This window comes from Pinus tabuliformis, chromosome 2_2 (assembly GCF_031772625.1).
Source record: "Pinus tabuliformis cultivar Carrire ecotype Pingquan chromosome 2_2, CPIR1, whole genome shotgun sequence".
NCBI classification, from domain to species: Eukaryota; Viridiplantae; Streptophyta; class Pinopsida; order Pinales; family Pinaceae; genus Pinus; species Pinus tabuliformis.
In genome coordinates this window covers 883,252,007-883,324,095 of record NC_142300.1, presented here as the reverse complement: position 1 = coordinate 883,324,095, position 72,089 = coordinate 883,252,007, and the positions used below count along the sequence as shown (strand labels likewise).

Genomic DNA, 72,089 nt, shown 5'->3' with positions numbered 1-72,089 from the left:
GTATTGCAGGGAAACCAGGAAAGATAATCAGCTCTAACGGTATGACAAAGCTTCTAAGAAATGAACAAAGGGGTGTAATTGCACAATTATGTTCGCTAGATGTTTCCACATTGGAATCATCTATTTCTCCAGATCTCCAAAAAGTCTTGAACAATCATTCCAAGGTATTTGAGACTCCCAAAGGTCTCCCACCTATTCGTGATCATGATCATGCTATTCATCTGATTCCAAGAAGTGTTCCTCCAAACATCAGGCCGTACAGATATCCCTATGCCCAAAAGAGTGAAATTGAACGTATGGTTGCAGAAATGCTAGAGGCTGGTATAATTCAACCGAGTCAAAGTTCTCTCTCTACTCTAGTAGTATTAGTGCACAAGAAGGATGGATCATGGCGCATGTGTCCGGATTATAGGGAGCTCAACAAGCTCACTATTAAAGATAAGTTTCTGATTCCCATCATTGATGAATTACTGGATGAATTGCATGGATCAATTTACTTCACCAAGTTGGATCTTCGTTCAGGATATCATCAAATCAAAATGAAGACTGAAGACATTCCGAAAACAGCATTTAGAACTCATGAGGGTCATTATGAATTTTTTGTCATGCCTTTTGGCCTTACCAATGCACCTTCAACATTTCAAGGTTTGATGAATTCCATTTTCAAACCATTCCTTAGAAAATTTGTGTTAGTATTTTTTGATGATATACTAATCTACAGCAAGTCTTGGAAGGATCATGTTGAACATGTTGACAGGGTGCTACAACTATTGGAGGAGAAACAATTATATGCAAAAAGATCCAAATGTTTCTTTGGAGTACAAGAGGTGGAATATCTGGGTCATATTGTATCTCATGAAGGAGTTAAGGTAGACCCTAGCAAAATTAAAGCCATTAAGGAATGGAAAATCCCCACATCCATAAAGCATCTGCAAAGATTTCTCGGGTTGACAGGGTATTATTGCAAGTTTGTTAAGAATTATGAGAGAATAGCAGCACCTCTAACAACATTATTGAAAAAATATGTGTTTTCATGGACTCCAGAAGCAACAAAGGCCTTCGAACATCTTAAAGAGACAATGTGCCAAGCACCGGTCTTGGCTACACCAGACTTCCAAAAAACCTTTATTGTGGAATGTGATGCTTCAGGAAATGGAATTGGTGTTGTTTTAATGCAAGATGAAAGACCCATTGCTTTTGAAAGTTGTCCAATCAAGGGAAAGTTTTTACACAAAGCTATTTATGAGAAGGAAATGTTGGAAATAATCCATGCACTTAAGAAATGGCGACCCTACCTAATGGGAAGACACTTCAAGGTAAAAACATATCATGATAGCCTTAAATACTTTTTAGAACAAAGATTATCCTCTGAAGAGCAACAAAAGTGGGTCACAAAGATGTTGGGTTATGACTTTGAAATCATCTACAAAAAAGGGAAGCAAAATGTGGTGGCAGATGCACTCTCAAGAAAGGATGAGGATGTGGAAGCATTGTTGTGCGCCATTTCTATTATCCAACTAGATTGGATAAACGAAGCAAGGGAGGAATGGAAGAATGACGAAGAAGTGTGGACACTTATTCAAAAGTTACAACAAGATTCCAGTACGTCTGATACATTTAGCTGGCAAAATGATTCTTTATGGTACAAAGATCGCTTATACCTCTATAAGAATTCTCAACTAAAACAAAAGATTCTTATGGAATTGCACACTTCTCCCTTAGGAGGGCACTCAGGATTTTTAAAAACTTACCACAAGGTTAAGAAGGAACTTTTTTGGGATGGCCTTAAATCGAATATTCAAAAGTTTGTGGCAGAATGTTTGGTTTGCCAACAAAATAAAGTTGAAACAATTAAGACCTCGGGTCTATTACAACCTTTATCCGTTCCAAGCCAACGTTGGGAGGAGGTTTCAATGGATTTTATCACAGGTTTACCCAAGTCTGAGGGAAAGAGTGTCATCATGGTGGTAGTTAACAGAATTACCAAGTATGCACACTTTTGTGCATTATCACATCCATTTAAAGCCAGTACAGTATCTACTGCATTTATGGAAACAATTCAAAAGCTACATGGAAACCCAAAGATTATTGTAAGTGACACAGATCCCATTTTTACTGGAAATTTTTGGACAGAATTATTTTCTTGTCTTGGTACTCAGTTAGCTCATAGCTCATCTTATCATCCTCAATCTGATGGGAAAACTGAGATAGTAAACAAATGTTTGGAAGGATATCTTCATTGTTTTGTATCTAATAAACAGACACAATGGATCAAATGGTTGCCTCTGGCTGAATGGTGGTATAACACTTCCTTCCATACAGCAACAAAAATGACCCCATTTATGGCACTTTATGGATATCAGCCACCATCCATCACATCATATTTAAGAAAAAATTCTAAGGTTCAAGCAGTGGAACATCACATCGAACATCAACAACAAGTCCTCCAACTCTTAAAGGATAACCTCGTGTTGGCACAGAATAGAATGAAACAACAGGCAGATCAACATCGCAGCGAAAGAAGTTTTGATGTAGGTGATTGGGTATTCCTACGGCTACAACCATATAAGCAAATGTCCCTCAAGCAAGCCAAGAAGGATAATAAATTATCACCAAAGTATTATGGTCTGTACAAGGTGTTGCAAAAGATTGGTACTATGGCATACAAATTGGAGCTTCCTGCAGCTTCTCGATTGCACCCAGTTTTCCATGTTTCATGTTTAAAGAAGGTTATAGGCGACAAGCTCCCAGTTCAAACAATATTGCTAGAACTTGACGAGGAAGGAAAAATTATATTGGAACCAGAAGCAGTCACAGAAACAAGAACTTGACAGCTATGAAATCGATCAATTTCGGAGTATCTTATCAAGTGGAAGAACTTATCCGCTGAAGATTCCACATGGGAGGATGAGAATTTTATACAGAAGCATCCAGAACTACTCAAGTGTTGAGGACAACACTTTTTTGAAGGAGAGGGGCATATTAGGTCCCTATAATACTAGTGATTACCCCATTAATATTGTATTTGCATCCCTTATTAATATTGTTGTGCCCCTATTATCCCCATATTGTTATTATTGTGCCCCATAGAATCCCTCTATTGTTATTTTTGTGGCTTTATATTATTATTGTTATGTCGGCTGGGTTATATTGTGACTCCTTAGACTCCTATATATAGAAAGGAGGTTTTGTCATTTGAATCATCCAAGAATTGTTCATTTATGTAATGTAAAGGAGGTTTCCCCCTCGAAGAGGCTGAATTCTAAGGCGTTGATCTATCTTTTCTATCTTTTCTTAAGCTAGTTTCATAACACATTAAGAGAAATTGAAAAGAAATACATGCAATTTGCATTTCAGAGTTTGATTTTGTGTGTTCAAAAGGAATGGTTTAGGGAATTGCATTAGTTTGTGATCTTTTTTGTTTGTTCGAAAAGTACTTGTATGCTCTATCCCTCATAGCTAGGATTTTCATTGCTGAAAATAAATGGAAAGAGTGCTTCTCATTCTAGTTGCATTCTTAGGAATTTCGAAAAACATCACATGGTGAACCTTGAAAGGCAAATTCTAAAAAATATCAACTTAAAATTTACATCAATTAATCTAATAACGCATTGAGACTTAACGAAAAACATCTAGAGGTCTAGGCTAGAGACGTGTTCCGACGTATTTAAACCTAGTGGTTGTCGTTTTCATTGAGGTTGGGTGATTCCTCCTCTCTGATTCGATAAGTGCTAGTACAGACTTGTGCTCCCTGTACCGTCGAGTATATGGTGGGAGACCCCAATAGGTTGAAATCCTTTATCCCTAGGAAGCCGAGTTTACTGCCTTACCAATCGCAATGCACCGAACACAGCATTCGGGAAGATTGACTATCGTACGTAAAGTCCTTGGTCATTTCTCTTTCATTTATCACCAAGGTGTATATTGTAGTTTTGCGATTTGTCTGGTAAACCCTCTTGTCTAGAATCTCTAGAGCAGTCACTTTCGTTCCTTTTCGACTCTTTAAAAGTAAAAGGATCATCTGAGCACTTGTCCTTTCAAGCTCATTAAACATCGAAGGCGACTAGAGTCATCTTTTTTTTTTCTTGACTCTTTAAAAATGAAAAAGCAAAGTTGTGTTCCAGTGTCGTAAAATTAATTGACCGCGAATAACATCCTCCACACTCGCTCCTTAGTTGACCTTAGGTTGAAACATATGGCGACAAATCCGGAGTTCACCGATCAAGGAATTCCTTTTGATGGGAATCCTAATCCTTTTCCTCCTTTCAGAAATATTGGTGCTCCTTATATGGCTACATTGTCCCTTCCGGGATTTACCTTTGGCTTGCCAGTATGGTTGTTTCAACCTCCTTGGTTCAAAATGTCGTGATTTCTCCGCAATCGAGTACACCTCCAACTGGACAAAATCAACCTCCAGTTGATCCTAAAGTTGACCCTTTTCCTTCTTCCTCGGCCGTTTCTTTCTCCCCTTCTACCTCTTCGCCTGGTGAAAGTATTGGTACTAGTAACCAAGTGGCTAAGAAGAAGAAGAAAGGGGAGAAGAAGAAGAAGAAGCAAGTTCAGCAGAGGGAAAACCAAGAAACCATTGCTTTGAATGCAACATTAGATGAGAAATCATCCATCAAGCCTCAAAAAGTTCGATATCCATGCAAACTTTGTGCAGGAGACCATCTTCTTCGAAATTGTCCTAATATTCCTCAGATCTTAGAAGAATGGTCTTCTCGTTCACATCATCCTGTGTCATCAACCTCTGGAGATCATGTTGGTGACACACCATCAACTAGTGGTAATAAAGTTCATGGAAACAAGGGTAAAGTTAAGTTTCCCTGTAGGTTATGTGAAGGGAATCATCCCATTCACCTTTGTCCCTATCTGGATGAAGCCAAAAGAGTGTTGGATAACCATCCTGCTTCACTGCAGCGACTTCCATCCGGTTACAGGAGACTATCCCTTAATCCTTCACTAGTTGATAGATTGACTGACCAAAATCAACCATTAGTCAAACCCACGCTCTTTGAAAGTGAATCCTATGAGTCCATACCCGAGCCAAATCAACAAGTCGAGATAACAGTTGACCCAATTTCACCTTTAGTTAATCGTACCTTTCCCAAAGAGAGTGAACATTATACCACTCAGGTTCTTTCTGTTTCTTCAAATTCAAATGAGCTTAGGGGCAATCCCCCTATTCCATCAAGACAGGAGGAAAATCCTCCCATTCTCGTAACTCAAGGGGTTAATTCTCCTGTTTCTACGGTACCCCCTCCAAATAGTCTGGTCACTTCCTTTGATTGGAATCGACTGGCAGGATTCCGCCTTCCTTCTTATGTGCCTTTCCAGATCATAATACAAGTTTGTAATATGATTGTATCTGGCACCATTATAAATGAAGGTGTATTTGTGAGTATCATTTCCTCAACTGCTTGGCAAGCGCTCGGTTTGCCACCGCTTGTGCCTGTTACCCAGAATCTGTTGGCTTTTAACAGAGGAACCAGTCAACCATTAGGGATCCTCCCTCAGTTACCTATTACTTTGGGAGGAAAAATCATTTATCTGAACGTGTTGGTAGTCCCAAGCCCTTTAGATTACAATTTACTTCTTGGGTGTGACTATGTTTATGACATGGAGCTATTGTTTCAACACTCTTTCGAGTGATTTGTTTCCCGCATGAAAGCAGAATTGTCACCATTTACAAGCTTTCATTTCTTGGTCCAAATATGGCTTCCAGTCAACCATCTTCCCTAATTGGTCCTTTTGTACCAATGGTATCAACCCCATCACAGGTTAATTATGTGGCAACCTGTTCCATACCTACATCAACTGATGATCAATTCAGTGATGTTGTACACCATGTACTGGGGCATTGGAGCCAGATCTCTCCTTCATGACTTCTTATGAGTTGTGAACAAAGAATATGAGGATAGTTCCTTGTCTTGTGTCAACCTCGTTAAAAAATGAAACCAAGGATATGAGGATAGTTCTTTTATTGTGTCAACCTCGTTAAAAAATGAAATAGGCCCATGAGGATAGTTCCTGGTCTTGTGTCAACCTCGTTAAAAAATGAAACCAGGGATGTGAGAATAGTTCTTTTACTGTGTCAACCTCATTAAAAAATGAAACCAAGGTATCGAGGATAGTTCCTTGCCTTGTGTCAAGCTCATTAAAAAATGAAACAAGGTCCCATGGAGAAAGTTCCAAGTTGAGTCTTTGATTAGATCTCGTAAAATCTCAATCGATTCTTTCACTTGATCTCGTAAAAGAAACTTCATTCCATCCACTTGATAGCCTTGAGTAGTCTACTTAGGTGAATGTAATGAAGCTTGGGGGGCATGCACCTAGTGGTAAAATTAAGTTTTCTTGTAGGTTATGTGAAGGGAATCACCCCATTCATCATTGTCCCTATCTGGACGAAGCCAAAAAGGTGTTGGATAACTATCCTGCTTCACCGCAGCAATTTCCATCTGGTTACAAGAGACTCTCCTTTTTATCATGCTGGGGGCATGTAAACCAATTCAAGCATAGTTTTTCATTTTAAGTTTATGCAAAAATGAAACTGAATCCAAGCATAGTTTTTTTTCATTTCAAGCTTATATAAACATGAAACTAAATCCAAGCATAGTTCCCTATGGTTCAAGCTTGTCTAAAAATGAACCCATTTCTATTTTTAACCCTCGTGATTTCCATTCTATCAGCCTTTTTCGTCAGATGAGCCTTGGTTGTTTTCATCCCATTGCCACCATCCCTTTGGCCGATCATACGCTTTCACTTGGTTGTTTTACCTATTTTGAGGAATAATTGCAATGAGTGGTCATATTAGCCATCCTCTTCACATCAATCAACATGTTTTGAGAAGTTCAAAGATCGCCGGAACCAGTTGCTATCCTAGACACCACTCATTCCTCAAATTGGAGTCCTCTTTAAGCTCTTTTCAGACTCTCTAAATATGAAAATATTGTCGAGTGCTTATCGTTTCTAGCTCGTTAACAGATTAGAATCGGTATCTACTCAGTGTAGTTTTATCCCTTCTTTAGGCTTAGATAGATTAACTACGAAAAAGGTACTCGTTGATCAAACATGATCAATAGATTCTCTCTTGCATTATTTTATGCTTTTTCAGACTTGAGAGACAAATTTATGAAAAAGAACTTGTGGAGTTTCCTTTTAGTCCCTTTTCAGACTCTCTAAATGTGAAAAGGACTGAGTTATCTTTGTCGTTAAACTCATTAAAAACATTAAAATAGCGACAAACTTGTCCATCTAGACAAGACCGAGTTTCACCTTCGCTAGACTCATTAAAACATCAAATAGCGATGGATTCACCCCAAGGATGGAATTATACAACAAGCATATGTTATCCTTCTCAAGCTTGATAAAAATAAAGAGGTATTGGTCAGAAATGACTAGGGAAAATGGGAAAAATCCAAGAACACTTTATGGTAGCAAGTCGCTCTTGAACATGACACTTTCACCTCATCACCGTGACTATGTGGGTTGGGTCATTCAGCTTGATGGTTATCATAACATTGGTCTATCATACCATCCATCACTTTGTTTTGGGTCAATGCTACCAATTCATTTCAGTGTTGCCGATATGTTCAAGAGAAGTCATTCAGTTCAAAACTTCATCCTTTACAATACAGTAAACCTTCATTTTCATGCCCGCCATTCCTGAACCTTGTGTCGTCAGTTGATGTTTCATCTTTAAAATCATTTACTTCATTTCGTGTCGTTAATGTGGGATACATCAAGGCCCTCCTGTGACGATTCGCTTCTTGTCGACATCACCACATCATCCAAGAAGTTTACTTAGAAACACCCCTTTAGTACCTTGAGGCTTGCATACATCAATGGCAGGTTTCTCGCTTCCGGCGATAGGTTGACATCACTGGCCTTTGACCGAAAGACTTTGTATGGTGTTTGACATCAAATCATTTATTCACACCTTGTGAAATGTACTGCAGTACCTTGAGGGTCATTATCATTATCAGTGATTCCTCTCGCGTCTGTTAACGACTTACATCATTGGCTGGTAATCAGACGATGTCTCTCCATGTTCGACCTCAGATCATCTATTCACATGGTTAGACTTGTACATCGAGTGAAGATTGAATGAGATTGAAGACCCCGGATCTAGTTTCATCCATCCGGGCTGCGATATATTTTCAGGAGTACTATATCAAATGTACAAATGGCCTTACATTCATGGGTCTATATCTGTAGACAACTATATTTGTACATGTAATGAAAGTTTATAAGTTGAGCATGGGTATGCCTTCCCTCAGCTAGTTCGTGAGAAAAAATCAAATTATCATGATATTTGTATTGTAACTGATGCAAGTCACCTTCCACTTTGAAACCTTCTCTCCAAATGGTAAAGCATCTCACTCGACATGTTTATTTTCGACTTCATGCTTTAGGGGGCAACTGTTACAGGTCAATTTGGGCACATCAACCCCGACTTCCAGATCCGTATTATTAGGGTCCATCAATCCCTAATTCAGTTGTTTTCATTCCCTAATGAGGTCAACCTACATCATGCTTGCCTCCCAAGAGTTTCCATGACACCATTCATCCAAAAAGTGTCCCTAAGGAGATCAGCGCAGGAAGCCTTCTATCAGGTTGCATTGCAATGTAGGAACTACACTGACTGGGTGTGTTGCAGCGCACTTAGCCTTTGTTTCACCTGCGCTGAGCGGGTTTCAACTATTTTTTTAAATGAATCCATTGGATTCCTCATCCAGTGGATACTTCTAGAAGTTTCCAAGTTGATTGAGCTCGCATTTGGATGAGGAAGAGGATGAATGAACCATAATCCATTATCCCTTCCTCCATGGAACCACCTCCCAAATTTGGCAGAGAATTCATGAGGGCCATTAATGGCTTAACCTCCTCCATTCAGCTATAAATTGATCAAGAATTCAAAGGCTGGTCTAGGTTGGAATTTCTTGAGCTAAGGAGATGTTGTTTGAATGAGATTAGTAAGAGTATTGTAATGATGTCGAATTGTTGCTTCATGAGGAGGGAAGGGATCGAAACTGGAAGGAGGACACTGAATCGAGCATGAACATTCATGGGTTGTAATCTTTCCTTTTATCAATAAAGAATTCAAAGTTTTTTTCCATTCATGTTCTTATGATGTATATCATATTCTGGATTCTATGATATGTTTGATTAACAGATCTTTATTGTATGCTTTGATGGGTTTCTGTCTCGGCTTGTGTGCAGGTACTTTCCAAGCGAGTTAAGTACGGAAAGGAGCGACGGAATTGGTCAAGGGAGAGAGGGAGCGAGCGAAAGCTACAGGTTGGTTTCCCTTCTTACCTCTCTTATCTGTTGATCAAAGAAAAGGTAGCAAATTACTTTGATTGTTGTTTCTAGACTAGCTACTAAGTCTAGAGGGTTAGGCGTTTGATAAAACACTAAATTTTCCCAAAACACTAGCCTCCATTATAGGCTTGTAGAATTTTTTAATTCAAAGTCAACATCTATTTTGTCATGTCAAAAGCTTCCTCCATCAAGTCACCTTGCAAGTCAGCCTCCAAACTAATATTCTACAAGCTAGCCTCAAAAATTGCTCATGTCGGTTCATTTTACATTTGGAAATAACTATAAATATACATGTAAACTCGAAGAAGAAGAAAGGAGTTTGGTTGATTACAGAGAAGGATAATTCGGAGGTTGAAGGATTATATTGCATGCCGATACATTTAAGCTACCACAAAACCGAAGCATGATTAAGTTGCCATAGGACTGAAGCATGATTAAGTTTCCACGGGACCAAAGCATGATTGGGCTACCACAAGACTAAAGCATGATTAAGTTTCCACAGGACCAAAGCATGATTGGGTTGCCACGAGATTGAAGCTTGATTGGGCACAGGACCGAAGCATGATTGGATTGCCACAGGACCAAAAGTACACAAGACCGAAGTATGACATTGTTACAAGACTGAAAGTATGACCGAAGCATAACATAATTGCAAGACTAAAGAATAGTACCGAAGTTTGTCAAGGGTTGTAGGATTGTGTTATTATATTGTTGCAAGAACAAAGTATTGAGTACAGATTGAATAACGAAACACTGACTACAGAACTCCGAACTGAAGCATGGTGTAACAAGGTTGACTTGATGGATGGAAGAAGTCTTTGGTCTAGGTTATAAGGGTCTTGGTCGTCTCAATTTTGTTTTTGAATCTACTGAAGGAAGAGTTCTTGACTAGGTTTTCCCCTACCTAGGGTTTTTTCCCTGGTTGTGTGCCTACATCTTGTGTCCTCCTCTGTTTATTGAATGGCATTAGTCTTGATGAGAAGAACAAGATAAATTGAAGGAAGAAGAATTGATAATGAAACATCACAAGATAATGTCATAAAAAGAGAAATCAATTAAATAAACACCCAAGTTACCACCCTAATGGATTTATCAGCAAATACCTCCCTAGTTAAGAGGGAGTGTTGAAATATGTAACTAGGTTCGATCTTCATAATGACAAATGTAATCATGATTTTATGTATTTTATGTAAAGAGAAAAATAAATTTATTATTATTATTCTTGAGGTATGGGTTTCATGCTCAAGGGAAATTTATTTTTAGGTCAAGCCCCCATTGAGTGCTTCTAGGGATTTTCATTGAGTCTACAAGTCAGTTGAGTCATTTTCATGTATAGAAGACCCTTTTGGGCATGTTACATATTGTAACGAAATTTTATTTGAGTCGAAAAAAGATTCAAGGACCCTCCACGACCTTGTTAAGGGGCTAGCAACAAGTCAGCCTACATAAAGGGACAAGTCAGCCTAAAGATAACAATTTGTACCGCACAAAATCCTATATATAAGAAGGAACTTGACCTCATTTGGACACACACTCAAGCAAATTTGATTTCCTCGAGATAGAAGCTAGAAAACGACGAAAAAATAGAAGAGAAAGATCGAAGTTTTGGCCCTCTCTCTCTATCTTGTGTTAGGGTTTCTGCAGTTGTTGAGCAAGTCGAAATGTTGGAAAGTTGTTGGGTCAAAGTTCCAGAAGAAATTGTTGGGTCGAAGTAGCAGAAGAAATTGTTGGGTCGAAGTTTTAGAAGAAATTGTTGGGTTGAAGTTCCAGAAGAAATTGTTGGGTTGAAGTTCCAAAATAAATTGTTGGGTCGAAGTTCCAAAAGAAATTGTTGGGTCGAAGTTCCAGAAGAAACTATTGGGTTGAAATTGCAGAAGAAATTGTCGGGGTCGAAGTTTTTGAAGAAGTCATTGAAGTCGGAATTGCAAGAAATAAAGCTCATCAAGGAGAAACATTGACTTGGTCTTGGAGGGGTCTTGGTCAAGGGTCATAAGTCTTGGAATTCATCAATAGAAGTTCTATAAGAAGAGAAGAGTTCTTGCAGGTTTTCCTCTCAAAAGGAGAGGTTTTGGCCCTGGTTGATCGCCTACATCTTGTGTCCTATTGTCTCATTGATTTTATTGTTTGGTAGTTGTTTGATGATAGAGAACACTAATAATAATCAAGTGAAAGAAGAAGTTAATCAAGTTTAGTAAAAATACATCACAAGCAATTATCAAAATAAGAGAAATCACCTAATCTAGTTGCCCCATATTTCTCAACAATATGAACACTTGCAATTTGTTTCTCTCACTTTTACTGTGCTCTTGACTTCTTATTGACCATCACTTGGCATTTTGGAGTTTGTCCCTTTGTTTGAGCATAGCACACTTGCAGGCAACAAGCACCCATTGTAAATCTGACCTACGCCCAGCTAAGAAGAAGCCTTCCTCTATAGTGCATAGCGCACTTATAGCCCACAGTGAGGCATTCCTTGCCCACTGTAACCTTGGCATGCACCCTTGCTAAGCCTCCCTAACACATTGCACACTTTTAGTCAGCAGTGTTTCGCTACCTTGCTCATTGCAACTGCAAACTGCGCCCAAGAGAAGGCTCTCTCTCACAAGTGCGCACTACACAGTTCTAAGCTTAAGACTTGATCCCCTTGTGCATTATGATCCCAACTTGCGTACCACTAGCCTTCTCTTCCTTGCCTTGGCGTAGTGAGAACTTCTAGTGGCTAGTGAAGCCACCCTGTCTCATCCTTATTAAGATTGTGCTCCCAACTTGCACAATTCCTCCTTAGTCACTATCTTTTGCATAGTTTACATGTGATAGCTAGGGGATTTACAGGAACTAATTTTGTTCGCCATGAGTGATTTTCCACTTGTCGGTGTTGCAGACACAAAACATGTTAGCCTTTCATCTTCTGCAAAGACAATGCCTCCCACAACTTGACAAGCTACATCAAAAGAAACTTCAAAAAATAGTATTGAGGAGGTAGTGGAATGTTCCAAACCAATTGTTCCCATCTTATCAAAAACAAAATGTTTCATTGATAAATCTCTCAAAGTCTCATGGAAGGATATAAAATATGATTTCATACAAAAGGAATTCCTAAAAAACCTAGAAGACAGAGAAGTATACATAAACATTAAGAAGTCCATAATGCATAGAGTAGCATGCAGATTTCCAATACTACCCTATGCAAAAGTTAATGAATGGATCTTGCTACATATGGACAGCAAGAATTTGGTTCTCAACAGTGAAAGTGGAAAGGAGATTGCCACCTATCATCCACATGATTTACATTCCTATTATAAGATGGTAACTCCCATGCAGTATTTGAATACACACAGTTATACGCAACTTGGGCTAACTTGAATACCAGGGACATTATCAAACCATGGTGGCAAGAGCTTACAAAGTTTTGCCAAAATCCTAGTGCAGTTTACAAAACCAAATCCTTGAGAAAATTTTATCAATTTCTTATGGTGATGTGCAATAGATTGCATGGGCGGAAGAACACAAAATATTTTGAAGAGAGATGGATTTATTCATTCAACCAAGTTGTTTCTAGAGGTGGGATCTTCAACTGGGCTAACATCCTCTCTCACCAACTGCAAATCAATGTACAACAAGCCAAGACCGTGTTAGAAGCCAAATAATCACTAGAATTCTATATGTCTTCTTATCTATTGGATGGAATTTGCACTCGTTATGCCTTCACAAGGATGAAAGGGAGTTGGACCCCTCAGGAGAAGTTGTTTGTTTATTTTCATTGCAGATTGTTATCAGGAGTTAGTTTCAAGGAACAATATATGAGACGAGCCAAACACTTCTTTGCAATTTTATATCAAATGATTTTTAAGGTGGAACCTCCCTTCATGATCGGTCAGGTGAAGGACACACTCAATGAGATTATGGATTGGTTCGCTTCACCACGAGGCACATACATCAGATTTTTTGATTGCCAAATCACCCCTCACCTTATGCCAAGGTATGTGACCAACAAGGTGGTCATGTAGGAGGTTTCCTACAAGTTGAACAATGGTTTGTCTGCACAGCTCCAAAGGAAGAAGAAGTCTCCTTGGCCCTCTTTTTTTTTACGGATTGGATCGTATGAGCTCAAGAGCCTTAAGGAAACTAAACTTGAGATTGAAGAACTTAAGCGCATTCATTTTGGAGTAATGAGCTTTCATAGATATGACCCTAGAAATGTCTGCAAACAACATTGTACCAAGATACATTACACCTTGTCGTATCTACCTATCATAGTTCCAAAAGATGAGAAGATCAAGAAATGGTATAATGCATTAAGGAAGGATCGTCCAGGAGATGAGGCAGGGCCCTCCCATGTTTCACAAGTACCGGATACACAGATGGAAGAGATTCAATAGGAAGTGATTGCCTCGGCTACCACTGTTTTATCAAAGAAGAGGCCAAAGCATGATCTAGTAACAGAGGGCAACAGAAAGTTCAAGGTGGAGCAGCAAATAAAGCTAAAGGAGGAAGAAAAGAAAAGACAATCAGAACAAAAGTTGCAAGAGGAAGAGCGCAAAAGAGAGGAAAAGCACAAACAGAAGGAGTAACAAGAGAAGAAGAAGCAAGATGACTTGCTTAAGAAGAGAGGGGAATTGAAGAAGAGAAGTGGAAGAGCTAAAGAAGAAACAACAAAAAGAAATCTTAAAGAAGCAGAGAGCAGAGGAAGAAGAACCACAAAAGTGGTTCCAGGAAGAGATGAAGAATGGACAGGAAGAGGAAGCTGCATAGAAAATGGAGGAAAAACTAACAACCCGTGACATAGAGGCAGCTGGAAGAGGAGGTAGATATTGAACCAATTGCATATGATCCCGACATTCAATCAAAATCTCCTCACTAATGACCATCTCCCATTCAGCGAAATGGGAATTGTTCCTCCACTTGATGATAAGGTCAGGGATATATCCAACTTTTCGTTTAGCCAGTTGAAGAAGTGGATTGTACAGTAGAGGCGAAGTTACTATCCTAATGACCTTGTTCATCTTGTCACCATAGACACAGAAAGGGTTATAGCATCTAACACTAAGAAGAATCCTCGAGCGGTCATCACAACAAATGTGACCTTTGCAAGAGAACCACAGGATAATACATAATATCTTTTGAGTAAGAATGAACAGTTGCGAAAGGAGTTGAGATCATCTTGTTGCATAAAACCAAAGGTTGGCTTCCACCAATATCAACACATCAGAATTGTTTTCTACCATACTTGAAGAGTTGAAACCACTGGAGGATATTATGAAGCAGTTTTACAATGAGATGATCCTTTTACATGAGGTGATGGCACCCCCGGTTGAAATCTAGAAAATATCTCAAGAAATCCTGAAGGTTATGAAGGTTGTAGGCATAGTTGTGGATCTGATGCAAGATTAGGGCATCAAGTATCTTAATATTCCTGAGTGGTTGGTCAAGAAGGACATATTAACAGCCGAGGTGGATAGAGCATATTTGAGGCTACACACTCAGAATTATAATGAGCTTGGCGAACATGTGACCAACACTATAGATGTCTACGCTCAACTGCATAGCAATTTAGAGTCCCTGGCACGAAATCATAGAACATCTTTTGTGGGTCCACTTGGAGAAATAAGGGGTAAGAATGTCATCATGCAGGAGGTGAAAGAGTTCATTGAGCAAATTAGGCAAGTAGAAAATTAAGAAAGCTTCAAGGTGACCAAGAGTACCATTTTACAGTATGCGACTGGGCCAACCAAAGTTCATATGAAGTTATTCATGTTGTGGAGTAGCATATAATCAAACTCTGAATACATGTTGTCTACTGCTTTGGAGGTGAAAATGCAGTACAATGCAGATCTACCAATAAGAGACAAAGTTATTGTAGTAGAGTTCAAAGCATGGCACTCTTACATTAGTAATGAGCTCCACTCTCAAGTTATTGATTTTTTTTTTCCTCCTACATGACGAGTTTGTCCTATTATAGTTTTGTCTTATATAGCCACCATTTTTAAATATAAACTATCAGATGCATTGGAGGTGAAAATGTGGTACAACGCAGATCTACTGGCAAGAGTGTTGCAGTAGAGTTCAAAGCATGGCATTGTTACATTGCTAATGAGCTCAACTCTCAAGTTATTGATTTGTCTTTTCCTCCTACATGACAAGTTTTGTCCTATTATAGTGTTTGTCTTATATAGCCACCATGTTTTAATGTAATTTGTCTTTTATGAAAATAAGAAATTCAAATGTAAAAAGAAGTCCAAGCGACACTTGTGGAATATGAAGAGTCACATAGAAGTCCATAGGTTGTAGAAGTCAAAGAGTCATGAAGAAGTTCAAAGGTCACTTTCATTTGTTATAAATAAGACCTCATAACTCAAACAAAGGGCTTGGACTTTTGGAGAATTGGCCTTGGCTTCTCTACTTATGCATGGGGGAGCAGACCATTCTTTGGAGAAGCAAGTGGTAGCTTCATGTTCCACTATTGGAGGTAGTGTTTCACCATTGTAACAATGTATTTGGATTTGTCATTTAATCATCAAAAGCTCTTAGAGTCGACATACTTTCATGCACGTATCGTGAATGTTGTAAGACTATTTTTTAGATGTTTGCAGTATATGTTTATGTTATGCTTGTTAAAGAGAATGAACTGTTTCGTCAACTTTAGATATGAATCTTGTTGAATGTATGTTGTTATGTGTTTTCACAATCATTATTATCTTGTGAACTATTTTGCAGCCTAATTAATGATTATTATTATATTTTTTGTGTGTGCCTCTCTTAGGATAGTACTACTACTTTCCTATAATAAGTTTGCCTCTTATCTCCATTTCGTGAAAGCACCCTCTGCACTTTACAATTGGTGCCACACAAAGCTTACACACTTGCAGTCCCTAAAGTTATATGCATGATCTCTTATGTGTGTTTGGCAGCCAAGGCATACTCTAAGATCTCTTGCAATGGTGATCGGGCCTAATATCTGAATGGGGTTGTTATCCCAAACGATGTGAGGTCTAATTGAGACTTCATATTGAGGAGCCCCCCTATATGTCGGCAGCATCCAACATCATCAACAAAACCTTAAAGGCTATTAGAACAAATCAAAAGCTTAAAAGATGAAAAGATCAAATGTCAAAATAAAAATGACTCAAAAAATGAAGAACTCTTACGTTGCAAAAATCACAATCAAAATCTACTCACTCAAATTAAGAAACTTAAAAATGATAAGAAATCATTGGAGAACAAATAAGAGGAACTTATGACAAAATCAAAGTCTTCAGATGAAACAGCCCGAGTTGAAAAGGGAACAAACATTGATCCACATAACATAATGATTTAGAGCAATTCCAATCCAATTGAAGTGAAGATGTACCTAGAGGTTGCAGTTCAAGTGATGGAAATTTCAAGTGAAGATCTAGCGATTAGCCAAACAACTTCCATAAGTGAAGGAAATCAGATACCTAAAGTAAATCAGGAAATTGCCAAAAGCATGATAAGGAAAAATCAAGTCAGAAGAAATCCTTATCAACATCCTCATTATAAAAACAGAGACCTTAATCAGTCATCTTGTCAACATCATACAGAGAAGAAACAATAGACTTATGTTCTAAAAACCATTGATGGAAGTACTATATAGTCTTAATAATAAAAATTTATACGAAGTATACAGTGACCAGAAGATTCCACAGAAGATTGATTTAGGATGGTCAGATCCCCTATCAATTTGAAAATTTTGTTTAACACTCAAAGGATCTTATCATCTTTTATCATCAAAGATGATAACTCAAAGAATTCCAAAAGATGTGAACTAATTACAAGACAAAGAAACAGATCATACGCCATATCAGAAATAAGCTTTGAGGACAAGGTTTTTCTAAAGATGAAGGCAACGTTATGAATTTAATATATAAAAATAATAATAATTAGTTATTAAATAGACATGTCCCAAAGGACATGACTTCGTGAAGGGGCACCTTGCCTAATATATAAGCATTGGCGCTTATTTTTAACCAGTCATATTCATATATTCTACATTAATACACTTACACAATATATATTTTATTCCTAAAATGGATTCTTTTACTATCCCAAATATCTTGGACTATTTGACATGCGTCTACAAACTTTGTTTGCTACAGGGTCCTTGCTTATTGGCTCTTCATCATGAGTCATTTTCTGGAATTACACATTCCTCTTACATCTCTATAACTTAACAAACATATTGAATTGATTGTCAAAATTGGTTGATTTTAGTTCTATATTACCCTCTTATGTCTCAACACATTAAATCCCTAATGTTCTTTGCTTTATGATCATATCCAATTTAAATTGAACTTGTTCATTTTATTTTCAGTTAGTGATCATACTCTGCTCGGGATTTGACTTTCAAACAAATTCAAACTACGGCAATGGATACACATGGCACTCACAAAGATGTTTCGTGCCAAATTAGAGCATCCCTTCAACAACAAATCAAAACTAGACATAGCAAACAAAATTCTCTTAGGTGTTAAGAATTCTTCGATGGTTTATTAAAAAGTTTTTGATCCATCATTTGAATAATAAAAAATTTCAGCGATCACACAATTAAGCCATGGAACTAAATATTAACCAAAGCAAAGGACATCATTTCTAACTTCCCCAACATGTAGCCTGTATTATATGCAAGAATCTAAAAGTAGTTTAGTTTTCACAATTGAAAAATATGGATCATCTTCAACCTCAGGACCTTGCACAAGAACACAATATCATGTTTCTTTAAATTCCACAAGCATCATCCGTTGCCTTCAACAAGAAGGAAATGCCAAAATTGAAGGCTACATTGACACGTCAGAGGTCTTTTTACAGCTTGATCAACCCATTTCCCCTTTGGGCTTACATATTACCTTCAATGAGTGTTGACCTAGTACTAGAGTTCTTTGGGGATTCAAAATTGTGACTGAACATGCATAACAATATGGAACCCGTCTTACATCTGAGTCAATGCAAGATGTGAAATCTTATAGGTTTTCTTTGCCTTTTATTCCTTTTCAATCTACTTGTAGACTGGAGCATTATGTGCCACCAAAGTAATTAAAGAATCTCAAATCGCTCTCTTTCTCATGTAAATGATAATATTTGGCAAGATCATAATTGAATTTATTTGCTACTTTGCTAATAGAATATGCAAAATTTGCAATATTATTACTTAAGTATGTAGAATGACTAGTGCTTACATTTCCCTGCTAAAAGTTCAAATGGCACTAGACATGTCCAAAACTCGTTGTCATCTTCTTAAACCTAGTTGATTTAACCATTGTCAATGCTTGTTTGAAAAAATGTACTTTTTAATCTCTTTGAAAATTAATTTTGCTTAGTATTAGATGAAAATATGCACACTTGTCCACTCTCGGTAAAAACTTATCTATGCTAGGCATTTTCCCCCTTCTCAAAAAATGAAGGTTTATATCCAACAAAATTTGCAAAGCAAATAACCCATAGCGTCGATTGAGAAATTACTCATTGGGTTGTCCTATAAGAAATTGCAAGAAAATAAACAAAATTTCCTAAACAAGTATTTAAAACACACGGGAAAAGTAATTCTTATGAGAGGTTTTGAGAAAAGGCTAAAATAAAAAACAATTGGAGGAAATGATTTCTTATTCTAATGTGTTTTAGATGAAGCCCTTAAATGTAGAATTGATAAAAAAACCAATTCTCTTGAAGACCACATTACTTACTCATGAACAATTCAAAATTGAGAGAAATAATGGTGAAATCGTGAAGAACCATTATATGGAAGAGACACCAAAATTGGTTTGAATATGCGGATGAATGAAATTCAAATTCGAAAACTGACTTTCACATTGTAACAACAGTAATAAACATTGCTTAAAACTTACAACCATAGCTGCCATGGGCCTTACTCACTAGTCTCAGAATTTGCAAGTCAGGGTAGATAGATGCATGTATCTATGAAAAGACAAAAAATTTAGATGTTGTCCCACCTTTAGCTAACATGCTCCATGTCGAAATCTTCCTTTTATCACTAGCAGTATGACTTGTATTTTTCAATAGAATCACAGAATAGAGGATTTGAGCATATGAGAACAAGTATGCTGCAAGAAGAGAATTCGATACAAATCCATAAACATTGATGCCAAAATATTTTGTTTGTTTTCATTGATATCAACATCAATTTCATGTACTTTTCCCATTTCATGTGATGAGCTTCTGTATTGCAACAAGAATGTTGCAACTCCCAAAGCTACCAACTTTAGTTATCAACCCGGAGTTCGTACAAACTTAAAAGGTATCAGCTCTATATGTGCACAATACAATGTGTCATTCATTCATTGTTATGATGTAATGGAGTGAATGTAATAAAATCAGATCCTTACTAATCGCGGAAATGGAAATGCTCGAAATGGATAAAAAAATAATCCTAGGTAAGAACAACAAATTGTAATGAAATCAAATCTTAAACTAATTGAAAAAAATGAAATGTTCCAAATGGACACCTTGACCTATTGCAAGAAAGAAAATACAAAGAAATAAACATATTCTAATTGCATAAAGTAAAGATCGTGAACTAAATGTCAACCATTACATTTCAAAGAGTTTAGATCCATTAACAGAGTTCTTTGGATGTGGCAATCAAAAAAATCATCATCGTATCATCCAATTCATAAATTTGTCCCTTAACCCAAATCGTTAAGATGTTTTGCATGGGTAAAAAGGCAAGTCCTAAGTGGTGTTTATCCCCCTCAACCATTGATTTAGAGCCTAGGATCATGATTCAACCCTAAAGAACCAAAACCAATCTTTTTGAGCAAATTTGGGCAAGCATATACACATTGAAAGATTACTATAAGAAACTACATGATGTTACAGATTTACTACAGGAAGTTATACGTCGAATGACCAAGCAAATCAAATCCAAATTAAATGGGACAAACTTTGTTATTGACTAGGATGTATTAGGTCTTCATTCCAAGTGGAATCACTCAAAAAAACATGTGTTAACTCATGCTAAAAAATAACGGAAAATTACTAGTCTAAAATCTAGAAATTCGAGAACTAGTGAACTAGTAAATCTATCAAATGCCTAACCTAATCAAGTGAAAATGCAATGGGGTAACTTTTGTTATTAAATAGAATGTTTTTGTGATCTAATGCAAGTGGAATCAATTTGATTGAAACCCGTTAGCATGTTCTAAAAAATAGCAAAAATTTAATGTTATGTGTCACAAGGGACTATCAGAAATCTAGATTTGAAAAAAAAAAACTAATCCAAATAGTTCAATGATTACTATGACCTTCCAAAGTTGTTTCAATGATGAAATAATGTTTGTGATCCTGCAAAAGAACTTACTTCAACCTTTTAACTCAATCCTACAACAAGAAATCATCAATACTAAATGCACAAATAGGAAAAAAAAACAAGAACAAAAAATGGATGTGAATAAGAAGTGAAAAAAAAAGAAAAGTAAATGATACAAAAGGGCTATGAGGCTCCTGGAATGGCCAAACCCAAGGAAACTCGGAGACATATAAAAGAGACAGATTTAGAAGTTGAACATGGCACCAATCTTCATTATTTCCATCAATACAATTATATCCCTGCAATAAATAAAAGTGGAGCTGCAAAAATACAAGTTCTCTCTACAAAAAGACTAAAAAAAATCAACCCTAGAGGGAAATTCAATTTGGTATTTATACAAAATTATTATGAAGCATTCCCTATGAAAAGAGGAAGCTTTTCCCACCAAAATCCCTCAAATAATGGATCTGGTTCCCAATTGGAGCTCCAAAATCTATGCAATAATTTCATAATATCTTCTTGATTTATTATTTAATATCGATCCTCCTGTAGTAGGGAACAAGTCCTTAAATTATCTCATCCTCCAAATGTTCATAATCTGTCCAATATTCTCACAATATTCCATAAAAATAAATAATACTAGACACAAATATGCAATTATCCATAAACTTTCCTAATGAACATATTAAAGTTAAAAATACATTTAACTAATGCAAAAAAAGAGATTTAAGGTGTTGAAGGATGGTCAGATGGACCTTAATTTATGTCTAATTTGAAGGCCCATCATCATGTATCCTTAATTCTATCATATGAAACTCCCAAGTCATCAATGATACCATTGTAAAAGGAGAATTAATACAACGGGAATCTAGATGACGGTTCATCCATATAAGATCACTTTTTCTACGTGGCACATTATATTCACCAATGCATATTAGACCCTTGTCTTATAGCAGCATCTGAGGGAAGAGACTCAAGAACCATGGCACTAGAATTTTTTGTGAAGAAAAATCAACTTGTTGCCTTTGAACATTCAAAAATAGATATCACCACGGGAAAGATCTTACCATTTTTAGTTTTTCTTTAACATCGTGCATAGCTTATCATGCAACCAAAAATGTTAGTAAGAATCTAAAACCTGTTTAGTTTTCACGGTTGAAAAATGTGGATCATCTTCAACCTCGAGACCTTGCACAGGAACACAATATCATGTTTCTTTATTTTCCAAAAGCATCAGCCAATTGCCTTCAGCAACAAGGAAATGCCAAAATTGAAGGTTACATTGACATGTCAGAGGTCTTTTTACAGCTTGATTGATTCCATTTCCCCTTTGGGCTTACATATTACCTAAATGAGTGTTGACCCTGCACTAGAGTTCTTTGGGGATTCAAAACCATGACTGAACCTGTACAACAATTTGGAACCCATCTTACATCCGAATCAATGCAAGAGATGAAATCTGATAGGTTTTCTTGCCTTTTATCCCTTTTCAATCTACTTGTAGACTTGAATGGCTGAGTGGAGCATTATGTGCCACCAAAGTAATTGAATAATCTAAGTCTGCTCACTTTCTCATGTAAATAATAATATTTGGCAACATCATTATTGAATTTCTTTGCTACTTCACTAATAGAAATTGCAAAATTTGCAATATTGTAAGTATGTAGAATGACTGGTGCCTAATTCCCCTGCTAAGAGTTCAAATGACACTAGACATGTCCATAACTCATTGACATCTTTTTAAACCTAGTTAATTTAACCACTGTCAATGCTTGTTTGAAAAAATGTACAAGCTATGTTTTTAAATCTCTCTTTGAAAATTAATTCTGCTTAGTATCAGACAAAAATATGCACACTTGTCCACTCTCAGGAAAAACATATTTATGCTAGGCATTTTCCCCCTTTTCAAAGAGGGTTTACATCCAACAAAATTTGCAGAGGAAATAACCCAAAGCATCAATTGAGAAATTGCTCACTGGGTTGTCCTGTAAGAAATTGCCAGAAAATAAACAAATTTCCTAAATAAGTATTTAGAACACATACGAGAAATAATTCTTACAAGAGGTTTTGAGAAAAGGCTTAAATAAAAATCACTCGGGGGAAATGATTTCTTATTCTAATGTGTTTTAGATGGAACCCTTAAATGCAGAACTGATCAAAAAAACCCTCTCTTGAAGATCACATTCCTTGACACGGGAACAATTCAAAATTGAGAGAAATAATGGTGAAATCGTGAAGAACCATTGTATGGAAGAGACACAAAAATTGGTCCGAATATGTGGATGAATGAAATTCAAATTTGAAAACAGACTTTCAAACTGTAACAGCAATAATAAGCATTGCTTAAAGCTTACAACAATAGCTGCCATAGGTCTTACTGACTAGTCTCAGAATTTGCAAGTCAGGACAGATAGATGCATGTATCTATAAGAAGACATAAAATTTAGATGCTGTCCCACCTGTAGCTAACCCGCTCCATGTCAGAATCTTCCCTTTATCACTTGCAGTTAAGCCTGTATTTTTCAATAGGATCACAGAATAGAGGATTTGAGCATATGAGAACAAGTATGCTACAAAAAGAGAACTCAGTACAAATCCATAAACATTGATGCCAAAATATTTTGTTTGTTTTCGTGTATATCAACATCAATTTCATGTACTTTTCCCATTTCATGTATCCTTAATTATGTTATATGAAACTCCCTAGTCATCAATGATATCATTGTCAAAGGAAATTTAATAAAACGGGAATCTAGATGATTGTTCATTGGTACAAGAAGATCAAGCTTTCTACATGGCACATCATATTCACCAATGCATATTAGACCCTTGTCTTAGAGCAAATTCTGAGGGAAGAGTCTCAAGAACCCTGGCACTGGAATTTTCTGTGAAGAAAAATCAACTTACTGCCTTTGAACATTCAAAAATAGATATCACCACCAGGAAGATCTTACCATTTTTAGTTTTTCTTTAACATTGTGCATGGCTTATCATGCAACCAAAAATGTTAGCATGATAGTTATAAAGTTCACCCTTGCTATCAGCACGCTCTCAATAGCGAGAGAGTTCATGCATAAAGAGCAATCTGTACATAAGTTATTAATCAGACAAACTAAGCAACCATCACATGTCTTTGTACACATTTAGCTACTAAAAATAATAACCTCTATCAGGGAATGTAATTAGGTCTATTTGCTAGTTTAACTTGCTGACTCTTAGAGTGTTCATTTATAGCTTACAACCTTAGAGCTTAGATACACTAAGCACGCTGAGTACTTAACACCAAATCCATATAAAACCTCTACAGACGTGCATAAAGGATGAATTGATATCTTGGATATATTTGCAAGCTCACCCAATGCTATTCCCAATTCTCAGTGCATTTATTTTCAATGTTTGAACAAAAGTAATGCAAGTTGTTCATCAGAAATTTTTTCTTCCTTGTATAGCTTATGTGCATCTGCCATTCTTGCTGCCAGTTGATGTTTACACTGCCAGTCCAAAAATAATAAATATTATAGGAAGATGCAAAGTAAGATGCGCAGATAAGTAAAACATGAGGTAGAATTATTCACTAGAAGGAAGGAAGGTAGGAAGTATCATTAATATGGAACAGAATCCTGTCACAAGGATATGCTACTGTTAGTCACTTGTAATAACAGACATCAAGTTATCAGAACCGGACCAGTCATCAAACTGGTCAACCCCAAAAATGTGAACCAGACCAGAGCTGGAAAAAAACCAGTTGACGAAAAATACATAAAATATTCAAATTAATAAGAAAAAAAATGCATATATATCCATGTGCATCCATATGAACCAAAACCATTTATACACAACAATGCAAAGTTTCTCATTAATATAGCAGATAAGAGTGCACATCACAGAAATAGCACTTAGTGCAATACATCTTCAAACTAAAATACATCAACAAACAAGCTCTAAATAGCCTCTGGAATCCAAAAGTAAGCATAGTACTACTACTGACTATCATCAGAATTAGAATCATCTTAATTCTCATCCTCCTGATCCTTGGGGTCAGAATGAGTGGACTCTACAATGGGATTCTAGCTTGATTTCCCCAGCCCTGAAGATAGTCATAACTCTCCCTGTGGAAGGGATTAAATTTCAAATCTGTGGGTCACTGTATGGAACCCGGATTCGGTGAGAAAAGGCCGGTTCGGTACTGACCCAGCCTTTTCTGGTTTGGGGCCACCAATTGAACTGGTTTTGCCTCCCAACTGATCGGACTGGCTGATCCCACCACTTCCGGTCCGGTTCTGACAACATCGTAACAACCACAGCCCAAAGAAGGCCCATAAGGCATGATGCCAAAACTGCTAATGATGTTAGTACCATGGTGAGGGAAGATGCTATCAAATTAACCTGGGGACTTGCACCCCAAAAGACATCCCCAGGATCGGTAAAGCTTTAGGGATGGGTAATTACTGATAAAACAACTGTCTTCTAACTGTTATCCATGTGAGCAAGAAACTTACACAGAGTTGTTCACCTCTGTTCACTGTTTCATAGAAAAATGCATAGCATGTACAGTGGTGCTCCGCAAAACATAAGTACTGATCACTGTTTTTTGATTCTCCAGCAACCTGAATGTCACAAATAGATGAAAACAGCATCTCAAATGTTATTGTCAAAGAGAACACTGCAGTGAATTGCAAAATAGCTAGGTCACCTGGTAAACTGCACGGCCACTGGGTATGCCAACTATACGTTGTACACCACCCTGATCTAAAATTCGCATAGCTCGCTCGAAGTTCTTCCCATAGAGGAAGTGAAGGCTGTGGACATGAAATTATCAGGCTACAAAGAAAACAAAGTGAAACAATGCATTAAATTTGCCATCTACAAAGTACGCAAATTACCCAATAAGTCCTCTGCTTATGAGGAGAAACAGAGAGAAGATGCAAACAGGTTATGATAAAACCTGCTGGTTAGGTGATAATAAAGCAGCATCTATAATGCCTGATGGACAGACGTGCAGTCAATCTACTTCATTTTGCTATGCATTTTGAATCTATTCAGTTAATCAATACAATACATACACGACATAATGTCAAACGGATGTATTAAAATTAAGAATTATGATCTTCCAAGTTGTACAAGTTATGCATTCTTAATTTAAATTTGGTTAGGCAGAAAATTACTAACAGGCTTGCTATTGTGGTTCTATTGAAGCTGATTGCAACAAGAAGATATACGGAACAGAAGCCAAAACACAAAAACCAAATTGTGGAAAATTCCAAATACTGTGAAGAATGCCCAATGATATTTTTTTCATCATAAGGAGAGCATTCTTATAGGTTTCGCTTAGGGACTTTGTTGCAATCTTGGGTTTCAACCTTCATGAGGTAGGTGACAGTGTGGGGCCCAATTGACTGACAGAATGTGCCAAAAGGGTGTTTTAGGGACCTCTGCATCCGAGAGTGCATGGACACTCCCTACATGTCAAGGAGCTTGTTAGCATTCCCAACAAGAGGGAGCCTGTACAATCTCCCAAGCATAGAAAACTCCCCAGAAACTGCTACTCAGTTCCCAAAAATTCCTCTCAAAAACTTCCAAAACACTCCTGAGTTCCTTCCTTTAAATCTGGAACATTTTGTTCCCATTCCAATGCTCCCAGAAATGCCAAAATGCCAGAAACAAGTTTCCAAAAGTCCAGGACCAGTTTGTTGGATATGTGTTCTATTCTTCGTAGTTTTGGGGTGGTTTTTGGATCAATGTTGTTGGCCCATGTTTTTCAGCCAATGGCTCTTGGTCGATGGTTTTCGGCAATGTTTCTTTAGCTAATGATTTTTATTGGCAAATGGTTTTCTTCCATTGTAATCTAATTCCAGTCAAGGAATTGGGGTATCAGAGGTTGGAGAAAATCTATATATATTGTATTGTACATGGCATCAAATCCTTGGCCCAAGTTTGATTCACCAAGTTACATCGGAAGGGTGGTTTTGGACTGTTACCCACCACCTGTGGGCAATGTCACATGGTTTGGGTTCGAGTTCGACAATGATTAAGTTCGATTCGAATTTGAATTTTATGATAAGGTTCGAATGAGGTTCACCATTAAATTCGAGTATATATATATATATATAATTTTCCTAAATTTAAAATATAACCCAATATAATATTTATACATTAAATTTTTAATGCTTATATTATATAATATAAATGAAATTGCCTCGTCCCCACACAAATATATAAAACATAAAATTTTATTAAATTTAATATATAACTCATAATATTAAAATATTATGTTTAATATATATGAAACAATATATAACAAATTATTTATAAAATTATCTTTCTATAAGATATTAAATTTAAAAGCAATTAAATTAAGTTAAATTTAATAAATAATTTATTATAATATTAATATATTATGTTTTTAAAATATATAAAACAATATGTATCTACAACAAATTATAAAACTACACTGATTCAAATTAAAAAAAAAAAAAAAACGTTAAAGCTTATTCCCTAACCTACCGAAGCGTCATTCCTCTGCGTAACCTATCAAAGTGTTATTCCTCTCTGTGCGAGTGCAACTCCATCGATGGTTTCTTATCATATATTATATGTAAAATCGTTGGCTCTCGGACGCGTGATGGCCCTCATATAGCATATGGTTATCTTTGTGCACATTTTCATCGTGATGGTAAAATTTGAACATAAATTACCTTATGGAATGTCACAAAAACCATTTTCTGTGCGCTTAACAACCCTAACAAAGTTACCCTTCATCTACACGCTTGACGACTCAAATAGAGTTAGTGGGGCAACTAGAATATAAATAATCGATAGGAACTTCAAAACTAAAATATGGCAGACAACAGACCCGGTACCGTAAAATAACACAAATGAAAAAGCGAACTTGAACCGAACATGATCGAACCTCATGCGAATTTGAAAATATTTTTGAGGTTTGCCGAATTTTGAACCTAAAGGTTCAAATTCGGCAAACCCTGTGACATAGCCTGTGGGTGACACCCATAGGAGAAAACATTTCTCCTAGGTGGTCCTCAATCGACAACTCCTTGCAACCACCAAATAGCTCGATGTGCCACTATCTTTGCCACCTAAGCCAACCATGTGGTCCCTCGCCCATCTGTTATGATCGTATGTTTGAAGGTGGGCCTCTCGACCCCGAAGGTATGACTTTTCATTGTGTAGTTGGGTAATTTTGTTTACTTATCATGGACACTTTTGGGCATGGACTAGTGGGGGGATTCGGCGGAAAGAGTGGGTTAGGTTTGTACTCTTGTCTCCTATGACCGATTCGATGGTTAGCCTTGTATCCTAGTCCCGTGGGATCTCCTTTACTGGCCACTAGCTTTAGCGCTGGCACTACATGGGAAATCCTGATTTTGGTTGCGTGGTCCCACTTCCCAACACCATATACATCACTCCCTTCCACTCATTTTAACCCCATTCATCACTTTTCCCATCCGGGTCCACATGTGTCTACTAGGTCCACATAGGGTTAGCCTCCCCCTCTCCTTGTCCACACTTTAGGTCAAGCCTAGAACGATGCCTAGAGGTTGATGTAGCTAAAAAGAAAAGAAAAAGCATAATTTGGCCACTCTCAATAGGAAATGTACCACAAAATGCAAAAGATGGCTGGGACATACAAATTTAGCACGTGGGCAAAAGCCAAACATGAGCTCTACCCCTTATTTATGGCCATCACCCTGGTTCCTATGGGCCCTAGATGAGCCCCCTTAACATTAAGGAACCCATGATCGTCCCAATTCCTGGTGGGCAATGAAATGCCCCACCTTAAAAGGGGGTACCTACTGCTATATTTTATACATCATGCTCTCATCCCTTGGAGCCCCGAGCAGTTATGAAGAAAAATCAATCAAAGGAAAAAGGCATATGAAGAAGGGTGGAAAAACAAGGGCTAGGGTAACTCATGTAACACGATATGCTCCTTCCTACACTCATATACCCAAGTGTGGGCTTCCCCTATTATAGCTACCCTTATACCATGGCATGTGGCTTGGAGCCTTCCCTTGATCCCCACTTCATTCAATCACTATATCACATGCCACCTACCACATGATGGATGTACCATGGACATGTCACCCCCTTTAAAGGCTGAAACCACCTAATAGGGTCTTTGGTTAACCCCCTTATTGAGTTGGGAGACACATGTACATGCCAAAGCCCACTATGGAAGGGCATGCCACCATGAAGTTCCCCATTGATTCCATGATTTGTAAGCTCTTTTACTTGATTTTTCTAATGATTTGTTGCATTGGAGGGCAAAGGGACGCATTGGATCTTATGCAGGATTGCAGGTGGGTCTCCATTTGGGGTTCGATCTCCCTATACAGGGTCCAAGCCCTTCAAAGGGCCACATGGACACTTGTAGGGTGAGCGTTGAGAGTCATGGGCCTCCACCATAGCAGAGAGTACTTCATGGATCCACAACACCATTCAGTGATTGCTCGTGTTCAAACTTTTTGGATGCGGATGGTGCACCTGGACCACCATGCCTAGCCCACTTCACACTGGTACCACACACTTGGAAGAGGTTCCAAGGTCCAGATGAGGATGTGCCTCACTGCAGGAGACAAAGGGAGGGCTTATGTCATCATCCTAGCCCTTACAGATGGTATACAGACATTATCGATCCACTTGGAGACCCATGAGGACGTCATATTGCCCCCACACCCACTTGGGGCACCACATATGACTTGCTTGGATATCAAGGGGCCAAACCCTTGTCCACTATGATGTCCATTCTCTCACCATGGCACACTTTGGACTTCAACAGGTCTTCTCAACGGCCCAACGACTCATTATGTTGATTATTCTACCCTCTTGAGAGGCTTATTCTTATTTTATTACCTTGTTGGGCTTGTCACCAAGCAATGTTATTATTACACATTATTTTATTATTTGGGGCTAAATAAGCCAAATTAGGCTATTCGAATCCCCTATTGGATTGTATAAATAGATGAGAGGATGATTCATTTCTCTCATCGTCACTTGGATTGGATTAGTATCTCTTGAGAGATTTTCGCACTTTTTGTTGGGATAACTTTTTGGAGCTTTCTTGATGCACTATGATGTTTGGATTTTTGCTATTGCCTTTGGAGCTTCTTTCTAATGCGAAATTGATGAATGGATATACTCTCTCTCTCATATAAGTCGAATTTTTGATGTTATTCTTGTTATCTTACTTGTCAAATGCATGTATCTTGTTATCATTGTTCTTGTATGGGTTAATGTAATGTGAAATTCTTCTGGACCTTAAATAAGCGATTAAATGCATGTGTTGATCTTTGAGGGATTGGGTGAATGTTCCTAGGTTGAAGACCTCGAAAATTTCTCTTTCGCAAATTTGAAGAATAAATTCCTATTGAGCTAGTTGTTGCCCTTAGAGAGGCTAGTGAAGACCAATTAGGGCTCCTTAGCTCACGAAAATTCTCAATATTTGTGTATCTTGACTCCATTAAGCCCAAGCAATAAGGCACTGATCCTCATATCCCTTTGGTGGTCAAATTTACCTCTCTTTTCTTCACTTTTCCAAATTCTAGGCCTTGTGAAAATTCCTACTATTGAAGGAACCCCTACTGCAGCAAATCTAAATCTACTTCACCTACTTGATTTTTAATTTACATTCATCAAGTTATTCTTCTGAATACTGAAGCAAATTACTTCTGCAACCTACACTAATTAAATATTTGATCTCATGAAACAGAAAACAGAGCAAAGAACAAGATACATAGGACACACTTATTTTTGGACACAATAGTCCTCGGAAAAACCCAATGCGGGAAAACCGGTGCAGCAGTTCTGAGGGTTTATTATTATGCAGGAGAAATATCTGAATACAAATCTAGGATGTTCATCTAGCAATCCTTTACAAAGAAAATACTGGCGGAAAATCTGAGTGAGTTTTACCTCACTTCACCCAGCAGAATTCCGACTGATCCGGCACAAGACTAGCTAACCTCGACTATTTCTGTGTTGGCTCTGCGTCAGCCCTGCGTCACCTTCTTTGCCCTCTACGTCAACTCTCCCGATTGTTTCGGCAATTCCAACAGTTCTGGCAATTCTGGATTCTACGTGACAGGCAACTTTTCTACGTCAACTCTCCCGACTATTGTGTTGCCTCTGTGTCAGCTCTCCCGGCAGTTTCGGTTGTTCCAACAGTTCTAGATTCCACGTGACAGGCAACCTTTCTGCGTCAGCTCTCCCGGCTATTGCACTACCTCTCTGCAAGCTCTCCCCGCCTCTCTGTCAGTATTCTCTGGAAAGTCTTTCTCTCGGATGTCCTTCTGCTATAGAATGATCACTAAGTTCGAATTTCTCAACTTCCTAGCCCCAAAAACCAAACTCTAGATCAATTCTCTCCCTCTGTGTTTTTCCAAATGAACCCCAAGCCTCCATTTTATACTTTTCTTGTTGAGTCTTCAACGGCCGAGATTAAGTCTCTAATCAACGGCTAAGATTAAAACATGACTTGATCCGCCTTCTAGATCATTCTCACCCATATTTTGATTAATACTCATTAATATTTTAGTTTCCCTAAGTTTAGACTTAGGGACCCCATTAAAAATATTAATTATTTTAATAAAATACAATCCGGGTGGAATTTCACCAAACATTTCTGGGTTCTTTAGAACTCATGCGCCTTAGCCTCTCCACCAATTTTCAAGGCTAGAGCACTTCTGATGCTACCAAAAACTAACAGGCCTCACGCTAGAGGATCACCTAGGGCATCAAGTGAAATCCATTCTAGCCATTTTGAACCTTCGAATTTTGGTCCACTACTGCATTGAGGTTTTCTCAATAGGTCCTCCAAATTTGAGGCAAATCCGAGGGTGGAATCCCGAGCTATTGCAAGCCCTAGCAGTAAGACCATTTCTTTCCCTAGGTTGATTTTGGGTTAGTGTCCTTGTTAATTTTAAGATAACAATGGTATGTTCTATTCTTAGAGCAATTTTACTTCAATTTTCTTTATTAGCCCAATATTATCCATTATAGCAAACACATCAACATGATAGTAAAATGCAGATAGAACATAAACAATAACAGTAGAAGACAAGCCAACACAAGAGGACACAAGATATGGCACCAGCCAAGGAGAAACCCCAATGTGGGGAAACCCTTGATCAATTCTTCTTATAATTCTTCAAAAATTCAACAGAGAGAGAGAGTACAATTTACAATATTCACTTGCCCAAACTGATCAATCCAAACAGCAGAAACAAAAAGCCCTAACCAGAAAGTCAACATTGGTCAACAGGGCTAAAATTGACCTCCAAAATAGCTCGGTCAACCTTGGTCAACTCGGTCCCCAACAACAAGATAATGCAGCCCAAAAATAGTCCAAAAATAACTAGTCAAATCTGGTCAACAAAATTCAACGCAACAACTTGAATTAGGGCAATCAACATTGGTCAACACAAGGGTCAAACTGCCTTGGTTTTTGTGCCCAAAACAGCAGCCTACCCAAATAGAAGTCTCCCTCACAAGACCAAAGTCAAAGAGGGTCAACACTGATCAAAGTCAACCTCTTCAAATTTCGGCATCCTAAATTTCAGTCAAATCCGGTCAATGCAGCAGCTAGAAAAGATAGTCTTCCTTTCGCACGTGTGGAGAGGGAGGCCCAAAAATTTGTACCCAATCAAGATGAGAGAGAGAAAGATGAATGAGATGAGATGCCAAAATAAGGAGGAAGCACCTTGTATTTATACGCAGCGTTGAAGGCTGGAGGAGGCTAATTTGATGACTGACCGACCTTGACAATTTGTCCATAATCAAAATAAATTCATAACTTCATTTGTACATGTCATAATGGGATGATCTTTAGATCAATCCTACACCTCTCGGAAAGAGGAATCCAGGAAAAATATCAACTGCCTCATAAGAGTTGTCCAAAGTGACGTTTGGCCCTAGTTGCCAAATTTAACACTCCCTCTCAACTAGGGAGAACATCACCTGCCAAATTGCTTGACAATCTGTACCATCCCTGTCACTGCACTGCTTTGCTCTGCTTTGCTGAACCATGAAGAAAGAAGAAATGATCGAGAATGTATCGTACCATTCTCCACTAACCCGAAGTCAGTGTCCAACAACAGAGAGTGTCATACCACTCTTAACTGACTCGTAGTCAGTTTCCATTGATCCTAGATCAATATCAACATCCTAGCATAGGGAGTACGGTAGTACACGATGCATCCATCGGTAGTACTATGGTCCCTATCCTCATTTCCCTACTCATTGGCCAGATGAGAGGTACTTCCCATGAGTCCCGGACTGCATGGGTAGGATGTGCCAACAGGAGAAGGTGAACCATTCATCTTGCTCATATGCCATAGGGGAGGGTGAACCACTCAGCCTATGCATATGCCACCATGGGGTATCACAAGGGAAGGTGAACCATTCACCCTGTACACAGCGCACCACTAGGGGAGGGTGAGTCACCCTATGGTCGCTCATCGCTCCAAGAAGTACCCCAAGCCCCCTGAAGCTCCTAGAGCTCACTATCCATCTCATACAGGACCCTCATAAGAGGGTCTCTCCACAACTGCAAGTCGTTCACAAAAGGTTAAGAATTTGACCTTCTCGAGGTGCTTCATAAGAATATCGGCATCCTGCTCATCGGTCCCAATATTATGGAGCCTTGTTGCTCCCCATTGTACCATATCTCGGATAAAGTGGTACCTAATATCAATATGCTTGGAGCGATCATGAAACACGGGATTCTCAGAAAGACAAATCCCACTTTGGTTGTCACAGAAGATCACGGTGGTATCCAGCACATGTCCAAACAGCTCACTAAAGAGCTTCCTCAACCAGACAGCTTCATAAGAGGCCAAACTAGCAGTAATGTATTCAGCCTCAATGATGCTTAAAGAAACCGACTTCTGCTTCCTGCTCATCCATGATATTGAAGCAGAACCTAGAGAGAAGCAACATCATGATGTGCTTTTGCGATCCACCACACTGCCAGCCCAGTCTGCATCAAAGTAACCATGGAGCCTCACATTCCTAACAGTGTATCTCAGTCCATAAGTGATTGTGCCCCGAGATATATCAAGAGATTCTTGGCAGCAATCTAATGTATATGATGAGGCTCGACCATAAACTGACTCAATGTGTTCACTGCAAAAACATATGTCCAGACAGGAGTTCACCAAGAACATCAGGGCCCCTATGAGTTGACGATACTAGGAAGGATTTCCCAAATCGGGCCCGGTAGCACTTTCGCATAACTTCTTGAAGTTAAGTTCCATCAGAGTAGTCACAGACTTGCAGTCCACCATGCGAAATCTTTCAAGTAGTTTCACAACATATTTTTCTTGAGAAAGGAAAATCTCCCCTAGCTTTTGCAAGACCTCCAACCCTAGGAAGTAATTCATCAGTCATCGGTCCTTCATATCAAATTCGGAAGCCAACTCTCTCTTACATTGATGAATAAGAGGATCTGCACCTATCAGAAAAAGATCGTCCACATAGAGTACCAAGATGAGAGGTCTATCATTCTCAACCTTAAGTAAAAGTTGGGATCAGTGTCACTTCTTGTAAATCCCAGCTTCATCAGATAGTTGTCAATCCTCTCATACCAAGCCCGGGGTGCTTGCTTCAACCAATAGAGGGCTTTCTTCAACCTGCATACATGTGTCTGACGATCTTGAACTTCAAACCCCATAGGTTGTTCCACATAGACTTCTTCCTTAAGTGAACCATGCAAGAAGGCAGTCTTGACATCCATCTGGTGTAGATTCCATCCTTGCGAGGCAACAAGGGCTATAATTGAACGGATGGTGATGTAGCAAGCAATAGGTGCAAATATCTCATCATAATCTACAACTTCCTTTTAAGAGAAGCCTTGAACAACAAATGTGGCCTTGAACTTCTCAGCACTTCCATCAGCGCCATGCTTGATCTTGTAGAGCCATTTAGAGGTGGCAACAGATTTGTCCTAGGGTCTAGGGACCACATCCCAGACATCATTCTTCATAATTGACTCATACTCTATCTTCATAGCATCCTTCCATACTTGTTGCTTCATAGCTTCGTCGAATGAGCAAGGTTCAGATTGATTAATGGTGCTCATAGCAGTTAAGTACCCCTTGGTACCTATTAGGCTTCTTGCTTTCACGAAATGTCCCCCTTCGTGCAACATGTCTCTCGGCATCTTCGAGAGTTTCCCTCAGCCATGAGGGTCTCCTTTTGGAGGAGGAGGGCTCATGAGGAGGAGGATCAATGGAATCCATTAGTTCTTCAACATCGGGAATCAGCTCATCCTGCGAATCTCCCTGATTTCCTGCATTTGCTTCTTTGTCCTTCCTTGGAATAGGAAGGTTGCTAATCTTCCTTAGGGCAGCATCCTCATTGAAGATGACATCATGACTCAACTCTACTTCTCTTTGACCAGGCACATAGATTCTATATGCCTTAGAAGTTTCATTGTAGCCCACAAAAGTTCCTTTCTTCCCAGATGCCTCCAATTTACTTCTCTTTTCTTTCGGCACATGAAAGTATACAGGACTACCAAAAATTTTAAATGAGAAACATCAGATTTCTTACCAGTGAAAACTTCTTCGGGAGTTTTGGAGTCCAAAGCTTGATGAGGGCATCGATTTTGAACGTACACAACAGTGTTGGCAACTTCTCCCCATAGGAACTTTGGAAGTCCTTGATCATGAAGCATGGCACTAGTGGCTTCTATAATGGAATGATTCTTCCTTTCAGCAACACCATTTTGCTCAGGAGTATATGTAGTAGTAGTCTCCCTCTTAATGCCAACTTCCCTGCAATACTCATTGAATTCATTTGACTCATACTCGGTTCCATTATCGGTCCTCAATATCTTGATCTTCTTCCCTGTTTGATTTTCCACCAAGGCTTTGAAGGCACAGAACCATGAGAATATTTCGTCCTTCTTCTTCAAGAAATATATCCAAGTTTTGCGAGAGAAGTCACAAAGATAGCATAATATAAATATCCTCCTAATGATGTCACAGGCAACATACCAAATAGATCAGAATGAACCAATTGCAAAATGTCTATGGTCTTGCTATCACTTGAGGGGAATGGTCCCCTTGTATGTTTTCCCTCGGCACATCCCTGACATACACCTTCATGCTCTATTTTGAATTCAGGCATACTTGTAACCATCTTCCTTGCATCGGGTAGAGCCTTATAGTGAAGATGAGGAAACCTCTAGTGTCATAGTTCGGATTGAAGAGATGTGTCACAAGACATGGCTCCAAGTGGACTTCCTCCAGCTTAATATAAATTGTCAACCCTGAATCCAAGAGTAAATGCTTCTTTGAAATTTCTTTTCAACACACGTACCTTTCCATTGATGAATGCCACCTTGAATCCTTTGTCTTCCATCGTCGAGATAGACACTAGATTCTTCTTTAGATCAAGTACATATAGTACTTCTTGAAGATGAACGGTGTTACCTTGATTCAATTAAAGGGTAACATTCCCAACTCCCTTCACAGGATATGTGGCATTGTCTCCAAGGATAATTTCCAAATTTGTATCCTTCTCTATCATTTTTGAAAGAGCTTCCTTGTACCCAATGAAGTTCCTTGAGGCACCACTATCAATCAACCAATTTACCAAAGTATCGGGGGGAGAGGCAGCAGAGGGTAGATATAAGAAAAAATTCCTTTTGCTTAGAATTTACAACATTAGACTCACCATACCTGGAGTTTCTTGTTCTTTTAGAAGCTTGATCATTTCCAAGTTGAGTAGCGTAAGCATTCCTTTTCCCTTTGTTGTTGAACCTGCCATTCCTTTGATTGTTGTTGTTGCCCCTGGAATGATTGTGATCAATCATCACGAGATGTGTCCCTTCTATTTGGACACTCCCCGGCATAGTGACCAAACTTGTTGCAAACGAAGCATCTTCCCTTCCTTCCATTTTTGAATCTCGGTCTTCCTTGACTTTGCTTCTTTGAACTTGCATTGTTCTTCTTCTTGGCACGAGCAGAGAAAGCGATAGGATTATTCCTATTCAAAGGCATCTCCAACTCCATCATCCTTGTTTCTTCTTGAGAATATCTAGTCAGCAATTCTTCAAAACCTGGAATTTTGTCATTATTGCGAATAGTAGTGTTGAACACATGCCATTCGGGAGGAAGATTTGAACATCCCAATCAACCTATCATATATCTCCTTTGATGTAAGAAACTAAGTGCTTATGAATAGAATCCTTGATGATCTTCTTGGCTTTGACTTCACCCTTCTTGTACTTTGTCTTAGCAGTAGTCGTGCATTTGAAGGAGGTTCCGGAATCTTTCCCTGCACAATCCATGACATTTTGCTCTTTTAAAGTCAAATCAAGAGGCATCTTCCATGCACGATGATCAGACTTATCATGAAGCTTATCATCAGACTTGAAGTAGGATGTGGAGGCCATTGAGACTTGTTCTTGATCAGTGATTGCTCCTCTTAGTGATTGCTCTTCACTCTTGCTTGGGCTTTGTCTTCACCTCAGCTCTGATACCATGTTAATTTTAGGATAACAATGGTATGTTCTATGCTTAGAGAAATTTTACTTCAATTTTCTTTATTAGCCCAATATCATATCCAGTATAGCAATCACATCAACATGATAGTAAAATGCAGATAGAACATAAACAATAACAGTAGAAGACAAGCCAACACAAGAGGACACAAGATATGGCACCAGCCAGGGACAAACCCCAATGTGGGGAAACCCTTGATCAATTCTTCTTATAATTCTTCAAAAGTTCAGCAAAGAAAGAGAGAGAGTACAATTTACAATATTCACTTGCCCAAACTGATCAGTCAAAACAATAGAAACAGAAAGCCCTAACCAGAAAGTCAACGCTAGTCAACAGGGTTGAAATTGACCTCCAAAACAACTTGGTCAACCTTGGTCAACTCGGCCTCCAATAGCCAGATAATGCAGCCCAAAACAGTCCAAAAATAACTAGTCAACGCAGCAACCTGAATTAGGGCAGTCAACACAGGGGTCAAACTGCCTCGGTTTTTGTGCCCAGAACAGCGGCCTGCCCAAACAGAAGTCTCCCTCACAAAACCAAAGTCAAACAGGGTCAACATTGGTCAAAGTCAGCCTCCTGAAATTTTGGCCAAATCTGGTCAACGCAACAGCGAGAAAAGATAGTGTTCCTTTCGCACGTGTGGAGAGAGAGGCCCAGAAATCTGTACCCAATCAAGATGAGAGAGAGAAATATGAATGAGATGAGATGCCAAAATGAGGAAGAGGCACCTTGTACTTATATGCAACGTTGAAGGCTGGAGGAGGCTAATTTGATGGTTGGTCAACCTTGACAATTTGTCCATAATCAAAATAAATTCATAACTTCATTTGTACATGTCAGAATGGGATGATCTTTAGATCAATCCTACACCTCTCGGAAAGAGGAATCCAGGAAAAATATCAGTGGCCTCATAAGAGTTGCCCAAAGTGATGTTTGGCCCTAGTTGCCAAATTTAACAGTGCTCAATTGGGTCATTGCATTTGCATTTCAAAGAAAATTAGCCCTTTGATCCTATTCTCCTCCCTAGTCAGGTCAAGCCCCTCAATTGGTGATCAACTCCATACCCTTGACCTGGCTTGGGTCCACTTGGCTTCTTTGTGGTCCTACAACTTTATAACTCAAATTTCACAAGGATTACAACAAAGCTATTCCTTCACAAGAATTCCTAGGTCTAGGAAACTTATTATCAAGGGATACAATCCAAACCTAGGCTCAAGTGTCCTCTTAGCCCTTCCTAGAGAGCCCATCACCTTGCTTCCCAAGCAAGTAAGCCATTTATTTGAGCCTCTCTTGTGAATATGCCTTAGGAATCACTCTCTATCCAATCATAGATCCATCCTTCCTAGTGATTCCCCTTTATACCCGGTCTACTCCCATCGGTGAAAGTCTGTAAAGCGCAGGGAGCGTTAGCTGAGGTGACAAGTGGCTATCGCTCTATTGTTGCCCTTGACCTAGTAGTTGCTCTATAGGATCCCCTCCTAGGACCCTTGCTTGTTTGAGCGGTAACATGGACTAACCACCGCACCTTTGGGAATCGATCTCATAGACTAACTGCCACCTTGGGAACATGGTACTAACCTCCCACTCAAGATGATGTTACGAGTTTGGAAGTTTACTAATGCCTGAGGATTTTTGTGTAATGGAAAACCTTTACATAATTCCTGTGCAACTAGGAAGTTTCTTTTAAGAAAAGTAAATAAGAAACTAATGATTTTCTTTCAGAATTTTGTATTGTTCTTTCTATGCGAGCTGATATTTTTGTTTAGTTCCTGTATGTATTTAACAGTATAAATATGAGTTTACTTCCATGTATAAGCTCTTCCAATCAGATTTCACAACACGAAAGAGTCCTTGGGATAGTGTCTCTGCCACTCTCACTTCTTAGATCATCAGAATTTGTTTATATTCTGGCAATGTTCCATTTTTTCGTGGATGCATGTTTTGAAAACATAGCTTTGTCCATTGAGATTACAACTGCAGACTTCCTTGCAATTGTTCCCTTCCCTAAGTCATGGGTAATATATTTTCAATAATATATACCATTGATTTCTTTATAATTTTTATGTTTCTAATATTTGGACATTATGGTTTTTAATTCCTACCATCGATTTCAGGAAGTGTAATGAGCTTTTAAATTTCTCTTACATTACAATGATTCTGGCTAGCTTTCAATGCATTAAGCAGGAAACGATTGTTTATAAATTTTAGAATATGGATTTTCACGACTAAGTATAAGGTGATTGCTTTAGTAATCCAATCCCTCTAATTCTGACTAGCTTCTGATGCTATAACCAGGATTCTAAGATTTCTAAATTTAGAATGCAGGGTTTTGTAGCTTTTGTTGGATGATTGCTTTAGCTTCCCCTTTGGGGTTCTGCTTCTCTCAGCACCAATAGAGGAGGGAACCATTTCATCTATAAGTAACAAGTAAACTTTATCCTGTATGTAGATAGAAAGAAAGAAATTATAGTAATGTCCAGAAACAATCAAAATAGGTAAATGGAATGGTAAAAGTACAATCAGCATAGTATAATCAAGAGGGAGCACCTAATGCATCTTCTATCAAATCCAATAAACTAAACTAAAATAAAGAAGATCGTTCATCCAAAGAGTAGGAAAACATGTCAAAATAGCTAAAATAGTACAACCCAAATTGAAATCCAAAGCAACTCTGTGTTGTTCTTGATGCAAACAATCACAAATTAGTATCAGAAGCATTGGTTGGACTATCAATATATATGAATTCCTGAGGCAGAATAAAAGAATGTTATCTGGAGAATGGCATGGACTGAACAGAACAGGTGGAACTATCGGCAGGGTAACAGATTGCTATGTGCTCTCCTAACGGTTAAGGCTGACAAACCATTGGTGGAACCGATGAAGTTGGTAAGAAGAGTGTCGGGAGAAAGTCTGAATCTAGTGTATGTAGGAGTTCATTGTCTCCACGTGGTGATAGTTGGATCAAAGTGTGCCAGTACAGATGGTAGCAGCGCATCTCCTGATAGTCTTAACAGTACCTCCACCATCTACCAAAGAGTTTGCATGACATTTTATACCACTGCCATCAAAGAGAAGCTGAAAGGAAGTAATCAAACAACTCAGCCTGAAGGGTTTATGTTAAGTCTGGCAGTTAAAAAATTGACGTACCCTGAAGCAGTACAAACATATATGATCAGGGTAACTAAAAGAGAAAGACGGGCTCCCTAGCATCCCAGAAGCTTTTGGGGATTCACATTACGAGAAGGAACACAAAACTTTTCCAAACTATAATTCCTGATATCAGTCAGGACTCAGAAGGTGTCTGATGTTTGTCAATAATTCAAGTCTAACAGATGTCTGAAAGGTAACTCATATCTGTTGGCATTTTAGAGCCTCAATAAAAGATAATTGCAGAAAATTAATGATACAAGATAACAAATGAAACTCCCACACAAAACAAAAATTTACATGTAAAATCTTGAGAAAACATCCACAGGGAAAGGTATGGTATTTATTGCTCAAGAAGAATATTACAATCAGGCTTACAACCATTTCAACCCATCTCTAGGGCTACATAGAGATATCTATCTTGGCACCTTTACTTGGGTTACATGAACTGCAACCCATTATACAAACTACCAAATATTTACTTTGAAGTAAATTTTGGTTTTTACAATTTTTTTTAATTTTTTTTATTATTGTCACAAATTCTAACAATCTCCACCTTCACAACAGTTCAAATGATACCTTGCACAAGCCCTTTCATCATCTCTTTTGTAAACCAAGAGAATCTCTTTTGTAAACCAAGAGAAGCTAAACACCACCGCATCCTCTAACAGTACAAATTTGTAAACATGTCTACACAATTTCCTTGAGTGTGAACCCTTTTAAGCTCTACTCTGCCTCCATCAATAACCTGTCTTACAAAATGTTACTTAATATCAGTATGCTAAGCTGGATCGGTAGCCAAATGGATAACACTTTGACTATCACAAAATACAGTTACATTGTCCTACGTTCTTAAACTAATGAAATATCATAAAAAAGTAAAAGGCACACCAAAGGGGTGGAAAAAGCAGGCCGAGGAAAGGAGTAACTCATGCCTCCACAATTACTCCCTCCTTGCATTTATACACCCAGGATGTTGAACCCCCATTAGCTGGTCACATCGCTATGGCACCTGTTGTCGTTCAAATTGTATAGGGACAGTGCGACAACGACTCATGGCGGGGGTTGTCACTCTAATCCCTACCCTCTCCGTTTTGGTTGTCTCCCAACGGCAGGCTATGGGGTGTAGTCCCTATGAAATGTGAGAATGCGAAATTTGTCGGCGACCAACAAATCCAAGAGACACAATTGAATGGCCTAGCCACTTGGTTGATTTAGCAAGTTTCAAAAATTAGATTAGATTTCAGCGTGAGACCAGTGCCTTATGCAGTCAAATACTTGCTTTATATCAATTATACACCAAATGACCGGATGAACAATTGCTGCTTTGCTAACCTATATGTTATGCAAATCCTACGACCTAGGTGAGATGCAAAGTCTTGGTTTATTTTAGTTAAATGCCTAACTAGGTGAATCCCTTAATCCTTAATTGTTTTGAGGCTAGTCTCTAAAGTAGGTTGTAGAGAGAAGTCAAGGCAAAGCAAGCAATGTCTTGGTTAACGATACCTCCTCTTGAAATCTAACTACCTAGGGCCTCTCGTGCTGCAGAGATTGTGGCTTTGACGACTGCAAGGTCACCGTGTTAACCACTAGAGAGGGTCTATCCTTCGCAAGCTACAAGATGAAGGGTGGCCCTATATGTCTATCAATCAAGCTTATGCTTGGAGGCAAATTTATTAGTGCGGGACTAGGCCTAAAATGCAAATGCAAGGTATTTGAGTGCTCTTAAGGTGAGATTACTTACGATCTTAAGTACTTAGTTATAATTGATCTTAAGATATGACAAAAGAGTACTTAAATGACGAATGAAGAATAATCTCAACCACAAGATGGAGTAGTCAAATTCAACAGTGCCCAAAAGATATATCCAATGTAACGAAGAGATAATTGCTCAAGTACAAAATAAAATACAAGATTAATGCTCTTCACCAATATGTCAAAGATAAATTTTCATTCACAATAGATATTCAATTTAACCATGAACAATAAACCCAATGACACTAATGGCTATAAGAAAGATTAGAGCACTCATCCACGATATTACTTAGAACAATTAGCCAAGGTTCTTTACAAACAACACAAGAATGAAAAGGGTGACAATTAACAATTGCTCAAGAGATAGACAATTTAGATGATTAATATTCTTTAAACACAATGTCAATTAGATTTTATATAGAACAATTAGATCTTCAAAGGAACAAGTGACTAAACATTAAGATGCCCAAATCCAATATCCCTTCTGATTACCAACTTGAGCAATATCAACCATTCAAAAAAGATATCCAACTCTTGAGATTGACTTGTCAAGTGCTTTTATGAGTGAGTTATTTAATGCACAATTATGATCTATTGGATTATGAAACTCACGAGAAAGCAATGTGTTAGTATTCTTATTAAATAGTAATGCAACAACTTAACCAATTGTCAAATCACTTCAACAATGAACAATCTTTTTCACAATGTACTATGCTTATTAATAGAGCATTGACCAATATTTAGGAACCCTTATGCAATTATGCTCAAATGACATTAGAGCAACACATTTTATGACATCAATAAATTAGATATGTCAAACCTAAGTTGCAGGAAACATTGGAGAAGGGTCCTTTTCCGGCCGGAAACAAAACGGAAATGAGCAAACTCGTACCTTACGGCCTAGAAACTTGTTTCCGACCATACTGCCACGTTTCTCGAGGAGGAAACGTGGTCAGGACGGCCGGAAACGCGTTTCGGGGCTATACGGTGAAGTTTCCTTTTCTAACTTGACTTTTTCTTGTATTTTTTTTAAATTTTTTCACTTATAATTTTTTATTGGGTGACTAAAATATCTTCCGAATGCTTCTAGATGCCTCTCAAGTTATAAAAAAGAGGATTTTTTGAGTGGGGCAGCCTAGTGTTGATATGCAGTTCATGAAATGACTCAGGACGTTTAAGAATGGTTTCGCCCTCATTGGATTTCATATGGAGAAAGTAGAATTTTAGATCTCACTCAAAATTCAGCAAACTTATCTGTTTTTCAAGATTTCAGGATTGGGGGGATTGCAATGTTTCCATTGGATTTTGTCATGTACTAAGGTATGGAACTTATATTTAATCAAGAGAACCAAGCCCTCTATGCAGGGGAGACTCCCAATAATCAAGAGCACGTAGGGTACTAGGGTATGGAACTTGTATTTAATCAAGAGCACTAAGGTCATTCGACTATGTAAGACGAGACTCCCAATCAAGCACGAGACAAGAAATTAGAAATTTCTCATGGCTGATTTTAGATATTGCTATTTTCATTATGGGATCATTCATGAGTAAATGTGATGTAAATTTTGAGACTTATAGTTTATGCATTGAACATTGACAATTTAATCTTAATGTAATAAATTAAAATTTATCATATATGCTTTATGATTGCATATATTTCTTAAATGTCCTAATATATATATATATATATATATATATATATATTGTGTTTCCCCGTTTCCAAAATTTGGGGGGTCATGTTTCGTACCCATGCCCATTTCGAAAACTCGTACCTGTTTCCCCATTTCGTGCAACTTAGTCCAAGTTGCAGGAAACGTTGGAGAAGAGTCCGTTTCTGGCCGGAAACGAAACGGAAACGAGGAAACTCGTACCGTACGGCCTTGAAACTCGTTTCCGATCATACTGCCACGTTTCTCGAAGACGAAACGTGGTCAATACGGCCGGAAACGCGTTTCCAGACCATATGGTGGAGTTTCCTCTTATAACTTATATTTTTCTTGTATTTTTTTTATTTTTTCGCTTCTAACTTTTTGCTGGGCGACTAAAATATCTTCTGGATGCTTCTAGATGCCTCTCAAGTTATAAAAAAGAGGATTTTTTGAGTGGGGCAGCGTAGTGTTGATATGCAGTTCATGGTAATGTTAAATTCTTAAAGTAAAAGTGACATTCTCCTTTATTTTTCATTTCATCCTTTTACTTAAATTTTTAACATTACCATGAAATGATTTTTAACATTACCATGAAATGACTCGGGATGTTTGAGAGTGGTTTCGCCCTCATTGGATTTCATATGGAGAAAGTAAAATTTAGATCTCACTCAAAATTCAGCAAACTTATCTGTTTTTCAGGATTTCAGGATTGGGGGGATTGCATTGTTTCCATTAGATTTTGTTACTAGGATATGGAACTTGTATTTAATCAAGAGAATCAGGCCCTCTATGCAGGGGAGACTCCCAATAATCAAGAGCACGTAGGGTACTAGGGTATGGAACTTGTATTTAATCAAGAGCACTAAGGTCGTTCGACTATGTAGGACGAGACTCCTAATCAAGCATGAGACAAGAAATTTGAAATTTCTCGTGGCTGATTTTAGATATTGCTATTTTCATTATGGGATCATTCATGAGTAAATGTGATGTAAATTTCGAGACTTATAGTTTATGCATTGACAATTGACAATTTAATCATAATGTAATAAATTAGAATGTATCATATATGCTTTATGATTGCACATATTTCTTAAATGTCCTAATATATATATATATATATATATATATATATATATATATATATATATATATATATATATTGCGTTTCCCCGTTTCCAAAATTTGGGGGGTCACGTTTTGTACCCATGCCCATTTCGGAAACTCGTACCCGTTTCCCTGTTTTGTGCAACTTAGTCTAAGTTGCGGGAAACGTTGGAGAAGGGTCCGTTTCCCGCTGGAAGCAAAATGGAAACGAGGAAACTCGTACCGTACGGCCTGGAAACTCGTTCCTGACTATATTGCCACGCTTCTTGAGAAGGAACCATGGTCAGTACGATCGGAAACGCGTTTCCAAGCAGTATGGTGGAGTTTCCTCTTCTAACTTGACTTTTTCTTGTATTTTTTTTTATTTTTTCACTTCTAATTTTTTGTTGGGCAACTAAAATATCTTCTAGATGCTTCTAGATGCCTCTCAAGTTATAAAAGAGATGATTTTTTAAGTGGGGCAGCCTAGTGTTGATATGCAGTTCATGGTAATGTTAAATTCTTAAATTGGTTTCGCCCTCATTGGATTTCATATGGAGAAAGTAGAATTTTAGATCTCACTCAAAATTCAGCAGACTTATCTGTTTTTCAGGATTTCAGGATTGGGGGGATTGCAATGTTTCCATTGAATTTTTTCATGTACTAGGGTATGGAACTTGTATTTAATCAAGAGAACCAAGCCCTCTATGCAAGGGAGACTCCCAATAATCAAGAGCACGTAAGGTACTCGGGTATGGAACTTGTATTTAAACAAGAGCACTAAGCTCATTCGACTATGTAGGACGAGACTCCCAATCAAGCACGAGACAAGAAATTAGAAATTTCTCATGGCTGATTTTAGATATTTCTATTTTCATTATGGGATCATTCATGAGTAAATGTGACGTAAATTTCGAGACTTATAGTTTATGCATTGACAATTGACAATTTAATCATAATGTAATAAATTAGAATGTATCATATATGCTTTATGATTGCACATATTTCTTAAATGTCCTAATATATATATATATATTGCGTTTCCCCGTTTCCAAAATTTGGGGGGTCACGTTTCGTACCCATGCCTGTTTCGGAAACTCGTACCCGTTTCCCCGTTTCGTGCAAATTAGTGTCAAATATGTCAAATTAGCCCAACACTTGTCTCATGAATTAAATGAGAGCACTTGCACTTAGGATGCAAATAGTGAGAAATGTCTGAGTGCAAGAGAAAAATGCATGCAAAATGCAAATGAGTCAGGCAGACAAGGAAAGACTAGAAGGCATCCCTCTTTAAGCTATTTTGCCAACACAAGATTGTAAAAAATGATGCAAGGGACACCAAGAAGTAGATGCTCAATGAGTTTAGGATCCTTTTCCAATATCGTTATTATGTATGATCAGACCTTATTATGATTTTAAATTCATATGACAGTCATCAAAAAATTGTGAAATATGTTAAACAATGATTACCCAATTGATGTAATGACTCGTCAATATATTTAGGTGACTTATTAGTTAGATTTATGCCACTTATATGAGATTTACACCACAGTAAACAAACTGATCAGAGGCTGCTAGAAAAACAGAGATGAAAATGACGATTTATGGAGGCAAACCAATAGGCTTTTAGGCCTTGAAAATGGCTAGTTTGCTTGCCCAAAATTCCTCCAATGAAATGACCTCCTGCAACTACAAATATTAGTTCAAAATCTCTTGAATATCCCTGCAAACACAAGATATTAGTGACAAAAATCCAAATGATAACCCAAGCAATGACTGAAATGAGGCAAAGAGGCTAGAATGAGTAGCGATGAGGGCTAGAAGCCTAGGAAATGGCAGTGGCTAAGAACGGAGGCCTAGTATGCCTACAACAAGAAGGAAGGAGGCCAATAGGCCTACCGTCAAGGGCTAGAAAGGGTTGTGGCCCCTAGCGCAGGCCTCCAAGAAGCTGCCGCTAAAGGGAATGAGGCCTTTAGGCCTGCGGCAAGGTTAAGGAAGGCTGCCGGGAGGGAGGAGAGGAGAAAGGCTAGCGGAGGGGAGGGTAAGACCTTGGGAAGGCATGTGGCCAAGGGCAGCAGCCCTTACGGGCTGACGGCAAGGATTTCAAGGGCCACAGCAAGGGTTTGGAGACCAAAATAGGCCAGCAGCTCACCAAGGGAGGAAGAAAGGGCCATGGATAGGGCTAATGAGGGGTACGCTAGGCCTAGAAGGCCTAAAAGTTTTGAAACCCCTGCAAAAATTTGACCCAGATCTTCAAAAATCGCCAAAAAAATGCCACAAAATATCCTCCAAGGGCTAGTGGCTTCCTCTTTTGCTTGAGCGTTGAGCCTGGAGGGTAGCCGGAGGCTAGATCTTGCCTTCCTAGGCCTAGATCTACCTCAAAACCCCAACAATTTCTTTCAAAAAGCTAAACGTCTCACTTGAATGAGAGAAACCCTCACAAAATTTTGAGATAGCTTGAGAATTCACCTGCACAAATGAAATAAAATTTCCCAAAACCCCAACAGGTGCAAACAAGGGTTAGAAATATTTTACAAAATTATTTTACAAAAAATTATTTACAAATATACAGTGCTTGTAAAAAAAAAATTGAGAAATAAATTTTGAATAATGGCAATGGATAAATGTATTTTCAAAAGTTAGAATTTTGGCCACACCTTTTGCAAAGTTAGAATACCATATAAAAATTCCTATAGCCCAAACAAAGTCAATTCTTTCCCACAGTTTGTGAACTTGAAGCCCAAGGGCAAGTGTACATGTAGATCTCTATAAATTTTCTCAAATTGAATCGTTAGACCATATGATGAATCATATCACCTCAGATAAAAATATTTTTTTACCAATAGAATGTCTTATCATTGACAAATGAAATAATAATTCATATAACAATGTAGCACAATATAGGATTATCACATAACTAGCACATACCACAGATCAATGGAACAAGAACACCATGGACTAAACCCCATAGTCTTTTTATTATGATATTAAAACATTCCCAGCAGAGAAATGGCTCAATACCAGCGTTACTAATTTTAAATCATCCAGAGATAGCCCAAGATCAGAATGACTTGAGAAGCAAAATGGCTTCTATTTATAGAGAAATCCTCCAAGTGGAAAATAACGGCTAGTTGGCTTGATCCCCGTCAAAATAATCTCGACCGTTGATAATAATTTGATCATCTTTTAATCTCTGTCGTCGAAAATATTTATTTTGAAGAAAATTTCAAATTTCACTTAAAACCCATTTTTTATTAATCCAAAAATTAATTTTTTGAATTAATTTCCTCAAAATTTTGACTTTGACTTAACCACCAAGGTCCAAGGGCTCAATTTTTCTTAAAATATCTATTTTTTCCTTGGTGGGGGACCTCCAAAAATTGACTTCTCTTTGACCCACGAATTTTTTTATTATTTTCCACTTGGAGAAAATTTAATTTCTCTATAATTATTTTTGACTCTAAATTAATTAATTTTCTAGCTTAAGATTTAATTTTAATTTAGCCATAAAAATTAATTAATTGACATAAGAGCAGATTAATATTTTTTCCACCCTCAAATATTTTAGCCATGGTGTCTAAATATGAGGGACCATGCACTAAAATATTTTTTACATCAGATATTACAAATAATTCAACCCTCAAAGGGGGAATACACCTTTACATATAGACCCTCAAAATAATTACCCAATTCTGCTACACAATATGATCTAGTATAGACCAAGTGATCTGTAATAAAATAATTTAGCCAAATAACTTAAATTATTCCCAAACCACTTTTACAGAGACTTGATATAACATTAGGACTCGCCTAAGATCTCGTCAATAATTCCACCCTAACTTTGGGGTTTAACCTGGAGGAAAATCTTTACCGATTATCCATGTTTAGAAAACACACATAATTCGGTGAGGTTAAAAAACCACCTAGGATGAAATTCGGCGCCAAAATCAAAGGCTTACCTAGGTGTTGTTACAAAAATTAAACGATCATACTATCAGCATTTACAACCTAACTTGCAGAAATTGGGTTTAGAATGATATAACAATTGGTTGGCTGATGATTCTGATCTTTGAAACACTTTTGTACATTGCTTCCTTGGACTTGTGACAAAATGGGTACAACACTTGCCTAAAGCCTTTCCCACTCTGCAATCATCATTATCACATATACCTATGGATTGATGGGCTAACCTGAGACATGTCACTACATTTGGGCACTGGAAACACTCAATTGGGTTGTTGACCTAACTATCCCTAATATAAGTGAGGTAACTTGTTTACATGTCCTAATCTAGTTAGACATTTGAAGGTGAGTTTTGTGTGAAGTATTCTTGTGCCCCTAACATTAGGTATGGTCCACTATGATGCATTTATGATTATTGTCCCTAATGATTGTTGATTTCACTTGATCTTGAGAGGTTTTTGTCAAGTGATGCTATCACAACAACAGAGACCCATTGAGAGTTGATCTCCATCCTATTCAACAGCACTCCAAAAGGTCAATGTACCAAGTGTAGAGAGCAATTCTGAATTTAATGATGCAGTGTTGCCCCTCCAGAGATGAGTGTCACGTTTTGAGATGTTTCCACATGGTACTAGACTCACATGAGTACCCCCATACACTGAAACGTTGATCCACTGATGGTTTGGTGTTGGATTTATTGATGATGTGCCCAGATGGACCTAGGATGCCCCCAGGCTGGCCTTGACACTGTTGATGGGTGTTGCTTGTTCAAAAGCCTGAATGATGATTGGCTATCCTTGAGATGACATGGGAGAGCTTGCACATCACTTGTAGACCCCAACGCTTGAGCATGTGGGTGCCACATCATTTCTTGTAAGATACCCTTCCAGAATACCTTAGGAAAACCCACAAAAATCTGACTTTACTTGTCTTTGTTTACTATGGTATTTTGACAAACAGTTGGTATACAGTCTACTGTAGATATGCTTCCTTGTTTGGGCTCATATGGATGTATAATGCCAATATAAATGATTATCTCATATGGATGTATAATGCCAATATAAATGATTATAAATTACTTCAAAATAACATCACAAGGATTCTTCTCAAGCACAACAAAAGATAAACACAACTGATATAATAGTGACAACCATTAAATGGCGCCATTCTTTACTGAGTTGTAACCCCAGAAATTCCACAACAGCTCTCTAAAAGCTCATGGCCATTTCATTTCAATAATAAATAACAAAACAATATACAGTGAACAAAGGAACCTGGGTTATACGCTATCCAAGAGATCCTTCACTCACAATCTGCTTCAGCCTTAAATACACAGGGATTCAAGCCAGCTATAGGAATCCCCTTTCTCAAGTGCGAACCCAGTAGGAGATATCTGGCATATATCAGCTCACGAATGCTGTCTCTAACAGTAACAACAGATAAAACTCAGCTCTTTCCAGCATACAAAGCTCAGCCTTTAAAGGAACTTGGTCAGCAATGATATAAACTTATAAAGATTCTGGCCCAAATAAGTGACCCACCACATTCAATAATGAGGCTGTAAACTCGTCTCTCAAAACAGAATGATCTCACTCCCTTGGATAATGGAAATCTCAGCCTTTAGACGTTGAGATCCTCTGCTTATAGTTTATAGTAGCTCGACCCAATATACCCATCAAACTTGGCCCTCAAGCTGATGTAACATGGCCTCTTCTCCACTATTAAATTCAGCCAAGAAATGAAGGGTTTGAACAATAGTATTAATGAGAGAAACTAGTGCTCCTTTTGGTACAGACTTCGACCTCCTTTAATTCACTTACAAAATGGCAAGCGAATGTCTAGAGAAGAATATAATTTTGCTTATGTATTTTTCTTGGTGAAGAGTAACCCCTGGTTTGGATAAGCTTGGACTCCCTTTTCTTAATGGCTCAATCTGAATAAGAAATAATTTAAACGCCTTGCTCTCCTTCAGATCTGAAAAAATTTGTCCTCTCCTTTTGCAATCTCAACCCTGAAAGAATATAACTTCAAACCCCTGCAAAATGACCAAGGTGTTGGAAATTGCCTGCAAAATAGACAATTAGATCTTCATTAATCTCTGGAAATTAATCCAAATAGGGTGGCAAAGATCGTCCACCGAAATCGGAGAGGAACTAGCTAGGGTGGCAATGAGATCCACCAAAACTAGGGTGAGGATTTCACTTGAAACCCTCGATTTGAAATTCGCTTGAGTTTCTCTTCAATAACAATGAGAGATGATCAGATAGAATGAATAGCAATTGATCCCCAACCTCCTTTTATAAGATGTCAATGAGTTTTCCCCAAGCTTCTAGACTCCCTTTTTAATATTATTTTATTGGTGGGGGCCACTTTCCACTAAGTGACTTTGCCGCCCTTTTCTAATAAAATAATATTTTCCGCCCTTTTCTAATAAAATAATATTTGCCACCATTTTTCTAATAAAATAATACTTGCCCCTTTTAATTAATATCATCAAAATTGGGCAAACTCCTTAGTAACTTCCGCACTCTCAAAATCAGGGACAGTACATTTCTTTTGCCCATAAAAGTGTTGTAAAGTGTAGCTAGGTTTGGTCTTCATAATGACATGTGATTATGATTTTATGTAAGAGATGTAAAGAAGAAAAATAAAATTATTGTAATGCTTGCATCATGGGTTTCATGAGCAAGAGTTTTATTTTTTGGTATAGGCTCCCATTGAGGGCCCTTAGGAATCTTGTCATATAGTCATAAAAGTATAAAGAGTCATTGTCATGTAATGAAGACATGTTACACATTGTAAAGAGTCAAACTTATCTATGTAAAGTCATCCTCCAAGACCTTGTCACTAGCCCTCATGAATTCAGCCTACAAAGAAAAAAGAAACAAGTAAATGATGTCGACCTATTCCTAAGATCATGTCGGCCTAAAAGACATGAGAAAACGTCTATATATATATATATATATATATATATATATATATATATATATATATATATATATATATATATATATATATATAGATATATATATACAAGTACTCGGCCTCACTTGGAGATATATTATTCGGTCAAGAAAGTCTACAAGGAAGTGCGAAAACATATGACAAGAAGCCTCTATCTTAGCAAGACAAGAAGAAAGAGAAGTGAAGTTAATTTGTGAACTGTTCTGGGTATTACATCCTCCCACGTGCGAAGGCAGAAGATATGAAGACACCAGAAGTAGGTCGAAGAGATTGTAGCCGCATCAAAGTTATCATAAGCTAAGAAAAAGGAGACCTAGTTTCTCAAGGACGCCGAGAAGAAGGACACCTAGTTTCTCAAGGACGCCGAGAAGAAGGAGACCTAGTTTCTCAAGGAAGTCGAAGAAGAAGAAGCAGTGCAAGAAAGAGGCTAGTGACTTGGTCTTGGGAGGACTCTAGTGTCTAGGGTCACTGTCATGATCTTGTAATTCGTCAATTGAAGATCTATAAGAAGAATTTCGTTTGGGTTTTCCTCTCAAAGAGTGAGAGGTTTTGGCCATGGCTAACAAGCCTATATACTGTGTCTCTTGTCTCTCTATTTGTTCATGATATGGTAATTGTCTTGATGAAAAGAACACAATAATAAGTATAAGGAAAAGGGAAGATTCTAATTAAGATCCAAAAGACTATCACAAGCGGTTATCATAAGCAGAGAAATCACTTAACCATTGATGCCCTTGATTTCTCAACATGGTATCAGAGCTAAGGTGTTAAAGTCAAGAAGGGGCATCTAATCAAGAAGACACACAAAGATCGAGTTTCAAGAAAGAAAGACCAAAACCTTAGAAGCATTTCCGAAATCTTCACTCATCCATCATCTGAGGAGTGGAAGCTTTTCAAAACTAAGGAAGGCTAGATCGAAGAATATTGTCTTCATCTTCAAAAGGGTTCGTAAAGCAAGCTGTCTCTCATCATTCTTTCGAGGAATAGTCTTCTACAAGCTACATCAACATCAAAATCAAGGAGGAAGCAAGCGGAAGAAGCAGCATTAACTCAAGTAAGTATATGACTTCTTTTGAAACTACCAAAATGTCCTTTTTCAAGGAAAGCAACAAACTAGTTGGGGCTTCAAATTTCCTTGCATGGAAGAAAAGAACAAACCTAAACCTCATTGAGAATGAAGTCATGGATCACATCAAGGGATCTATAACCCAACCTTCCAAAGAAGATACTCAAGCACATGCTAAATACATGAAAGGGGAAGTGAGGGCCCAAAGAATTCTCATAGAATCCATCAAGGACTCTCTCATCCCATATGTATCAAAATTAGACACTTCAAAAGAAATATATGACAAACTGGTAGAGTTATTCTCTACAAGTACTGCAGGAGAAGTTATCTCTCTAAGACAAGAACTCTACAAATTGAAGATCTTGAAAGACTAAGGAATAGCCTCATACTTTATGAGGATTTCAGAAATAAGAGATCAACTTCAGGATTTGGGTGAAATAATGTCTGACAAAGAAATGACCACTGTAGTATTGAATGCACTACCAGAGGAATGGGGCAACTTCACTTCAAGTATTTATGGGAAGAAAGAAGCCACCCCTTTCCAAGATCTATGGTCATTGTGCAAAATCGAAGAAACCAGACTAAAGGCAAAAACAAATGTAGGATCAAATGAACAAAATCAAGCATATGCTACTATGTCAAAAGGAAAAGGGAAATTTGGAAAATTTGGTCCTCAAAAGAAAAGGAAGAATATGGCTAAGGTGTTATGCTTTGGTTGTCAAGAATATGGGCACTATAAAAAAGATTGTCCTAAAATTAAAAGGAACAATAAAAACAAGGAAGAAGCTCATATTACCAAAGTGGAAGAACCTAAAACAAAGAAGATGAAGGAGGAAGTAAGAGATCTCTACTATGACTGAGATGATCTCCTTCTATATAGGTAGGAAACTTTAGATAGGATGCATCATAGTAGAAAATGGAATCATGGTAAAAGCATTAAGAACTCATGATATAAGTAACATATAAAATGTCTGGGATAAAAATCTATAAGATATAGCTCTTGAAAACCTCATTGAAAGATGCTTATGAAAAAGGGAGAGGTCATCCAGGACAGACTCATCATACATCAGCCTAAAGATAACATCTGCAGAATAGGATATGAAAGATCCTCAAGATTCTATGATAGAATCTTCATTGTAAGGTTCACCAATCATGAGGAGAAGCAAGTGTTCCATCAAGAGTTTCAAACTTGTGGAATTCAAGGTATGATGGTATGATGACATAACAATGAAGCAGATCAAGGGGATAAAGCTCCTTCAAAAGAAGTTGTTGCAGGAAGTTTGGATGACCCAAAGGAAAGATGAGGTATGTATATATTGTAAAAGTTTTGACATATGGCTGCAGACAACATAGATCACAGCTCTATCTTAAGAGGCGTGATCAAAGAAAGGATCTCCTACCTCGAAGGGATGCAAGAATGCATGTGTCACATATTTAGATGAAATCAACATAATATGTCCTCATATGGTGTATGAGGTGATTGACCACAAAAAAGCTTTGAATCTCTTGGGAATGAAATGTGTGAAGAAAGGAAGGAAGAGATCGTGAGATATGAAACCATGGTAAAGGCAATCAACGTCTGAAAGACCAAGAAGATTTGACTAAGAAATCCCCTAGAAAGATATGAAGACTCTGATGGAAGTCTGAAAAAGATGGAGACCCTTAACAATGGATATCTTTGTGAGATGTGTCAACATGTATGCAGGGTGCTGATACCTACAGGAAGATGTCATGATGAAAGACCATCACAAAGGTAATTTTAATTTAAGTGTTCATTACTTGTTTATGAACTAGTATCTGGATGGGCTTATGCAGGACTACCAAAGGGAAGAACTATGGAAATCTTCCTAGATAACCACATTGAAAGATAAAAGACCTTTACGAAAAGGAAAGCACGATGAAGGTAGCATAACATGAAGCAATACCAAATATAGACCAATAGTTCACTTTCTAATGAGAAGGATGATGACCTGACTAACTCATGGATGAAAGTGATAGATGGTTTGTGCCCTATGTAGAAGCCCCCAAAGCAAGAAGACTCCTTGAGTAAAGGAAATACATGACATCGAAGGAAGGAGTTCTTCTAACAGTTAAGGAGTTGTTGTAGGTCCCTAACTGAGAGGGAGAGATAGACACATTATTCTTGTCTTCACTTGAGAAGACAGAATAGAGGATTGGGTAATCATTTGGCATTCGATACTCTTTGATGATGTGATAGGGCATCTAAAATAAGAGGAGTCGTGGAGGACCGATATTCTTTGAGGGTTGGGGAACCCAAGATAAGAATAGTCCTCATGGAACACACCCTAAGAACCCAGGTGGGGTATGTTCTGAGAGAGACAATGATGATGAGAGTGTCTATAAATCATTGGGTCTCACCAGCGTTGTGCTTGGATCTCGTGAAGAGGTAGAGTTGTTAGTCAAGGCCTTGTTATGTGACAATGTTGGTTGATATGATGTTAAAAAAAATGGTTACCAATATGATTCTTCTTATGAGAAATTCTTCAGATTGAGAATGACCAAGTACCAATATGAATACCTCCCTAGTTAAAAGGGAGTGTTGAAAAGTGTAACTAGGTTTGGTCTTCATAATGACATATAATTGTGATTTTATGTAAGAGATGTAAAGAAGAAAAATAAAATTATTGTAATGCTTGCATTATGGGTTTCATGAGCAAGAGATTTTATTTTTTAGTATAGGCTCCCATTGAGAGCCCTTAGGAATTTTGTCATCTAGTCATAAAAGTATAAAGAGTCATTATCATGTAATGAAAATATGTTACACATTGTAAAGAGTCAAACTTACCTATGTAAAGTCATCCTCCAAGACCTTGTCACTAGCCCTCATGAATTCAGCCTACAAAGAAGGAAGAATAAAGTAGATGATATCAGCCTCTCTCCAAGGAAAAATCGGCCTATTCCTGAGGTCATGTCGGCCTAAAAGACATGGGCAAACGTATATATATATACAAGTACTCGACCTCACTTGGAGATATATTATTTGGTCAAGAAAGTCTACAAAGAAGTGCGAAAACATATGACAAGAAGCCTCTATCTTAGCAAGACAAGAAGAAAGAGAAGCGAAGTTAATTTGTGAATTGTTATGGGTATTACATCCTCCCACGTGTGAAGGCAAAAGATGCGAAGACACCAAAAGTAGGTTGAAGAGATTGCAGCTGCATCAAAGTAATCATAAGCTAAGAAAAAGGAGACCTAGTTTCTCAAGGAAGCTGAGAACGAGACCTAGTTTCTCAAGGAAGTCGAAGAAGAAGAAGCAGTTCAAGAAAGAGGCTAGTGACTTGGTCTTGAGAGGACTCCAGTGTCTAGGATCACTATCATGGTCTTGGTATTCGTCAATTGAAGATCTATAAGAAGAATTTCGTTCGGGTTTTCCTCTCAAAGAGTGAGAGGTTTTGGCCCTGGCTAACAAGCCTATATACTGTGTCCCTTGTCTCTCTATTTGTTCATGATATGGTAATTGTCTTGATGAAAAAAACACAATAATAAGTACAAGGAAAAGGGAAGATTCTAATTAAGATCCAAAATACTATCACAAGCAATTATCATAAGCAGAGAAATCACTTAACCATTGATGCCCTTGATTTCTCAACAAAAAGGGTGACATAGGGCACCTTGGTGATGATGTCATGGTTTTGGAGGCACTTTTGGAAGCATACCTATTGCACTTTGTTAAATTTTGTTAACAATGGTATGTTCTATGCTTAGCACAATTACTTCAATGCACTTTAGCAGCCCAATGACAATTTCCAATTTAGTTTCCAATAGCAATCACATTAACCATTAATCACATTGACAGTAAAAGTAGATAGAACATGAAACAAAATGCAGAAGACAAGCCAAGACAAGAGAACACCAGATTTGGCGAATGCCAAGGAAAAACCCCAATGTGGGGAAAACCCTTTGATCAATTCTTCTTATTATTATATCAAATGTTCAGCTGAGAGAGAGAGTACAAAAAGTCAAAGTTGACTTGCCAAATCAAAGTCAAAACAGTCCTATCAAATCTGCAGTCAAATTCAACCCTAACCAAAAAGTCAACGGTGGTCAAAACAACAGCAAAATGTCTCCTTTGAAGCTTGGTCAAACCTAGTCAAACTCAGCCTGAACAGAAGGTCAAAATCAGCCCAAAATAGTCCCAAAGTCAGGGGTCAAACTTGGTCAAATTTCTGTCAATCTACGGTCAACCTGCAATTTTTTGCTAGAGTCAAGGTGCCCAGAATGCCTCCGTTTCTGTGCCAAGGTGTACGGCCTACCCAAACAGAAATCTGTCCAAAAAATCAAAGTCAAAATCTGCTTGGAAAGTCAAAGTTAACGTTGATCAACACTGGTCAAATTGCAAGAAAATCTAAAAATTTTGGCCCCATAATTTTGTCTGAAATTCATCCTCCTTTGCCACACATATGAGTGAGAGAATATGCCCAATAGTTGTACAAACCAATGAGAGAGGGAGAGAGAAGAATGTGTGAGTGATGATGATGCCAAATGAGGTGAGAGGACACTTGTATTTATACAAGTCGTTGAGGGTGAAGAGACATGTCTATTGGGCTTCATGAGCCTACATGATGATGTGGTCGACCTGAACAATTTACATGTGTGGGCATAAATTCAAAAACACACTTCTGCTTGTCCAAATTAGATGATCTTTAGATCAATTTTGGTCCTCTCGAAAAAAGGAATTCAATACAACCATCATCTCCATCAAGTTGTCCAAAGTGGAATTTGGCCCTAGTTTCCAATTTTAACACTCCCTCTCAACTAGGGAGAATTCCACCTGCCAATCCATCCATCATCATCAATCATCAAGCCATCCTATCGTCATGTACCATCTTTGTATCTCATCTCATCTCTGCTTTGTTGAACACTGATATGAATAATGAAGAAGAACCAATCGAGAGTGAGTCATAAGACCTTACCACTCTCCACTGACAAAAGTCAGTCCAAAGGTAGAACCTCAATCAGACTTGATCCCAGATCAAGTTGTTGAACATCCTGCATCCTAGACATAGGGAGTACGGCAGTACACGATGCATCCATCGCTACTGTTATGGTCTCTATCCACTTTTCCCAACTCATTAGCCAGATAAGAGGTACTTACCATGAGTCCCAGACTACATGGGTAGGATGTATGCTGGGGCATCAGCAGGAGAAGGTGAACCACTCATCCTATGCATATGTCAATCATAGGGGAAGGTGAACCACTCACCCTACACATATGTCAACCATCATGGGGTATCATAGAGGAAGGTGAACCACTCACCCTGTACACAGCGCACCAATAGGGGAAGGTGAACCACTCACCCTATGGTCGCTCATAGCTCCAAGAAGTACCCCAAGCCCCCAGGAGCTCCCAGAGCTCAATGTCCAACTCAAGCGGGACCCTCATGGGAGGGTCTTTCCATGACTCAAAGTCTCTCTCAGAAGGCTAAGAATTTGACCTTCCCTAAGGGCTTCGTGAGAATGTTTGCGACCTGCTCATCAGTCCTGATGTGTTGGAGCCTTATTGCTCCCTGATGTACCATATCTCGAATAAAGTGGTACCTGATATCAATGTGCTTGGAGCGATCATGGAACACAAGATTCTTTGAAAGGCAAATCCCACTCTGGTTGTCACTGAAAATCACACTAGTATCCAGCGTGTGCTTAAATAGCTCACTAAAGAGCTTCCTCAACCAAACAGCCTCACAACAGGCCATCCTAGTTGCAATGTACTCAGCCTTGGTGGTGCTTAAAGCAACCAATTTATGCTTTCTGTTCATCCAAGAAATTGAAGCAAACCCCAATGAGAAACAAAATCCAGACGTGCTTTTTCGATCCACCACACTGCCAGCCCAGTCAGCATCAGTATATCCATGTAGCCTCAAATTCCTGGCAGTGTATCTCAGTCCATAGTTGATTGTGCCACGAATATATCTCAAGAGATTCTTAGCATCAATCCAATGTATGTGATGAGACTCGGCCATAAATTGACTCAACGTATTCACAACGAAGCATATGTCTGAATGAGAGTTTACCAAGAACATCAAGGCCCCCACAAGTTGTCTATATTTACAAGTGTTTGCCAATTCGGGCCCAACAGCACTTCCACATAGCTTCTTGAAGTTGAGTTCCATCGGAGTAGACACAAACTTGCAATCCACCATCCCACATCTCTCGAGCAGCTTCACAATGTATTTTCCTTGAGAAAGGAAAATCTCACCTGGCTTTTGCCAGACCTCCAGGCCCAGTAAGTAGTGCATCAGTCCTAGGTCCTTCATCTCAAACTAGGAAGCCAATTCCCTCTTGAATTAATAAATGAGAGGGTCTACACCTGTCAAAAAAAGATCATCTACATAAAGGACCAAAATGAGAGGCATGTCCTTTTCAACCTTGAAGTATAGGTTAGGATTAGCATCGCTCCTTGTAAATCCCAACTTCATAAGAAAGTTATCAATCCTCTCATACCAAGCCCTCGGGGCTTGCTTCAACCCATAAAAGGCTTTCTTCAACCTGCATACATGTGTCCTTCGATCTTGTACTCCAAACCCCTGAGGTTGTTCCAAGTAGACTTCCTCCTTAAGCGAGCCATGCAAGAAAGTAGTTTTAATGTCCATTTGATGTAGGCTCCATCCTTGAGTGGCAACAAGAGCAATAATAGATCGGATAGTGGTATATTGGGCAAACGATGCAAATATCTCGTCATAGTCCACTCCTTTTTGAGAGAAGCCTTGAGCAATGAACTAGGCCTTATACTTTTCAACACTCCTGTCAACTCCATGTTTTATTTTGTAAATCCATTTAAAGGTGACCACGGACTTGTCCTTGGGTCTAGGCACCACATCCCAGACATCATTCTTCATGATAGATTCATATTCCTTATTCATCGCATCCTTCCAGACTTGGTGCTTTATGGCTTCATCGAACATACATGGCTTAGTTTAAACAATAGTACTCATAGCCAATGTTGCACGAAGCGGAAGCGGAAGCGGAAGCGTCATTTTCCAAAAATCTAGGAAGCGAAGCGTCCGCGGAAGCGTCTGCTATATATATATATATATATATTTTATATTTTTTTGCATTTATACTCAAAACAAACATCCCAAATACCAAATTAATTGTAGAAGACATGAAAACATGCATATTTTTGCATAAATCAAGATAGATATGGCATCCATGATTCCATTGTAGTTACTAGTATGTACAACAATCATCTATATTCTAGCTATTACAAACATACATCAAATTTTTAAGCATATTATAAAACATAAAACATTTAAGCATATTATAAAACATAAAACATAGAGCATATTATGATTTATCTAGCAAGTGAGCAACTGTCAACATTTGTCATGTCCAAAATTCAAATAATAATGTTTACAAAATATGTCACTTGGTCACCGCCAAGCCAAAAAGGTTCAAAATTCAAATTCACAAGTCTACAAGTCTAATGAGTAATCTATGACAAAAAGTAGTAGATTGTGAATATATCTACTAATCTCTCCTCCTTCCACCACGAATAGAACATGGTGGCGGGCCTCCACGTGGTGGAAATGAAGAAGATGGTGCCTCTGGAAGTCGTGGCACTGAAACTGATGAAGAAGAACCCCCTGCTGTTAATGTTGAACCATGGAACCTAGGAACCAAGGGACCAGATGAGGGAGCATCTGCTATATTTATATTTTTTTTTGCTTTCATTTGTCACCCTAACCCAAGGTGGACCCACCCCCAACAAGCAAGCTCACCTAAAATTTAAAAAAAAATTGAAAAAAAAACGATTTTCTAAATGCTTTTCTAGAAGCTTTTCTGGAAGCGTCTCGGAAGCGTCTGGGAAGCGTCTGGGAAGCGCCTGGGAAGCTCCTGGGAAGCATCTGGGAAGCGCCGTACGAAGCGCGCTTCGGCGCTTCGGAAGCGCCAGCGCTTCCAAATTTCCAGGAAGCGTCTAAAAATTTCGGAAGCGCGCTTCGCCATTTTCGGAAGCGCGCTTTCGGGGGCGCTTCCTGGGCGCTTCCGTACGGGGCGCGCTTCGGGCCTAGGATTCGGGAGGGGCGCTTCCTACAACATTGCTCATAGCAGCTAAGTACCCTTGATACATGTTTGGCTTCTTACTTTTGCAAAAATGTCCCTCTTGGAGCAATATGTTTTTCAGCATCTTCGAGAGTTTCTTTGAGCCACAAAGGTCTTTTCCTTGAGGTAGAGGGATCATCGAGAGGTGGATCAATGGGATCCATTGGGCCTTCAACATCGAGCATAGGCTTTTGGGAATCGACTTGCCCGCCCAAGCCCCGGGCCCCGTGATATAATGGTGGAACAAAGTGGGGCATCAAGGGAAGGCTCCAAGCCACATACCATTGTACAAGGGTAGCCATAATAAGGGAAGCCCACACTTGGGTGTATGAACGTGGGAGGGAGCTATCATGGTACATGAGTGCCCCACCCTTTGTTTTTCCACCCTTCTTCACATGTCTTTTGCCTTTTATTGCTTTTTCTTTTATAACTGCTCGGGGATGGAGGAGATGAGAGCATGATGTGTAAGATATAGTAGTGGAAACCCCTTTAAGGTGGGGCAATTCATCACCCACCAGGGGTAGGGACAATCATGGGTTCCTTAACGATGAAAGGATTCAATATGAGAGGTTGTAGGAACTAGGGTGATCGCTATGATGATGGGGGTAGAGCCCACGTGCTAAATTTGTATGTCCCGGCCATCTTTTGCATTTTATGGTACATTTCCTGTTGAGAGTGGCCAAATTATGTTTTTTCTTTTCTTTCACTGCATCAACCTTCGGGGCATCGTTCCAGGCCCAACCCAAGATGTGGACAAGGGGAGGGGGAGGCTAACTCCTTTTGGACCAAATGGACAAATGTGGACCCAGATGGGAAATATGGTGAATGGGGTTATAATGAGCAGAGGGGAGTGATGTATATGGTGTCAGGAAGCAGGACCAAGCAACCAAAATCAGGGTTTCCCATGATGATAGGGATAGAGGCAGAGCTCACGTTTAGCTTTTGCCCACGTGCTAAATTTGTATGTCCCGGCCATCTTTTGCATTTTATGGTACATTTCCTGTTGAAAGTGGTCAAATTATGTTTTTTCTTTTCTTTAGCTGCATCAACCTTCGGGGCATCATTCCAGGCCCGACCCAAGATGTGGACAAGGGGAGGGGGAGGCTAACTCCTTGTGGACCCAATGGACAAATGTGGACCCAAATGGGAAATATGGTGAATGGGGTTATAATGAGCGAAGGGGAGTGATGTATATGGTGTCAGGAAGCGGGACCACGCAACCAAAATTAGGGTTTCCCATGTAGTGCCACCCCTAAAGCTAGTAGCCAATAAAGGAGATCCCACGAGACTAGGATACAAGGTTAACCATCAAATTGGACAAAGGAGACAAGAGTACAAACCAAGCCCACTCTTTCTGTCGAACCCCCCCCACTAATCCATGCCCAAAAGTATCCATGATAAGTAAACAAAAATACCCAACTACACAATGAAAAGTCCAATTTTGCACTAATCGTTATCGGGATAATATCGACGCGAGGAAAAAATCAGAAAAAAAAATCGTAATAATCGGGAAAAAATCATTTGGTACAAAAATATTCATTTTTTTTCAATTTTTTTAATATCTAAACCATCTACAACCTAAAATAAATACATTGACACATAATATGATAAAAGAACTAATATATAAGATGTTTAATATCATTTCTAGTGCTAAAATCACACATAACAGTGAATCATGTCCTGAATAGTAAGTCCCGACTCCTGAGTCCCAACTCAACCTCAAAATATCAACAAAAAGATATAATAATGTATCTCATATCATGAGTCATAATGTCATATACAATGAAATGAACCAAATAACTAAAGTCTAATACTACTGATTTCCTTTGCCCCTCTAGATGTAGATGTCGATGGAGTTGGCAAGCCGCAGTAGAAAGTTTGTTGTGCTCTAGAAGCTGAAGAACTAGGAGCTACAGGAGGTAGACCATGTCCTTTACTTGTGACAGGGGTAGCTTGGGTCACCTCCTCCTCAGAAGCAAACAAACAAATAAACAAACAAACAAAAAAATTCTTTTGCCCCCCACGATTTTTTCCCAAAAAATCTCGATTTTTTCCCAAAAAATCTCGATTTTTTCAAAAAAATCGCCTATTAAAAAAAGTCTGAGTACTACTCGCGATTTTATCTTTTTTGCTGAAAAATCGCGAAAAAACAATAATATCGCGATTTTAACAACACCGGAAAAGTCATACCTTCGAGGTTGGAAGGCCCACCTTCAAACATACGATCATAACAGATGGGCGAGGGAGCATATGGCTGGCTCAAGTAGCGGAGATAGTGGCGCAACAAGCTATCTAGAGGCTACAAGGGGTTGTTGGCTACTGGCTAAGGACCATCTAGGAGAAAAGGCTTCTTCTATGGATACTACCCACAAGTGGTGAGTAACACGGCTTATTCTTTTTTTTACAAAAATAAACTAACAATTCATAAGCTAGCCTACTTGCTTACTCTCCTTCAAAGAGCTTAGGAATTGTCTCCTATCTAAAGGACTTAATGAATCCAAGCCTTCTTCTTCCCTCTCCAAAGAGGGATTAAATAATTCTTCATTTGAGAACTACCTCATCATGTCAGGGAGAAAACTACAATGATGTGTAGCTTTTGTACCAATGCTACATAATTCTCACATTTGTATTAGTTTCCTATTACAAATAAAAATGGGAAATACAATAATATATGTGCACCTAAGCTCAAACTTTACTCATGCCATTTTATCTTTTCACCACTTTGCCCAAAACTTCAATGAGCCATATCTTTCGCTTATGAAGTCATGTTCACCTTGTTCAAACTACATTGAAAAGCTTCTTACAAGCTTTTTGTTGTGCAGAGAACTTTGGCAGAAATTGAGACCACTTTGAAATTGTCAATTGTGAAGATCCTCCAGGATCATAGAACCACACATTTCTAGAGAAATCATTTATACATGTTACAAAATATGATGGTCCTCCAAAAGAATTTGTAGGCATGCCCCCAAATATTTGAATGGATATAATCCAAAACACTTTTACTAGTACAACTTCCTACTTTAAACTTCTATCAACATTGCTTTCCAAAAATATAATGTTTACATAAATTCAAATTTGTAGATTTTAAATTTGGAAGTAATTTATAGTTTCGCAATACCTGTAGCCCTTTCTCACTCATTTGACCTAGTTGTTGATGCCATGAATGAGTAGATTCGTTTGCCTCCTCAAATCCCATCGTTGCTTCATTGATTTGAGTACTACCTTCTAGCTTGTAAAAGTTTCCAATATTTGTAGCCTTCACCTTCACTGCTCTACCTTCACATATAAATATGTAACCTCCAAAATTCAAAGCTCCCAAAAAAATATCTTTAGTTCAAGCACATGTCTAAACTTTGTGAATGTCCTTATAATAACATCCAACATTTTAATCTTGATGTTTCAACCCCAATAATCTTACAAGAAACATTATTTCCCATAAGAACAATACCACCATCAACAACTTGATAAGAAGAAAACCAACTTTTAAGTGGACACATGATGAGAAGAATCAGAATCTAACAACCATTCTCCATAGTGTTCAAGAACATTATAAATAGATAAAACTTCATTAGTCATACCTAGACTTGATCCAATCGTGTTTACTTTTTTTTTGGAGTCTTCCTTGGATTCTTGCCTCTTCCAACAATCTTTCATGAGATGCCCTGATTTGTTATGCTACTAACATTTTTGTTTGCCTTTCTTGCTCTTTTGACTTAAATATGGATGTACCTCTCGAATTTTCTCTTTTTCCTCTGAATCAACCCATCACCACCATTGTTTCTGGAGTGGAGGTTTCTATATTGGACTTCCTCCACACCTCCTCAAAAAACAGTGCTCCCACAACAGAATCATAGTCAAGAGTATCAATTGTACTAAAGTTAATGGAAGTGACCAAATGATCCCAAGATTCAAGCAATGAACACAATAATGTAACAATCTTATCTTCCTCGTCGAATTTAACATCCATACTAGTCAACTGAAGAGCATTAAAAACATTTAAATGATCAACAATTTTGTACCTTCATTTTTAGACCATATAATTGTCTCTTCAAATAGATTTCATTTGTCTAGGATTTAGTAATATAAGGGCTCTCCATCCTACTCCATAAGCTTGTTGTTTTTCTTCTCCAATAATATTAAACAGAACATCATGTACATGACATAGCATAATGGTGCTGAGAGCTCTTGCATCTAGGTCTTCCCATTCCTCATCAGTCATACTCTCAAGTTTCTTCCTCGTGCCATCTAATGCCTTATGCAGTCCTTATTGCACAAACAAATATCGCATCTTGAGCTTCCATTATTCAAATTTATTTTTACCATTAAACTTCTCCATCTCGAACTTTGCATTTGTTATCTTTGTCGTTACTCTCTACAAAAAACCAGACAATGTGGCTTCCACCAGATTCTGCCTTTAAAAAAATAAATGAGTAGCTCTCGGCCCCTTTTCTTTCAGTGCACTACCCTCGTCTTCACCAACTCCACCAGAGAAAGTCTCCACTATTTAAACTCCCACGAGTTTTCTCACTGCAGAAACCTTGAATCCAGCCAACCTTCTCCTTGATGATGAAGGCATACAAGTTTCAAATTCGTGGACTTTATTCAAATGATACTACTATATTCCTACTCGGTAACTTGGGTTTGTTGGACCCTTCTTTGTGGCTTCTGATTACAGTGGCAGGTCTCTCCTTTAATGTGACTCGTCCTCAGCGCTTCGGCCATTCACTGCGTGCAGCTCAATCAAAAATGTGATCCACCTCTGCATTTGACTGGCCAATGAACTCACCTCATACACCGACACAATTACCACTTCAGCGAGGGCTGACTCCACTTCTATGAGTCACTCGACCTTTGCAACAATTAGAACCATGAGCTAGGGTTTCACTCTGAATCGCGCAGATAAACTCTAAATGGTGTCTTCCTCTATGCTGTAGACAGTAGCGAACAGACCCTCCAGATGGATCTGCCCAGCCTTACACATCCCCGTTATCCTTCACTCTGATACCACTTGTTGGTATTTTAGAGCCTGAATAAACTATAATTGTTAAAAAGTACTGATACAAGATAACAAACGAAGCTCTCACAAAACACAAAAATTTATTCTTGGTGGTGCAATGTGTGCTATATTATTGCTCAAAACAAATGTTACATTACCACCATTTCATTTTCATTTTCATTTTATTGTTGTCCTGAACTCTAACAATATCATGTTGTCGCTAAATCGGAAAACTGAAAATACTGATAGGGCATTGGTTCATTTGTGAGCTTGGGAGAAAATTAAACAGCCCATCAAGGCTCTATTCTCGCTGTGGTATGCCCTACTCAAACAGCGTGCATTTCAAATGGATCACACCTGGTGCAAACCCTGGCAACCTGGCACCTAAACCAGAGGAAGTCCGCTCAACGCACCCTCGTGGTAAGTTTCTTTAAGCACTTCCAATCAATAAAACATAAGAAAATGAAACAGAACCAAAATCAAGTTTTCTATTTTTTCCTGAACGATATGTATAAACCATACCAAGAGCAAACCTTCAGACCCTGCACTATTTCTTGTGTAAATTCAGTTTGACATAGTTGGAAGAAAATCAGATTTGTAGAGCATAAGTAGCCAGTGGGAAGATAACTCATTAACATTCCTGGTAGAATCTAAACCCAACAAAGAGGAAAGTGTACTGAACAATGGCGGTGAAGAGAAACTTACATGGAAAGCTGTTCATCAGAAACTGCAACCAACATCCAAAGAGAAATCAAAGAGTTCAGAAATCAGAGCAGCAACAAAACCGACATGAATAATCTAAATGAATAATTCGAAAATAAATTGTGACAAAATTGAAAAGAAATACTAATGAAAAAACCTGAATTAGATGCCTTAATGCTTCTGAAAACTGCGTCTCCTGCTGCAGAGGCTGCCATTGTTTAACGTACGTGCCTCTTCAAACTGTGTATTTAACACATTTTTATTTTTATGGTTTGAATTTTATTTTTTTAATAACATTTTTGTCAGTTATAGGTTTTAATTTTATTTATTTTTAAAAATTGTTTTATTTAAATTAATTTTATTAAGTTGTAATTAAAAATTTCGAGGCATGTGTATCGAATAAAAATAAATATATTAAATTGTTTATAAAAACTTGCAAACATGTGTAATAGGAATAAGTGAATTGAAATGGGAAAGTAATAGTGTGGGTAGAGGCTTAGAGGTTACTTATGGAGATAGGATCTGAGTTAGGGGTTAGGGTTTATTATGGAGATAGGATCTGAGTTAGGGGTTAGGGTTTATTATGGAGATAGGATCTGAGTTAGCAGTTAGGGTTTATTGTGGAAGATAGATATATAATTTGTCTTATAGAAACACATGAGTATGAAGGGTGCATGACACCTTTGTTTGAAGGATATTGGAAATGGAAGTGTGGAACAAGGCAGTAGGGAATGGTAAAGAACACAGGGTATCATGGTATTAGTGAGGGAAAAATAAGGTTGTCTCATTCACTTAGAAAAAGAAGACTCATATAAACAATTCATTTGGTTTAAAATATCAGAAAATGGGAATCATATCAAAATTACAGCATGTTATTTTGTGCTGCAAGTTTCAAAAATCTACAAAAGTAGAGGGCTTGACCACAAATATCTATTTGTAGCCTTAAAGCAGATATTGCAACATATTCTCAGCCAAGTGAAGTCCTTATAGTGGTGATTTCAATGCTAGGACTACAGGTGAGCAAGCTAGCATTCTTTGCTGTAAAGAAGATTGTAACCCTATTCAGCTTACAGAAGAAAGTAATCATCAGTGGGAAATAATTTCAGAGGACAAGGGCTACAATCTCTTTGGTGAACAATTGCTTACTCTATGTGGAGCTTTCAATTTAGTCATTTGTAATGGTTTGACTAGATGGGCAAAGTATGCTAATTTCACTTGCAATACTTACAATGGAGCAAGTGTAATAGATTATGTAATTTGCTCACATGGGTTGTGTGAGAAAATGTAGGAAGTTTTGATTGGAGATTATCTTTGGGACTTAAAATCATATCACAAGCCAATTTATTAAGTTTCTCTTGGACTCGAAAGAAGCAATTAGAGTCAAAAACTCATTGTGTTCAACAAAATCTCCCAATGGGCAAGATTCTTTTGACTCCAGAAAATTGCAATACCTTCAAAAAGACACTAGAGGGGCTCTTCGAGAAGGACAAAATCCCAATTCACGGCCTTCATAGTCACGAATTAACACATTTAATTCAAAGTGCACTTGCAGAGTGCAAAAGAGGAAAAAAATAAGAACCCTGAAACAAATTGCTTTCCGGTTAACGCTTGGTTTGACGAGGAATGCAAAAAGGCAAGGAGAATGTGGAAAGAGTCTAACAAGGATAACATAAAACTCAAAGGTTAGAAGTAGATATTAAGAAAGAAAAAGGTTGATTTCATGGTTTCAAGTAGGGAAGAACTAATCTTCCTTGGGAAAAATAACCCCAAATTATTTTGGAAGGAGCTCCAACCAAGAAAGATGCAAACTGAAAATAGTATTACATATTCTAAATGGTTTGACTATGCAAGACAACTCTATGAGCAGGATCCCAAGGTTGACCCTCCTCCCTTGGTCAACACTGATACTGAACTCTTCACGGTGCAAGAGGTAGAGATGGGTATTAAGAAGTTGGGTGTTGGAAAAGAAAAAGACTTAGTTGAACTTCAAGCAGAGTATCTAAAGTGGGGCTTAAAGATTCTTGCACCTCACATTACAAAAAATTTCAACAACATCATACAACAGGGGTTCCCCACATATTGGACAACTAGTCTGGCAATACCTCTTTTCAAGAGTGGTGACGTCAATAATCCCTCCAATTATAGGACCCACTGCAGGTGCAAGAAACCAACCTGGTGGTGGCTTTGGTTCTATCTCGGTAGTCACATCTAGCAGAATCATGACATGAATGGTTCTGATAGCCCCTTTGCTACCTTTCATGGTTGGGTTAAGTCTCCTAGATTTTAACTAGTTGATTAACGACCCCATTTGGAAGCAACTGAAGTCACATGAACTGTCCCCATCCACCATCACTTTACGTGTTTGGGAGGGTCACTCCTCCCAACCTCTCAGCACGTATCACAATTGTTCAGTGACTCTTGTGGGCAAGACTGTTTCTGTAGACATTGAGGTTATCAATACCCCTCTAGATTAAAAAATTATATTGGGTCGTAGTTACACTTATGCCATGTTAGCTATTGCATCTGCGGTTTTCCATAAGATGTGCTTCCCCCATGAAGGGAAGATCATCACTATCAATCAGTTGACATACTACGAGTTGTCATCCTTGACCTCCCCTGAGTCCATTATCTCATCGATGTCTGGAAAACAGTTTGCCACCCCTCTCACCGGTGTTTTGCCCGGAGTCTACAAAGATTCCACCTTGTTGGGTGCTTTCCCTGGTCCTCCCCCTCCCATCTCTGAGCCCAGTTCATTGAGTGTTTGCATGTTACAAGTGTCACGAGTTGCTCAAAATCAGTCTGGTACCTCTGGTCAACATTTAGCTCCACAACATCCTACTGTTGCGACTTCAGCAGAGCCATCCGGATCCACCCCTCCAGGACCTCCTCCTTTTGTGGGTGCCTCTCCTTTGTTCCCACCAAGAACTCTTCCTCCAGGTCTTAACCATCCAGGAACTATTCCGCCAGGACATTATCCTATAGGACATATACATTTTTTATTTCCTCCTCTTGGAATCTTTTATGTCCTTGTCATGGCTTCGTTGAGTCTCTATAATATGATTTTGGGGATGCCAGTCTAGTACATTGATCCCCCAACAAGCACTCCGCCTGGTCAACTCAAACCATATCATGCTTTGACCCTAGTTCAATTGGTCCCTATGACCCATGTCGTTGCTCCAGTTCCACTGCAACTTCAATAGGAACCCACTCCTATTGCGAAAGCACCTGAATAGGGGGGAAAAGCCAAGAAGAAGGAACCTAAGGACAAGGCTCCCCAAGCACCTCCAGCTCCCAAGGCTCCAAAGTTGACACCTCCATGTGCTTTGTGTAATGTTGTTGGGCATGCCACCAATAACTGTCCTGAGCTTCCTCATCTCAAACCATTAGTCAATGATACATTTCCTGAGTCTAACATACCTGAGGTCCAAGTTACCTTACCTGATTCAGCCAAGAGACTTAAATCATTGTGCATGAATCACCCTTGTGCTTTGTGCGATCATTATGGTCACTATTCCCATTGTTTCCCTTGTCTTGACGAATTTCGCGACTGCCTCCATGTGCTTCGTGAATTCGAGGCCACTCATAGTGGATCATATACTCCTCTACCTGTGGATTCTGGTACCACTAGTACACCAAAACAGGGGGACTCTAGTCCCACCATCATGATCCCTCCCCCCGATGTCGAGATGACAGACTCCACGGTCCATATCCTTTACCTATCATCATCCTTGAGATCTTCACAGGAAAACCTCTCTGAGGTTCCCGCGCACGCTTCTGTCGAACCTCCCTTGTCAAAAACCTGGGTCTCAACATTGGTAGATCTTCAATCTACTAGCTCGTCGTCTACCACCTCAGATGATGCGTATGTGAACCTTCTTTCTCAGGATGATGCACCAGGTAGTTCTACCGCATCATGTAGTCAATCTTCCTCCCATCCCCCCATCTTCCATTCCGATGAGGACATCATGGAAGCCATGTCTACCCCTGATTACCCTTGGGATGATATGCACCATCGTGCACACTTCCTGCTGCAACAGACTCATGACCAATATGTTATGGAATCTAAATACTTCATTCATGGTGAAGTCAATTGGTTTAGAAATCCCATCCCTGCACCAGACACTTTCGAAGAAGGGAATATGGCCAACATATCTCCTACTATCAAAATCAACATTTCCGATAAACCAGGGATCGAAGAAAACATTACCTTGGGGGCACAGTGCACCCTGGAAGAAATTGAGGCTTACACCAAGCTCTTCAAATAATTCCATGATTTTTTCACCTAGTCTTACTCATAGATGCCCGAACTTGATCCCGCCATTGTTGAACACCATATCAACACATGGCCTGATGCCACTCCTGTCCGTCAGAAGTTGAGACCCATTCACCCTTCTCATCGTGAGGCCATCAAAGCTGAGATCGACAAGCTCAAGTAGGCTAGTTTCATCTATCCCATCGAGTATACCACATGGGTATCCAACCCAGTTCCTGTTCTCAAGAAGCAAGGCACCATTCGTGTCTGCACAGATTTTCGTGACCTGAACAAAGCTTGTCCCAAAGACAACTTTCCCACACCCTTTATTGATCAAATCATTGATGAGTGTGTGGGGCACAAGGTTCTATCCTTTATGGATGGATTCTCCTGGTACAACCAGATCAGTATCTGACATGCCGATTAGTTAAAAACTGCATTCATTAGTCCGTGGGGAACCTTTGCATATAGGGTCATGCCATTCGGTTTGAAGAATGTTGGAGCCACATTTCAGTGGGCCATGTCATACTGTTTTCATGACTTGGCACATATTATCCTTGCTTACCTTGACGATCTCACTACTCACTCTAGGTCTCGGGTGCAACATATTCATGATTTGCGCACCATTTTCCTCCAGTGTCGCAAGTATAACATCCATCTTAATTCGTTGAAATGCATATTTTGTGTTCCTGTCGGCCATCTATTAGGCTTCATTGTGTCGAAAGACGGTATCACACTTGACCCCCTTAAAGTTCAAGCCATTCTTGAGCTACCACCTCCTCGTACCTTGTGCCAGTTACAAAGCCTCCAAGGCAAAGCCAACTTCCTTCGCAAGTTCATCCCTGACTATGCAACCACTGCACATGGCTTTCTTAGGCTCCTTCACTCGATCATTCCATTTGTTTGGGATGATTACACTCAATAGTCTTTTGATGCCCTGAAGCATGCTCTCACTTCCGCTCCCTTGATTAGTCCCCCTAAATTCACGAGGGATTTCATCCTGTACATTTCAGCTTCTGCCTATTCAATAGTTGGGGTCCTTATTTAGGAAGATGATAATCAGAATGAGCACATTATCTACTATGTCAGTAAGAATCTCGTAGGTCCCCCCGTGAACTACTCTCATGAAGAGAAGTTGGCGTTCATTGTCGTGTTCTCGGTCTAGAAGCTTTGTCACTATATCCTTACGTGTACCACCAAGGTTGTGACAAACTCCAACCCCATGACTTTCCTATTGAGTAGACGGATAATTAATGGGAAGTATGCATGTTGGATCGTTATCCTCCAGGAGTTCAATCTTGAGTTTGTTACACCTAAGAGTAA

General features: G+C 38.6%; 1 protein-coding gene across 4 annotated transcripts; it reads right to left on the bottom strand.

The window, feature by feature from the left end:
• Positions 1-22,980: 22,980 nt before the first annotated feature.
• On the bottom strand, positions 22,981-66,802 carry LOC149195850 (uncharacterized). Of its 4 annotated transcripts, XM_089408874.1 has the most exons (6): positions 66,672-66,796; positions 66,518-66,539; positions 25,296-25,401; positions 25,102-25,209; positions 23,958-24,093; positions 22,981-23,115 (listed from the first exon to the last, which is right to left on the bottom strand). In XM_089408874.1, the coding sequence occupies exons 1-5, from the start codon at positions 66,727-66,729 to the stop codon at positions 23,992-23,994; spliced, it is 396 nt and encodes a 131-aa protein (XP_089265000.1). In that variant the 5' UTR covers positions 66,730-66,796; the 3' UTR covers positions 22,981-23,115; positions 23,958-23,991. The 4 variants fall into 4 exon arrangements, with proteins under 4 accessions (XP_089265000.1, XP_089264999.1, XP_089265001.1 ...); XM_089408873.1 differs by having other exon boundaries at positions 23,024-24,093; XM_089408872.1 differs by lacking the exons at positions 22,981-23,115; positions 23,958-24,093 and adding an exon at positions 24,447-24,939.
• Between the last annotated feature and the right edge of the window lie 5,287 nt (positions 66,803-72,089).

Bases quoted from the DNA above. Each gene is read 5' to 3' on its own strand.
- LOC149195850 (XM_089408872.1), bottom strand. From the start codon at position 66,729: ATGGCAGCCTCTGCAGCAGGAGACGCAGTTTTCAGAAGCATTAAGGCA. The intron at 66,540-66,671 runs GTTTTTTCATTA...TGTTGGTTGCAG, and splicing joins CATTAAGGCATCTAATTCAG to TTTCTGATGAACAGCTTTCC. The intron at 25,210-25,295 runs GTGACCTAGCTA...TGTGACATTCAG, and splicing joins GTGGCCGTGCAGTTTACCAG to GTTGCTGGAGAATCAAAAAA.